Source organism: Marmota monax, unplaced genomic scaffold (assembly GCF_021218885.2).
Source record: "Marmota monax isolate L192 unplaced genomic scaffold, Marmota_monax_Labrador192_F-V1.1 WCK01_AAM20220418_F8-fsc00024, whole genome shotgun sequence".
NCBI classification, from domain to species: domain Eukaryota; kingdom Metazoa; phylum Chordata; class Mammalia; order Rodentia; family Sciuridae; genus Marmota; species Marmota monax.
In genome coordinates this window covers 32,890,532-32,959,055 of record NW_026695224.1, presented here as the reverse complement: position 1 = coordinate 32,959,055, position 68,524 = coordinate 32,890,532, and the positions used below count along the sequence as shown (strand labels likewise).

The following is a 68,524-nucleotide window of genomic DNA, read 5'->3' as shown; positions in this document are numbered from 1 at the left end:
CTCCTTCTTCTCTCAGTGTCTTTCTTCTCTTCTCCCCCCGCCTCCTCTGCATCTAAAAGGTAGGAGGTGACCCCCCACCCACACAGCTCCAGGTGTCCCCCTCCGCTCACACAGCCAGCAGACGCGGACTTCGGTGCCTGGCGTTTTCTGCATGCCAGGGCTGGGCCATGCCCTTCACTGTGGGATTTCAACTGATCCCTAGTCGTCACAGTGAACAGTGACGTTTTCTTCATCCTGATGCCTCAGAGAAGGGAAGAGAAGTATCCAAGAAGCTGCCTGAACCACTCAGGTGAGAGCCCACTCCAGGGCCGGGCCCCAGAGCCTTGCTCCGTTTCTGCTGTTAACACCACCCAGGTGGGGGCACTTGTGACAGCAGCCCTGACCCGTGCTCTGGAAGCCCCCCTGAGCCTCGGCCCCTCCTGGAGGCCCAGCGCCCACACAGTGTCTTCCTGGACCTCGCGCTGCAGCCCCAGTGCCCCCTGTGCCTCCCACTCCACAAGGTGAGTTGAACAACAGGGTCACAGTGAATCCGTCATCCGATAGGCCTCAAGGCTGCCGGTGGGGGTGACTCTGGTGGCAGCTCCTGGTGCCTGCAGGAGGGGCACTTTGAGGACTTCCTTACCTGTGGGCCAGGCACCTACCCCCAGGTATGGAGAAAGCCCTCCCTAGGGGTCATAAGGTGGGGTCTCTCCTGCACTGTAGCCCCCTAACAAGGACCCACCTGCCTTCTCCTTAGACCAACTTACTGATCTCTGTGAGAATGTTCTAGAAAGAAGACAGGGTGTGGGGGTTAATCCTGCCAGCTCTGTTGGAAAACTCCAGGAATGTGCCCGGGTCATGCTGACCTGGGCACAAAGGGATCATTCAGTTAAGTCTCTTCCTGCAGGGAAGCTGCTTTTCAGAGACCTTGGCCAGGTGAGGCCATTGGCCTGGACCGGGCAGGAGCGGGGGGGGCCCTGGCTTGCCCACTCTCTCTCCAGCTTCCTGGTGTCTCTCCTTGCTCTGTCTGCTGGGGGCCAGGAGCACCCAGGGTCCATCCTGCAGCTGTGCTCGGAGGCCCTGCCAGTAGGAGGCGTGAAGTCCTCGCAGCCCATGACCTGGCCCACTGCCCTGAACTGTGCCCAGGCCAACGGAGAAGCCACCCAGCCTCGACCGCCCTCCCTGAGCCCTGGCCCCTCCAGGAAACTCCAGCTGGGGATTCGGGGAAGAGAGGCTGGCCTCTCCTGCTCCTGGAAGCGTGGGAGGATGGGAGGCCATCTGGCCACCCCAGTAACCGGCCTGACCAGGTGCTGGCCATGCAGCCCGGGGGCCGGTTGCTGCCAGTTCAGCGTCCTGCAGCCCTGTGAGCCAGGGAGTTAATCCTCCAGCCAGGAGGAGGTGACAGAGCAGTCAGCCACTCGTCGGGTAAGATCAAGACGGCCAGCAGAGGCGTGTGAGGGTGCTCTGGGGACCGATTGTCATCCACTCCTCCTCTGACAAGACGTGGCCATCGGGAGAGGAGTGGAGGGTACACCTGTCCCTGGCGTGCCTCAGCATGTCCTGTGAATTTATCATTAGTGAAGTCTGACCCCACTGACTTCAGCGACGTGTCACTGTGGAAGTTATGACATATGAGCCCGTTGACACTGACAATAGCAGACACGAAAAAGGGCGCCCTGACGGACTCTGAGAGCCTCAGCTGGAGCCCCAGCAGCCCCACGCAGGGCCCTGACCACACCCCTGCAGCTGGTTCCAGCTGGGCTCTGTCATTGCCACGGCATCCTGTCTGGTCCCGGGTGGGGGCTCCGGTGCCCCTCTGTCCCCCTCCTCGGCCTCTTGGCCCTGGAAGTCCCCACTGTTTTCACCCCTCCTCTCATCGGGCCTGTGGGGATCACGGCAGCTGTGAGCTCCCTTTTTGAAGGGATGGAAACTGAGGGCTGAGCCCTGCGTCCAGGGCACACAGCTGGGGCCCAGTAGGGCCACATGGGACTCAGCTCCAGACCGGGCTCTCTCTGCTGACCGTGCAGATGACCAGGCCCCCTTGGCAGGTCTTGGGAGGACCAAGAGGACTGGTGCTTGTGTACCAGGTGGGTGATCATACCTGAGCCCGTCCTGAATACCTACTACGCCCACCCCTCAGGGCCCGTCCCCAGCAACTCTGGACGACAGCTGCTCTTATCACGCCCACTTCACAGCAGGGAAACGGAGGCTGAGCGAGGAAACCTGCCGAGGCCAGGACTGGACGTGGTGGAGCAAGCCCTGTCTGCTGGTCTCCACCCCATCTTGTGGGCAGCCCCCCTTCAGGAAGAGGGGACAGAGTTGGCCTCCCCTGGATGCTGGGGCCCCTGCAGGACTGCTCATCACCATGTACCCTGCCCCCCCCTCCCATCCCTGGGCTTTGGAGGCAGGGAAGGGAGGCTGGGACCTAGGCTTGGGTACTCACTGGCTTTGTGACTTGGGTGAGTCCTTTAAGATTGAGGTGACAAAGTCCTTGTCTGAGAGATGCACACCTCCCGCCACCCCACGCACTTCCTCCCACAAAACCACAATTGTCCTGGAGGATCTGCAGGCTGGGTGGCTTGAGGGAGGCCAGGGCCTCTGCCCGGCTCTGAGCATTAGCGGGCTCGTGGGGCTCAAGGATTATTATCAGGTTCTGCGTGTGGGACACGAAGGGAAGACATCTACCTACTACCAGGGCAGATGGGGACATTCGTCACCGTGCCTGGGGGTGATCCTGGCTTTCAGGTTGATGGGAAGAAACAGCTCCGTTTGGGAAGCCAGGTTTATGTCAACTCCAGCCATGAGGTGCCTTGAGGAATCGGGCACATGACCTCCGTGGGGACAGGAGTGGGCATGACCAGGGCCACCGCTAACTCACTACGTCCTCTGTCCTGGAGGGTCTGAACCCACTAGCCTGGGGTTGGCGAATGCCCCAGGAGTTCTGATGGCAGCCAGGGCCATCAGGGCCAGGGACAGAAGCCCAGGGGCCACACACACAAGGAGAAGTCCTTTCATCCAGCAGAGGCTCCTGGGGCACCCTGCCCCCCACGGATGGGTGCTGGGGCCTATAAACACTCTGGCTCCCTGGCCCAACCCTCACGGCCGACTCCACGGTGACGCAGGTCTCCCATGTCGTCTGCGAGATGAATAGGTTTCTAAATCCAGAGATGACAGCAGTGACAGCAGATCACCAAAGAGCCCCCGGGTCCTTCTGTGGGGTGGCACACCCGGGGCAGCCTGTGGGGGCAGGCGTCTTGAGGTCCTGGAGCCCGAGCTGCCCTGGGGAAGCCCTGGCCTCGCCCTCCGTGCCCACCTTCGATCCCCACAGCAGCCGGAACAGGGCAAAGGTTTACAAACCGCCCGACACCCAGCGTTGTGTCCTCCTCCCTCACCGCCCGTCACCCACCGCCCTGCTCATCACGCAGTCAGCCCCAGGACCGACACACAGGCCCTTCCGCTGCCTGCTGTCCTTGAGTCCCCTCCTGCTGGCTCCTATGAATCAGGCATCCACCGTAAGGTCCCCGAGTGAATCTGCTTGAGCGGGAAGTTCATTTCCACTCTATCAAGGCGGATTTATTTGGAGAGCACTTGGGAGGGGCACGTGCCTGCCAGAGTCACACCTGGAAGAAATCTGCAGAAAGCACCGCGAGGCTGAGCCCTGGCCCTGGGAGGGGCTTCTGGCCTCACACCCGCGGAGGCGCCTTCCCAGGCAGAGATCACGAGGCGCTGCAGGGACCTGTGTCCAGGGTGGTGAGCAGGGACCCAGAGCAGGGCAGGGGCTCCCACTGAGTCACCGCTTCAGCCAGGGCCAAGCTGGGATGGGGGCCAGGAGCTCTGGGGTCATGCTCTGCAGTGGCCTCCGGAGATCAAACCACTTTCCTGCATCGAGGCTTGGTGGGAAGCCGAGGAATGTTCTTGGGCCCGGACTGCGAAGAAAGCAGAGAGGACTGTGAGCCGCGGTGGAGGCTGGAGGGGCCTAAAGCCTGCCCTGTCCCTCCCTCCCTGGCCCAGCACTAGCCAGAAAGACCCCACCTCCAGCAAGATGTGACTCTAACAACTCCCGGGGAGCCTGGGGGGCACCTTCTGACTCAGGTACTAGCACACCCTCTACATCAGTCCCGTTTCTCAGGTGCGGTCACCAGCTTAAGGTCAAGGGTGAAGGAGCGGAACTTAAGGCCAGGCCCCTGGCTCCCCAGCCCCTCCTTCCACAAACGTCCTCGACTGATCCTCGGCCCCAGACTCCCTGGTGAAACGTCAAAGGCATGGCTGGCGCCAGACACTCCAGAAAGGGTTCTTGTCTCCAGCAGGCAGTGGACACCCTGATGGGTCCCCCCGGGCTCCAGACCTTCCTGGAAGACTCAGCCCTGAATATTCTGGAACCTAAAACCTGCTCCTTTCCTTTCAAGGACACCTGGAAGTTCCTGCCCCACGTGGACTGTCCATCCCGTGGGCTGCGGCTTTCCCAGGGCCGGGGCGGGGAGGGGGTCAAGGTTCGCGGTGAAGACCCTCTGGTGGCCGACCCCACAGCCCTTCGGGGGCCCCTGTGCCTGCTCTCGGCTGGCAGCACCTCACCTCACCTGCCGCCGCGTCTCCACACAGGTCTCCACACACACGGCAGCCTCCGCACGCCACTCCCTCCCGCCCAGCGGCCTCCTTGGGTTCCTTCGGAGCCCAGACCCCCGCCCCGAGGGATTCCCCAGCCAGCTGTCCCCACGCAGCACCTTCTCGTCCTCAGTCTTGGCTCAGTGTCACCTTTGGCTTCCCTGACCCCACGGAGGCAGCTCCCCGCCCTGCTGGCTCCTCTGCGCCATGTCACCAGCCACCCCCCGCCATCTATCTGATGGCCCCCCCTACAGCCTGTCCAGTCTCCTTCCAGGACGTGAGCCCCGGGGCAGGGGCTCTGCTGGGCTTGTTGACTGGCCGCCCCAGCACTGGGCCTGGCACACAGCAGACAGCCCGGAACTGGGGCCCAGTACTGGCGCCCGTGGGTACTGCTGGGCCGGCGTGGGCAGGCAGGACAAGCGAGGGGACATTGCAGGCATTGCCAGCCCAGGGCTGGTAGGGGAGTCACCACCCTGCCTGTCTTGGCTTAGGGTCCCTAGGGCCAGAAGAAGCTCCCACTAGGGAAGGCTGGAGCTCGCGGGATCCCTGGGAACCTGCGAGGGATCTGAAACTCCACCAGCAGGTGGAGCCCTCCGCCCGCCCGCCCCGCAGCCAGCGTGCTGATGACCGCTGCTTGGCTCCTGATGACCCCTGCTTGGCTCCTGGCCCTCAGCCCCCCTCACCTGCCGGCTGGGCGCTGCTCTACTGGAAGCTCCTCGGCTGCCCCTTTCCGGGTTCCGCCACGTTCTTCGAGTCACCCTCTGCAAAATGAAGTGTCCCACCCTGCTGAAATGCCTGCCTCGCTGCACGGGTGATGCCAAGCTAGCTCCCCGTGCCTGGTGACCTGGCCCTGAGCCCGCCCCCGGGGGGCCGCACAGCTGCCTGCAACCCTCCCCTGGCTCAGCAAGGGCCAGCCTCATCCCTCACCGCTGGCCACCCACCGTCCTGCTCATCAGGCAGTCACCCAGGACTGGCACACAGCCCTTCCGCTGCCCACTGTTGCTTGGTCTTTAGGCGTAGCTCCCTGTCCCCTCCTGAGGGAGGCTCCCTTGACCACCCGGTCCAAGGTGTCCTGCAGGTATCCAGTATGCGCGGTCAGGAGCCTGCGTCACCACTGCCCACTAATAGGACTTGGGCCCTGTTAATGGCTGGATTTCCTCCTGATAGTAGCTGCCTGCTGATAGCAATTGTGTCACGGTGACAAGTGTGGCCCCAACCTCCAGCCCAGAATGATAAGCAATGCTTGGTAACGCGCGTCCATTCCTGATGACGAGGTTGGCTGGGCGGTGGCGGGCGATGGCAGGTGGGTGGTGGCGGTGGATAACGAATGGCTGATCGCACAGATGACTAGATGGGCGGGGGAGGGATGGAGCTGGCCACCCTTTTCCAATTCCCCAAATAAGCATCCGGGGACAGTCCTGGGTTCTGGCACATCCAGCCCTGGGCTCTGACCTTCAGCACGAGGCCAGGTCGGCCAGGAGCCACTCAGCCTGCCATGGCCACCACTGGACAGCAAGGCTGCGTCCGTGTTTCCAAACCTACTTCCTGTTTGTCCCCTACGGTTCAGACCTGGGCTTTTATTTTCCCCTCTTCACCAGGTCAATGCTTGCTGACCCTTCTCATGCCCTCTGCAAGGAAGGAATGGCCTCTTCTCTCACCTGGATATTCTTTGTAAAATCTGTGTCTCAGGAATCGCCCATCTGGAGAAACAATGAGGAGATCAGACTTGTTTCCAGAGCTCATGAGGCCGAAGCCCGAGCCCCTTCTCTCCTTCTCCTTCCCCTCCAGGTGCGCTGGAGCTTTCCCGGGTCCCATGGAGAGTGACACCGCAGCAGCTGAACAGACGCACACAGGAAGATCTCCCTCTCCATTCATGAACTAAAGGGCGTGGCCCGACTGTGGCCCAGTGCCCCCTTCTCACTGTACATATTCTTGTTTTGGAAAATATGGTTATTCGTAAGAAAAATGATTCTTGGGTTTAATATGTGATGGGCGTGTTGTCATGTTTAAAGGACAAGCACAGGAACATCTTCAGCGTCTGGGCTTCAGTTTCTGTGTGACGCCTGCCCACCAGCCCCCAGCCCCGCTGTGGGGAGGAGCGCACTGTGCGACCCCCTGGTGAGGGATCCGGAGACCCAAAGCCTGGGAGCCACTGTCCAAGCAGACCAGGGACTGCGGAATTTCCACGTCCCGTTCAGCCAACGCCATTGCAAAACACGCTCACACATGAGTAAGTGGCACTGTGAGTGTGTCCGAGGGGACTCCGGGGTCACCATGGGGAAGGACAGTCCTCGATCGGATCTTCCCGCCCTGCCTCCCCCACCCCACCTGAGCCTCAGCTTCCCACCAAGGAGGTGCCACACCTGTCCTCCAGGTCACTGCGAGCCTCTGGGAATGATTCCCTGAAAACACACCAGGGGCCACGGGACGCTGCCACTCTCCGCAAAGAGCGGCTACTGCGGCAGTGTCGACCCTGTGGCCCCGTCCTCGAGCCCAGCCTCTCCCCCAGCACCGCCCGGCTGAGGCCAGAACACGTGGGCACATGGGGAGGGTGGGAGGCGGCAACCATCCTCCGTCCACGCTGTGCTCTCTGCTCTCCTGTGAGTCACGTGGACACGATAGGAGACATTTTCTCCGGTTTTGTGGGCACATAAAGATCATCAGGGACCAGCGCTGGCATTTTCAGTGCGAGGCAATGACCCCATGTGACCCCCATCCTTGTGGATCTTGGCAGCAGAGGCTTTCCCTGTCCTCGAGCTTCACAGCCAGCTACCAAGCGAGACGGGCAGCAGGGCCTGAGGGGTTAAGAGCAGGGCCCAGGACCTGCGGCTTCCACCCTGGCTGGCCTGGGGACGGCGGCAGCTGTAGTGATTACTTTGCGGGTAGTTATGAGGCTTGAATGAGGACAGCACCTGGCACACAGTAGGTCCTCGGTGCATGTGAGATTCCTGTCTTAGGAAGAGGGAGGCTTGAGGTGAGGAGCCTGCCAGGCCGTGCACACAGCTAAGGCGAGCAGGGCAGGAGTGTGGTGCCATTCTAGATGAGGAGACCAAGGCTCCGCCAGGAGAAGAAATGGACCCCAAGGCCACCCAGGGGGAGGGTTCTGTCGCCACTGTGGGGGGCTCTGGGGAGCAGGAGCCAGGCCCAGGGCACCACTCACCTGCTGGCCGCCGCTGCTTCACACACTGCCCACGGTTGGGGATGCCCTCGGCCACGTCCCCGGGGCTCAGGATGTGGCACTCGTAGCCTGAGGGACACTGCAGTGGCTCTGCGCCATCCTCGGTGGTGCTGCATGCCTCTGCTGTGGGGGACCCGCCAGTGCCTCAGAGGCAGAGCCGGGCACACACCACGCCCTGTCCAGCGAGGCGCCCCACACCTGCACCTGCGCCCCCCTCCCCGAAACTGACACCCCACCTGGAACCACAGGTGTGCACACACCCAGAGGCCGGCCCATCACAGATCCCAACACGCCTCACACCCACCCATTCACGGGCTCACCCTGAAACAGACTCACACCCAGCACACACGCACACACACATCCCGACACAACCACACACACTCATACACATGCTCACCCCACAGACCACGCACAGCAATGAACCCCTAAAGATGCAGGGTCTAGGAAGCAGCCCTAGCCTCTGCCTTGCCCTCTCCACCCAGGAAGGAGGCCCCGTTGTTGGGGAGCGTCCAGGCCCTCTTTCTGTCCTGGGCTGTGGGACAGCTGAGTGACAGCTGGCACCTCTGAGCTGGGCTGGGGGATCCGGAGGGTGAGCATTTGGCTGAGGGCCTGCAGGGACAGACAGCCTGTGCTGTGGTTCCTGCTGGCACCTCAGGAGGGGGAGCCTGGCTCTGCCCCCCGCCCCGCCCTGGGGCCCGCAGCTACCTTGTAGCACCTCCTCGGGGCCGTCCAGGAGCCAGCCATTGCCACCAAGCCACCGTGGTTTCGGCTGCACCAGCCAGTCTAAAACTGACAAAGGACAGGGTCAGGGGCCTCCCCAGGCAGCCTCTGGGGTAGGAGCCTCCCTCTCATGACCACAGAGGCCCTGGGCTGACACCTGCAGTGCCCAGGACGGGCTGCTCCCCCCTCAGCTCCAGCGTCACACCGTCACGTCACGGCTGGGCAACCTTGTTGGCGCTGTTACTCGTAGTTTTTATGACCGACCCGCGCTGAGCGGCCCTTGCTGCCGGCCGTGAATGAATGGTGAGTATCCGAGTAGCTGTCATGCACCCAGAGACCGCTCAAGGTGCTGGGGACACCCCAGGAAGAGAAGCAGACAGACTCTACCCAGTGGGGCTGACCCTCGAGTCAGGTGACAGCCAGCAAGCAGGGAGGAGGGGGTGGCTGGAGGAGGGACCGCTGTTCCCAGGGGAAAGTCCCCCGAGAGAGCAGTCTCTGGGCGAAGAGCTGAAGGTGAGGAAGAGAGGCTGAGGGCATCAGGGAGGAAGTTCTGGGTGGGACCCTGCACAGGGGCCCAGGTGTCAGAGCAGGGACCCCCACGTTCCTGCCCTCTGGGCCAGGTGCACCTCTCCTCAGCAGCTATGCTGCTGTTTAATCTTGAGCAAGTGACTCAGTTTCTCTGAGTTCTGTGTCCTCAGTTGTAAATGAAACTGACCCCGTCTCCACCCATGCAGCTAAGATGAGATGAAATGTCTGGGAGACTATTGGGGATGCCTGGCACCATTGTATCCTTTGTGCACTGCTCAAAAGCACTTGGCCTAGGTAGCAAGGCTAATCTCTATGCCTGGGCGCATTCCACAGGAAGGGACACCCCCAGTGGGGGCGGGCGGGGTGCTTCATGTGCTCTTCCACCAGAAGGGGGTGCTGTGCCACCTTTCTTATAAAGGCTGGGTGGGAGCCAACCGGTCCCTGAGCGCCTGCCCTGTCTCTGCTCAGAGGCAGACTCAGAGTAGCCGAGCGTAATCATGAGTGTTATTAAATGTGCTGAGTCCCTTGTCATCGCTGTGACCTCACCCCAAAGAACACAAGGTGTGGTCACTTCCACCTTCCGCAGTCTCCCCAGCCTTGGGAGAGGTAGGCCCCCTGTTGAAGCCTCCTTCCGTAATTACTGCCCTTGGGAACCTGGTGGTTCCAGGAAAAGAGAGTCCAAAAGCCCAACCTGTCTAAAGGCCCTACCTGGAGCAGAGCTGTCCCCCTCCCGCCCGTCCCACCCACTTAGGGCACATTTTCCCCACCCCACCGGGGCTACTGCCTGCCCACCTGGCTCGGGGCCCCTGGCAGCTCTCCTCCCTGCACACCCAAGACTTCTCCCCAAAAGGGATCTGGAACTCCTTCGTTGTCATGTTTAGGTGCACCCCAACACTGTCCCTCCCATGAGAGGGCGTCAGGTTCAACAGCATCTCCTCAGTGCCCCCGCCCTGGGCTGGTTTTCCATGGTTCAGGCTCTCCGAGAGCAGCAGGTGCATTCAGCCCTGCTCAACTGGAATCTGAAGGATTTGAACCTCCCAGGTCCCTGCCTCCCAGACACCCCACCGCACTGCTGAGCACCCACTCTCCTCCAGACACCCCGGGCACTAGATCCAGGAGCGAAGGGGCCTGGTGAGGTCCCAGGAATGTGGGACCTGGGGAAGGGGAACCTGGCGGGGTATTTTCAGGGAAAGTCTCAGTCTGGGTGTTTAGGGGACTCTAGCCCCTCCCTGTCCTCCCAGGGTGGGCCTCCTGGGCTGTGGGCTCCGCCCTCGGGAGGTGCTCAGTAAGTCCCTGGACTTGTGCCCAGGGAGCACGGGAGGACAGTGAGCGGCAGGTAAAAGAGACGCCCAGATGGTCCTGGCCTCTGCAGGTGCTCTGCGGCCCCCACGGGGGGGGGGGGGCTCCAGGCCCACCTGCCCCCTCCCGCGCCCGGCCTACCTGGCGGGGGCGGCACGGCTTCCAGGCAGGCGTAGGCGCAGCCGTTGTAGCAGCAGCGCCGATGGCGCGGGCACTCGGAGTCCGCCTGGCAGCGCGCAGCCTGGCAGGCGCCAGGGGGCAGTGTCCGTGGGGGCGGCGGGCAGCGGTCAGCGCGGGGCTGCCGGGGGCCACCGGGCGCACCCGCCTCCTCGGCCTGCGGGACAGGGGAGGGCGATCAGTGGCGCCAAGCCAGTGCCTTGGAGCTGTGCGCTGCGCGGTGTCCTGGGACCTCTCGCAGCCTGCGCTTCCTGGCCTGGAAAACTGATCCCCGCAGACCCAGCCTCTGAGGGTCCTTCTGGCGGGGGGGGGGGGGGGGGGGGGGGGCGGAGTTTGTCTGTAACTGCCCCAAACTGAGGTGACTGAAGGCCACCAACAGCTGCAGAAGTGAATCTTGGTGGCTTGCTGGAGTCTTTCACTTTAGGAACCTACCACCTGAGAGATGGATCTCCTGAGTGTGCACCCGTGTATCCATGCATGTGTGCACACACATACACACGTCTCTGTGTGTATATAGATAGATGGATTGATTGATTTCTTGTAATCAATGTTTATGTAGAGCTTTGAGAATTTACAACTCACACATGGAGTGAATGGATTCACAGCACAGCTTGGCTAAATCTCACACACAGCACATGGAAGGGGAAAGCCAGGTCACAAGGGACAGTGTGATTCCACTGCAGTTTACAGTGCAGTTTGCGGACAGGCAAAGCTGGTGCCCGGTGGGGAGTCTCTGGTGCCTGCCTGTGGGGGCTGGCTGGTTCACCTGGGGACCTACGGCCCGGCCCGCTCTGCTCTCTTGACCTCACGTGGATGACACAGGGTGTTTAATTTGTGGGAACTGGACACTTAAGGTTTCTGTACTTTTCAATATTGCTTCAGTAAAAGGTTAAAAAATAAAATGTAGTCAACACTTTATTAGTGGGAGTGCGCACGGAACAAGCCCTCCAGAGGCACGGCCGGGTCTTCTCCTACAGCCCCCCAGTGGAAACAACCCAAATGTCCACCAGCTGATCAATGTGGTCTCTCCACACAGTGGAACCTCATTTGGCCACAAATATAAATGAAGGCCTGACACACAGGACCACCTGGATGGACCCTAGAGACGATGCCCAGCAGGCAGACACAGAGGGCCATATACTGTGGGGTCCCCCTGCATTCACACAGAGCAGGCAAATCCGTAGATTCAGAAAACAGAAGGATGGCCTCCGGGGGCAGGACTGGCAGTGAATCATGGGTGCAGGTTTCATGTTAGGGAACCACCTATGGGTGCAGGTTTCTTTTGGGGACAATGACAATGATCTAATACTGATTTTAGCATTGGTTGCACAGCGGTAAATGGGCCACAGGCACAAACTGCACATTTAAGTGGGTGGATTGTGGAACATGTGACCTGTGTCTAATAAAGATGTTACTAAGGAGAGCACGCTGGATCCCCAGATGAGACCCTCCCTCCTCCAGACCCCCAGGGCTCCCCTTGGGGCCCTGAAGCCGTGCTACCTATCACAGTGGCTGTCAACGAAGGGGAGCCTCTCCTCCTGTATGCCACCTGACCCACCTCCAGGGGACCTGGTGTGGGCAATGCATGCTGAACTGAGGGGCATGGGACTTCCCGGTTGCACCAGGAGGAGCCCAGGACAACAAGGCTGAGCATCAGGAGGAAGGAGGTCTCTGAGCCCAGCCAGGACACACCGTCCAAGCCCCCGCTACATCTAGACCTGAGCACACAGCACGCACACAGCTGCAAGCTTCCTTGGCAGAGTGCCCCCAGCCCTCCGGGCCTTGCCCGCGGCTCTGGGGCCTCTCCTCCAGCTCTACAGGGAACCGCATCCAGGACTCAACTCCACTCTCCTTTGCCCCAAAGCTCCCAGCCAGGATCAGGGCCCACACCCTCCCCAAGGCCCCGCTCCCCACCCTCTGTGAAGCTGTGTGAGCACACCTGCTTCCTGTTCAGAAGGTGAGCAACCCCGCGGGGAGGTGCTGAGTCTTCTGTGACTGCCTCTTCAGGTGGTGAGCAAGCCCCCAAAGACACCCCTTGTCCCTGGGGTCTGTAAATGCAACCTCATACGATAAAGCAGGCTCTGTGTGTTTGATCCGGGATCTCATGGGATCCTGGATTATCCAATTATAAGTGTCCTATAGAGAGGCACAGAGGAAGAGCGCACACATGTGCACACACACACACACGCACTCACACGGAAGGCCACGCGAAGATGGAGGAGGAGACTGGGGTGGTGAGACTGAGCCAGGAGCAGTGGTGGCCAGCAGCACCCGAAAGCTAGAGGAGGCAAGGAGGAACCTTCCCCTGGAGCCTCCAGAGGGGGCATGACCAGGCCGAACGCGATCTCCACACAGTGAGACTGATACTGAGTTCCTGGCCTCCCACACTCAGAGGATACGATGCTGCTGGTTTAGGCCACTCTAGTTTTGGTCATTTGTCCTGGCAACACAGGAAACTGGGCGCAGTGCTTGGCATGTTCTGTCAATGTTTGTGAATGAATGCCACTGAGGCCCAAGTCCCCATGGCCTCCACAGCAGCCTCCACCTTGGCCTCCCTGACTCCACGTCTGCCCCCTTTGCATTCTCCAAACTGCAGCTCAAAGGGGCTTTATTTCTTTTTTTTTTTTTTTTAGTTGTAGATGAACACAATATCAAACTCAGGGCCTCATACGTGCGAGGCAAGCGCCCTGCCACCTAGTCACAATCCCAGCCCTCAAAGGGGCTTTCTGGAAGGCACCTCGGGACCAATGCTCTTGTGCTCTGAGGCTTGTGGTTTCCCAGCACCCTTAGGACCAAATCTCAGCTCCTCACTGGACCTTCAAGTTCAGTGCCAGTGCTGACCTCCTCATACCACCCCCGCCCTCTCCCTTCCTCACCCTCCAGCACAAGCCCACTCAAGGCCTTTGCCCCTCGGGAGCAGCCCCATTGCCCTCTGGATGGCTCCTTCCTGTCCTGCTCAATCAGGACCTCCAGACTGAAGCCTCTGACCCTGTCACTGGTCAGCACCTGTCCTGCTGTCCTCTTCCTTCAATTGACCTGTCTCCTGCAGCACAGCAGAGGGGCCACCTGCCTGGACTCTGCAGCTGGTGGGCTGGGTTCAGACCCAGCTCTGCCTAACTTTGTGCAAGTCCCGTTTCCTGCAGGGGGTGGTCACCAGCACTCCCCACTGGAGCTTTTGAGGACTGACCACCCGCACAGCAACAGAAAGGTTTCTGCCCCAGGACACGTGCCCGGCCTCAGCCTGGAAGATTCTGCTGCCTCTCTGTTCTGCTGGCCAAGTCACTCCTCAGCCCCAGCTGAAATACCCTCCTGAAGGCGTCCCTGCCCGGACTCGCTGAGATCGTGGGTGTTTCTGGTCCAGGCCTCCAGTAGAAGCCAAAAGGTCACCAAACGCCCTTTTGCGCCTGCATAGCGGAGCCAGCACACTCGGTGCGCTGCTGCCGGCGGCCTGCAGGGAGCGCGCGCCACCGGGGACCAGGCACATCCCAGTAGGTGGCGGCAGAGGCCAGCGCTTCCTGCCTCGCAGCGAGCCTCCCAGGCCCATGCAAGTGGGCGGGGACAGCCGGGGAGGGCGCCTGCGTCCTGCTTCACCCCAGGAACCCATTTGTGCAAAGCAGCAGTGAGCGCTTGGTGGGAAGGGAAAGGAAGGGGAGGGGACGGGGGCTTGCGGGGGGTCTGTGACCCGGGCAGCCTCTCCGCATCCGCCCTCTCCGCACCCCTTCCCGCGACCCGCGCATTCCTGCGCCATCGCCAAGCACCCCGGCACGCAGGGGCACAATCCCACGACACTAGCTCTCCGTGCCATTTGCTGCAGAATTAACTAAATTGGACCCGTGTTGGGGCCTCTTCAGTTTTAATCCTGATCCAAGGCGACGGCTGCCCCAGCCCCCTCGGAGGGCAGCGCGGGGCCTCATTTACAGAATTAGCGGAGCCCGGGGTGAGGAGGCTCCTCGCCTCCCCTGCCTCCCCGCCTCCCCTGCCTCCCATCCCGTGACTCCCTCCGGGTGGCCCCGGAGGAGGGGGCTGTGCAGAGATCAAGTTTAGATGTCCCCTGTTCTCCGAGGGAAATTCAAATGCCGGTTCTCAGAATTTGGACAGAACAAAAGAGATAAGCCCTCAGCTGGCTCTCCCTGTTATTTACCAGCCCGCTGAGCCAGCAGATGGCCTGGGTGATAAAGAAGCGATTTCACCCAGGGCCAGATTAAGGGCTTAATGTTGGAGAGAGCTCCAGGGGCGCCCAGGAGGGCTCTGAACAGTGGCTGAGCCCTGGGGCCTGAGAATGACCCTTCCTAAAAGAGCTCACCCCACGCCCCTCCCCAGCGTCTGAAGGAGTCAACAGCCCAGTCCTCCTGGCCCAGCAGGCGGGGTCAGTAGGGTGGGGGCCGCCAACCCTCCCTTCTCTGGGGTCTCCCACCACTGCCCTCTCACCCTGTCCAGCCGCCTACCCCTTTGAGGTCCCCAGAGCACATGAGCCCAGTCCCACCTCTGGACCTTTGCACTGGCTGTCCCCATACTCCACTGCTCACTGTCCGGGTCACCGGCCCCGCCAGGCATCACCCGCAGGCCTCTGCTCACATGGCCGTCCCTCTGTGCTCCACTTTGGCCCCACACAGTTTCCAGCCCCTGGCCACCCTCGGCCTGTGTACTGCACCCTCATCTACTGTCTTCCTTCTGCTGTGACGTGCCCTGCTGGGGACAGGGACTTGGACATATTTTCACCTGTGTCCCAGGCTCCTAGAAAAGTGCCCAACACCCATACGTGTGGCCCAGTGCATGCTGGCACCAGACAGTGACCATGGGCATGGCTCCTGGCAGCTTGCCAGACCCCTTCCAGGAGAGTGACAGGTACAAACTGACTCGAAGGCACAGTCACCATGCGGAGCTGTCAGGCTCAGAACCCAGGCCCTGGGCAGGAGGCCCACGAGGCAGCCTTTGGAGACAGTGGACTCCACACCCTATGCCTAGTGCAGCCCTCGGAGGCTGCAGGTGTCTACCCACTTTTGATGGGGAAACCTGAGCTGAGGCTGCTGGAGTGGGGGAGCAGGCTTCTGACCGTCAGAGCCTTCTGGTCCCCAGAGCCTGGGCCTGGGAGGTGCGTCCCTCCATGTGGGCATCTGTCCTGCGCCAGGCCTCTGCCCTCCGCTGCAGTAGCCCCAACTCAGGGCACGGTCAGAATGTGTATGCCCCCCTCCCCATACACATTCTGGAAAATGCTCACCTCTCCCAGCCAGCCCCCCTCCCCCACTTACACGGCCACTCAGCTGAAAAGGACATTACGCACATTAAGTCCCCCTGAGAAAAGAGGCAGGTCCTCTGACGGCCAGCTCCCTCCACAAAGGCCACAGAGTGGCCTCGGGTTTCCGTCTGTACCCCCACTTCTGCTAAGGGACTGTCGGGTGAGTCAAGGTCCAGGTGCCCAGCCACCCAGGGCTTCGGGCTCTACATTCTGACTTGGAGGAAACCCCATCCCCTGAAGGCTTCCCACCAATGGTATCTCCCCACTCCTGGGGAGACGCTGTTGGTGGCCTCTAGATTTACAAAGCTGCCTCCCACGTCCTTAGGAAGCAGGTGAAGGAAGTTCCAGGGCCGGGCTCCACCAGCTCAGCAGGGAGCCCAAGTCAGCGGGGGCCATTCTAAGTGGTAAAGTCTAAACTCAACTAAGCTGGCCTCCAGCCAAAGGAAGCCAGCTAGGGACGGCACACCCCTGCGTCAGGACATCACAGACCTGGGAGGAGAGGACACTGACCCACCCATGAGCACACTCACCATGTGTCATGGTGTGAAAACACAGAGGTGGGAGACAGTGTGAACCAGCCAGGGCCACCAGACTCCACTGATGCGAGACACCGAGACACAAATCCAGGGCTGCAGGGGGTGGAGCGACCCTTTATGGGACGGGGTCTCCCAGGGTGATAGGCATGCTTTGGAAGTAGAGAGGTAGGGGCTGCAGGAGGCACAGACGTACCAAGTGCCACTGCAAAGTCCCACTCAAAGGGTTCCTTCACCTCCTGCAGATTCACCTCTGCAAAGAGAGTCTCAATGCAACGCCAGTAAGAAATGTGCGCGACTGCTTCGTGGAAAGCTCTGGACCCTGCATTGCGTCTGGTAGGAAGAACTGAGGTCATCTGCACTTATTTATAACTTTCTGTGCCGTCTGATTTTTTTTTTTACAGTAAACATCACTATTGTAATAAACAGAAGAAAACATGCTGAGCCATTTCTATGCAGGGAAAGGGCACCAGCCTGCAGGCCACCCATGCACCAGGACCCTTAGCACCCACACCCTTCCTTCCCTGAACAACTTTACCCTCCTTTGGAATGTTCCAGGCCAATAAAAATGTACCCCAGACTGGCTTGCTTGGTGGAGGAAGAAAGCCAATTTCCCTCTAAGCAGTATTTGTTCTTCCTCTGGAATTTGGACGTCAAAGATTTAAAAATAAGTTTCTCCCTGGAACAGAGGGCCCGAGTTCAGCGCGTGCGTGAATGCACTTCCCGGCACCTGGGGCCTCGACGCTGGCTCTGGGAGCAGGACGGGTGCAGTGCCAATGGGACTCTCTCAGAGAGTCATCAAAAGACCAGCATCTCGCAGGACTGCAGACTCTAGCACGCACCCACCAGCGCCCCCCAGGGCTGCCGAGCCCCCCGTGCCCGCACAGGGCCCTGGGACACTGAGGTGGCATGCCCACACCCCTCCCGCGGCCCTGGGCACTTCACGGGGTCCCCATACAATGCTCAGCACACACGAGGAGGACGCGGCTCGGGGCTGGGCGCAGAGCTCCTGGTCCTCACCAGGCCCTGCGTGCTGTGCCCCAGGCTGCAGCTGAGAAAGCTGAGGCCCAGAGGGGACAGGGGAGTCACTGCAGCTGGAGGGCAGTGGGCCGGGAGCCTCCTGGGGGACCCCAGGGGGATGTGAGGCCAGCGTGCTGCCCACTGGCCATTCTGTGCCTGGACGGCGAGATGCAAACGGAACTCAGGCGATCAACAGCCCCCCGACCAAGAGATGGGTCCCCAGACAAAGGTCATTTTGCCAAAGGACAGGGCTCAGAGACAGGAGTCTGGGTGGTGACGGCGCCTTGTGCAGGTCGGGTCCCACTCCAGCTCTCTGGGGCGGATGGCCAAGGTGTGCCACCCCCAGCCTGGCTGACTTGGGGCCACCCCAGGAGCAGTGAGAAGAGATGGCCTCCTATCCCCGGCTCACAGGCCTGCGGGGCTCCACCAGGGAGCAGGAGGCAGAGGACGGGAGGAGCCCCCGGGGGTGAGGAGCCCCTGGGGGTGAGGAGCCCCTGGGGGTGAGGAGACTCTGGGGGTGAGGTCCCCCTGGGGGGTGAGGAGCTCCTGGTGGCTCCTCTCTGGCAGGTTTGTGACGGTGGCCATATTAGGTAAAATAAGCTCCCAGGGTGGGTAGGGAGGCTCCAGCACAGTACCGGACGACAGACCTCTCCCTGCCCAGCCCAGCCCACTGCCCTCCAGGGCCCAGGGCCAGGGCTGTGGGTGGGGCGGAGCCACACAGGAAGGCCTTGCCTTTGGGCCTTTGGGGCTGCCTCCTGTCACCTCCTAGTTCCCTGTGGGACACTTGAATAGGAATTAGTCAGAGCTGATAGGGCCCTAGAGGTCATCCAGTCCTCCACCTTCACTACTGTGAGGCCCAGAGAGGGGCAGTGAGTAGCCTGCGGTGGCACAGCTCACTTGAGGTGACTTGTGGCGACTTCTGGGCCTGCTGAGCTGCCCGGCCTCCTGTCCTCTGAGGTAGCCGCCTGTCCTTCCCCGCGGCTCTCTCTGAGGCATATGTGCTTATACAAAGCTCTCCAGTGTCCACGCTCTGGGCAGGGACCAATGTGTGCAGATCCAGGGACAGACTTGGGGCGGGCGCCTGACCAGTGGTGGCACAGTACACCTGTGAGGGTAAAACCAACCCGCCACGCCAGCGGGGGACTCAGGGGGTGGAGCCTGCGCAGGGCCTCCCTGCCTGGCCAGGACTGGCCCCAGGTCCCTTCCCAACCTCCAGGAATGTCCTTCTGCCTCCTGATTCTCAGTCTCTGCGAGCTCTGGCCAGGGCCGCTGGCTGCCTCCTCCAGGAAGGCCTTGGTGACCTCACCACTTCGAGTGAGCGCACCCTCCTCCAAACACCTCCATCATCTCCCTCCCTCCCACGGCTCCTGCCCTCGCCAGCCAGGGCCACCGCCCCGAGAGTGCAAGTCCTGGAGTCCAGACTAGGCTTCATACGATCCCTTGCAGGCACAGACCCTGCCCCTCTGGGGAACTTCTACTCACCCCTCAAAGCCCCAGGCCAAACGTCCCCACCCCTGGCACCCTCCCTGACTCTCCTGGACATGCCCACGGGTGTTCTCCTGTCCACGTGCATCTGCTCACAAGTTGGCCCCAGAGTGACCCAGTGCTGACCCAGTGGTGGCGGCTGGCGGGACACGAGGTGGGTACATTGAATGGAGCAGGCGCTGGCCTGAGGACCTGCGCTCTGCCCCAAGGGGGGCACCCGCCACCCTGGTCAGGAGCCTCCACGCGCTCGGAGCCTCCACGCGCTCGTCAGCTGGCATCCTGCTGAGGGCATGAGAGTACCAGGGCTCGGCTCTTGACCCTCTTCCTCCAGATGTCCTGCTGAGGATCTGAGCCCCTGGGTCACCTCTGTCACCCCTGCCCCCAGGCTCCCTGCTGGTCCCTTCCTGCCCTGTGGCTCTCCTGAGCCCTTGGAAGCTGGACACACAGTAGGTTTTTTGTTTTCTCTCTCTTTTATTCTCTACTGTCCCCCTTGTCCTGTGAATTCCCCAGCAGAGACTCAATGTCCACGTCCCCGCAGCCCAGGCCAGCACCTGGTAAAACGGTGCTGTTGACACCTATGAGCTGAGAGGAGTGCATCGCTTTCTTTTGCAGATCAGATTGTTGGAGCTCAGAGAGTTCAAGCAGCTTGCCTAAAGTCACACAGCTGGGGAGAAGCAGAGGCCACCCTTGAATCCAGCCACCTGGCTTCTCCAGCTGGCTATCCCCAGCCCTTCCTCGGAGCTGCCATCATCTGCCCCTCAGGGCTGTGGTCACTTCCACCTCACCTACAGGACCCCACTACCCCTTCCTCAGGGCGGTTTCTGCTCAGTGTCCACTGAGTGGACCGAGGGCCACCTGGATTCACAGCGGTGCCCCACAGAGGGTCAGTGGTGGTGGAGGCAGCCCAGGTTAAGTCCTCCACCTCTGACCAGGTGCTGCTCTGCAGGAGAAGGCAGCTCTGGAGGCCAGCCAGAGCCAGGCTGGGCTCTGCTGCCCATCTGCAGGGTCCCTGTCGCCTTCCTCCCCAGCGGGGGCCTCTGAGGGTTCCAGTCCCTCCTCCCCACTGGGACCGACACAGTGCTGCGGCCTTTGGGGAGCCCCGGGGGAGACGGCAGGCCTGGGTCGCCTGGCCCGGCTGCCCCACGGGGCTGCCCGCCCTCCCGGCACTTACGTGGGGCTTCTCGGCCAGCCTCCCGGGCAGCGCCCGCTTCCAGAGCTTCCCCGCGGAGCCCCCTGCGAGCAGCAGCAGGAAGCACAGAGCCCAGGCGACCGTCCCTCGGCAGCTGCCCATCCCGCTGGTCACAGGCGTTTCCTCTGGGGCCAGCGACCTTGCACAGGCCGAGAGGAGGCTCCCTGCTGGGTGGGGCCAGCAGTGGGAGCTCCTCTCCCTGGTCCTCTCAGCCGCACGCAGCGGGGTCCCTCGGATCCTGCGTCTGCGCCCGGCACACGCCCCCTCCTCAAGGGTGGCCGGCCTGCCAGGTTATTTTTAGCTTGCCCTATAACCTCTGACCCCAGAATGCAACCAACAGGGGCCGCTGCAGCCCGGGCAGCGCAGGAGGAGGGGGCACCGGGCTTGCCGGAGATGTGGCGGGAGTGGCCCTGCCGCTCTCTCCCCAAAAGGACTTCCTGGCAGCTGCCTGGCGGCCGCGGCGACTGACTAGGGCTCAGCCCGCCCTCCAGGTCCTGAGCTGGGCCGGGGAACTGTCCGCCCTGCTGCGGTGGGGCTGGCCAGCTCTGCCTGGCTGCTCACAGCTGCCCGGGCTCCCTCTCTGTGGGGCAGGAGGGAAGGAGGCTCCTGCCACTCCCCTGGCCTCTCCCAGCTCCGCGAGGTTCCCAGGAGCTGCACACGTGTCCCAAGGGCCCCGCAGGCGTCACACGCGCCCACCCAGGGCCCCGCAGGCGCGGCGTGCTCCCTGCACCCTGCAGGCGCTGGCTTTGGCCCCATCTGACAGGCAGAGCGGCAGGCCCCGGCTCCACGTCCTGCCTCCAGAGGAACTACCTATGGCCCCACGCCCCACGCCCACAGGGGCTGAGACCCTGCCCGGGACACAGGTCCCCGCAGCGCCTGGTCAAGGTGCCCCCCACCCCATCAGGGCCACGCGAGGCCCTGGAGCAAGCCCCGGAGGAGCGTCCCTTCAGCTCCGTGCCCCGGACACTCGCGGCCTCCCGCGGCTCTTGGCCCGGTCACCTTAGCCTGGGTTCCCTTTCATTTGTCCAGAGACGACCTCGTCCCCTGCACCCACTCCGGCTCTCTGCTCCGGGTTGAGGGGTCTCCGCCCCCTGCTGCTCCCGAGGCTGCCCCTTGGGAAGTCAGAGGGTCAGCAGAGGCAGGGGGCTGTCCGCCCCTGGGCCTCAGTCTCCCATCTGTGAGTCGGGCGTGGAGCTGGACCTGCCCCTCGGGGGCTGTGGGGGCTCTGCTCATCCTCTCCCCCACCCCCTTCCCTGTCCCTGTCCACATACACGCTTGCTGTCACAGTCTTGGCCCACTTCCTGTCTCTGCCTGTGGGTGGCCTCCTTCCTGCCCAGAGCCAACTCCCTCCCTTTGGGCGGAGGACGCCCCATGGCGCCTCTTGTTCATGACCTGGGAGTGGCAGTGTGCCCTCGGGGCCGAGTGAGCCGTGGGTACTCGCTGGAGGACGGCCTGGAGTGGACAGGAGCCTCCTTCCCTGAGCAGCCTCTGTAGGGCAGGCCGGGAGCTGGGCTCTGCACCAGCAGCGCCTGCCTCTCTCATCCTGCCCGCTCTGCTCTGGCTTCTCCTGTGGCAGCGCCCGCAGGGCCTTTGCACAGGCGGTACCCCCGGTGCTCCCCAGCGTCTGCCCAGCTTGTCCTCCAGCTCTCCTAGCCTGGGCGCCAGCGTGGCTTCCTCAGCCAGGCTCCCCCAGCTGACTCCCTCCGCACGTCCCACAGCTCCGTCACCCGGAGAGACCTGGGGACATGCACGTTAGGATTAGGACACCCATAGCACAAAAGTTAATAACTAGAATCAACAAATGGGACTTACTCAAACTAAAAAGTTTTTTCTCAGCTAAAGAAACAATAAGAGAGGTAAATAGAGAGCCTACATCCTGGGAACAAATCTTTACTCCTCACACTTCAGACAGAGCCCTAATATCCAGAGTATACAAAGAACTCAAAAAATTAGACAATAAGATAACTAACAACCCAATCAACAAATGGGCCAAGGACCTGAACAGACACTTCTCAGAGGAGGACATACAATCAATCAACAAGTACATGAAAAAATGCTCACCATCTCTAGCAGTCAGAGAAATGCAAATCAAAACCACCCTAAGATACCATCTCACTCCAGTAAGATTGGCAGCCATTATGAAGTCAAACAACAACAAGTGCTGGCGAGGATGTGGGGAAAAGGGTACACTTGTACATTGCTGGTGGGACTGCAGATTGGTGCAGCCAATTTGGAAAGCAGTATGGAGATTTCTCGGAAAGCTGGGAATGGAGCCACCATTTGACCCAGCTATTCCCCTTCTTGGTCTATTCCCTAAAGACCTAAAAAGAGCATGCTACAGGGACACTGCTACATCGATGTTCATAGCAGCTCAATTCACAATAGCAAGACTTTGGAACCAACCCAGATGCCCTTCAATAGACGAATGGATTAAAAAAATGTGGCATTTATACACAATGGAGTATTACTCTGCATTAAAAAATGACAAAATCATAGAATTTACAGGGAAATGGATGGCATTAGAGCAGATTATGCTAAGTGAAGCTAGCCAATCCCTAAAAAGCAAATGCCAAATGTCTCCTTTGATATAAGGAGAGTAACTAAGAACAGAGTAGGGACGAAGAGCATGAGAAGAAGATTAACATTAAACAGAGATGAGAGGTGGGAGGGAAAGGGAGAGAAAAGGGAAATTGCATGGAAATGGAAGGAGACCCTCAGGGTTATACAAAAGAACATACAAGAGGAAATGAGGGGAAAGGGAAAAATAATACAAGGGGGAGAAATGAAGGTCAATAGAGGGGGTAGAGAGAGAAGAGGGGTGGGGAGGGGAGGGGAGGGGGGATAGTAGAGGATAGGAAAGGTAGCAGAACATGACAGTCACTAGTATGGCAATATGTAAATCAATGGATGTGTAACTGATGTGATACTGCAATCTGTATATGGGCTAAAAATGGGAGTTCATAACCCACTTGAAGCAAAGTGTGAAAGATGATATATCAAGAACTATGTAATGTTTTGAACAGCCAACAATAAAAAAAAAAATAAATTAAAAAAAAAAAAGGATTATCATTGATCTCCTCGTCCTTACGGCAGACAGAAGAGCGGACCCTCATAGGACGCCGGCGTCCTGATGCCCCACTCCTGGCACTGCACGACCTACATGGCCAAGGGGACGTCACAGAGGGATTAAGTCAAAGACCAGGAAGGGGGAGGGCATGGGGGTCCACAGGTGGGGCTGATGCACAGGAGGGAGCAGGAGGTCAGGGTCAGAGGGCCCCGATGGTGTGACCAGAGGAGAGGGAGGCTGGGCCAGCACAAGTCCCTGAAGACGTGACACTGTGGCTTGAGGGCCAAGCAAGGGGCCAAGAGCCAAGGAACATGGAGGCCTCCGCCGCTGCCAAGGCCCGGGGCCTCTGGAGGGGGCGTGGCCCTGCCCACTCCCAGAGTGTCCCCGTGAGACCCCTGCTGGACAGCAGGCTGCTGGGCTTCCAGGGACCTCCGTGTGCTTCAAGGCACTTGGGGGGGGGGGGCATTTGCACAGAGCAGCAGGAGACGCCTGACCCTGCAGAACTCAGGCTGCAGGTCCTGGCCGCGCCCGACCCCTGCCTGGCCTGGTGTGGCCCCTTGGCACTGTGCGCTGCTGGCCTGCTGCGGAGGACTTAATCATCACGACCTGCAAGGACTATCCACGTTCCCAGGACAAAGGTGTGGACGGTCATAGGTTAGTTCCACTCTCCAAGTCCCAGGAGTCGCTGACCACAAAAGAACTTTCATCCATGACACCAAAGGGCCAGGCACACAGCAGGAGCTCAATAAAAGCTCCCAGCTTGAGATATCCGTTCCTCACCAGGTGTTTGGACCTGAGGCACAGGAGGTGCTGGCCTGACTGGTCAGTAAGTCCCCGTGCCTTTGACCTCTAAAGCCATCAAGGCTGACGGGCAGCTGCTGGGGACACGGCAGTGCTGCAGGTCAGTGGGAGGAAAGGCCCAGGAGGAGAATCAGAGCGGGCAGATCCTGCAGGAGGTCAGATGCGGTCCTCTGATCAGGGCTGAGGCCGAGTCTCCGCCCGACAGCCCGGCGGGGGCCCTGCCAGCGGGGCCTGGGCTGCCAGCCAGGGCCTGGGTCCCATCACGATTCCGGGGCCAGCACCCTCGGGGCTCCTGCCAAGCCTCAGAACTCCGCGTCTCAGGCAGCAGAGGCCCTCCCCATCTCTCCAGCTGGGCAACCTGAACTTGACCCCAGCCTGGTGGCCTGTCCCCCTAGGTGCTCGCCAGCTTCGTCCTGCAAATCCCTGTGGCTCTGGGCACCGTTCCCCGGGGAGCCTAGGGGTGGGCAGGCCTTCCCTGTCCTGTGCTGAGAGGGCCCTCAGGGAGGCCTGTCTGGGGGTCTGTCTCCGGGGCTTCTGCTCTCAGGGGAAGGAGGGAAATGGTCCTTCCAACATCAGAGCACAAGTGCTTGGGCTCACTCTAAGGAGGCAAAACACAGGTCTAGGACAAGCCCTGCCCCTCTACCCAAGAAAAAACTACCCCTCCCCACATTAAACTCCTTCCCCAGGGAGGAGAACATTTTTACATGATGATCATCATGAATTGCACTTTATACTCAAGTGTGAATGACTGCTGATTGAGAGAAAACTGCTGGCAGAGGAGGAGCAGACCATATCCATTCCTTCCTTCAAACATTTGAGCGTCTGCTATGCATCGGGCCTGGGGGCACCAGGGAGAGTGAGACTAGCCCAATCCCTGCCTTCGGGGCTTACTGCCAACCGCAGGAGCCAGACGCTGACCGATACCTTAATGAGCACTGATCTGAACCCCCAGGGCCCTAATGTATGCAGCTCCACTGGGTAGTGCTCTCCTCATCCCGTTGTACAGGTGAGGAAACCGTCTCCGATTAGCCCAAGAGGCTTAAGGACTTCCACTGGTGAGTCCTTCAGGGAGATGGCCCCACTGGCCCTGTCTCCAGCGAGGCTGAGAACTTCCTCGTGCTGGCGACCATGATGCCACCAGATCAGAGGGTCAGATGCAACACGGGTTGTCCAGCCGGAGCCGAGACACCAGCAGAGGCTTCTCCGGGGCGGGACCAGGGGCTGAGAGCCAGGTGGTCACCTGGGGCCTCCTAGCCAGGGGAACGAGGCTGGGCACGCCAGGGGGGGGCCTTCCCTGGGCGGCTGGGGTACCGCAGACGGCCGTTACTACAGCCAGGGAGCTCTGCCTTCGCGGGCCTCTTCCTCTACTAAACAAAGAATCACGACGATGTGGTCCAGGTGAGATAGACACAAGAACCAACCTGGACGGTGTTCTTTCTCCGCTTTGGATTTTAAGAGAGATTAAAACACCCTCCTGGGTGTTCAAAGTCTCCTGGGCCCTGTGCCTGTGGCCCCCTGGAGGAGGGGTCTGTGTCCAGCACTGAGCTGCGTGGTCAGCGGCCAGCCTTGGCTCTGTCTCAGTGTCCCAGTGAGATGGTGAACGCGACTCCAGAGCCGCTCAGCGCCCGGGAGGCGCCCGCCCCACGGCAGGTTCCCTCCGGGCGAGTTCGCTGCGCAGAGCAAGCTCTGCCCCGGGCTGAGCACCCCCGCTCCTGCAGGCCCCTGGTGCCCCAGCTGCAGTGGCCCTTCCTGGGACTCTCGGACCCTAAAGGTGGTGGGACGTTTAATAGGTGGGACCCAGGGAGACGTGCCCAGGTCTTGGGGGCATGTCCTTCTGTGGGGCCTGAGTGAGCTCCCATGAAAATGGGTCTACAAAGCTAGCCCACCCCGAGCCCCCCGGTCCTGGGTGTCACTCCTCCCACACGCTCTCCTGCGCCGTCCTCACATGGTAAGGAATTCGAGTCACCCCCGCCCAGCACCCAACTCCCCTGACCCACAGGACTTGACCCGCATCTGCGTGGCCCTGCCCTGATGGACCGTGTCCTAGGAGTGGGGACCCTCAAGGGAGCGATGCCCGTCCGCGTAGCCCACTGCCCTGCAGCGCTTCTCTCTTCACCATTGACACTGGGGCCTGATCGTCCTTCAGGTGGGGACTGTCCTGGGCATCACAGGATGTTCCACAGCCACCTACTGTCTGCCACCAAGATCCCGAGCATCTTCCCTGCCCAACCCCCATCATGACAACCAGGAGTCTGCAGACATTGCCAACGTCCCCCACTCAAGCCGTCCCCCCCCCCCGAGAATCCTGCCTTCAGTCTGCACAGCCGCCTGCGGGGAATGAGGTGGAGTCAGAGCACCACTGAGAGCTGCCGTCAAACATCCACGTGTTTATGCACCGTTCTGCAGCCACCTGCATGCATGTGGGCACAAGTGCATGCGCGTGCACACACACACACACACACACAGTCTAAAGAAAACAACCAAACATCAGACTGGAAGGTGCCCTGAGGGCACGAGCCCTGAGATTCGGGGCTCTGCATGTGGCGGGGCTCACCTCTGCCTTACTGGTGCCTAATGAGGTCCTCTGCCTGCCCAGGCCTCATCCATAGCCGGGGACAAGCAGATCCCGGTTCCCACGCCAGGCCCAGCTCACCAGGGGCACAGGGCATCTTCCCGCCCCCTGAGAGCATCGAACACAACTTGTCATCTGTGACAATGCCGTCCCACCCCTGGGGTTCCCTGTGTGTGATGGTAAAGGAGGCTGGTCACTCGAGGAGAGCTAGAACACAGCAGGGACACGGCACCCGTGGGGGAGCCAGGCAGAGAACAGACGGAAGTTTCTTAAACTCTTCTGGCAATTTTTCTTTAAAAATAAGGTGGTGTGAAAATAAGAAGGGCAGAATATGCAAGGAACTCGTAACTTTTAAAAAGCAGACTAATTTAAAAATGGGCAAAAGATATGAAAAGGCATTTGTCCAAAGAAGATTTGCATATGGCCAGGAAGCTCAGGAAACACACTCAGCCTTGTTATTCGTAGGAGAAACAAGGATCTTAGCCACCGGGAGCCTGCCTCACGCCCACAGCACAGTGGGAATAAAAAGCAGGAATTCATCAGCTCTGGGAAGGAGACGGAAATCGACCCCTGTGCTGGGCGCTGTGGAACCAGCTCTCTGGGTCCTGCGAAGCCGACACAGAGCCTGGTCACCTGGGGAAGTTCCTCTTTCAGGGCTGCAGAAGTGTCACACCCCAGTCCCTGGGCCACGAGGCCTCTGGACCCTTCTTGAGCATCTTCCAAGTCCTGGTCCCCAGCATAGGTGATCAATAGCCAAGCAGCTCAGGGACACAGCAAGGTGCCTGGTCGGTGCCCTTCCTGCCCCATTCTAGACCCTTTGCCCGACATCAGGGCACAGATCCTGTCCACACTGGGGACAAGAGAAGGGGCAGCTCCTGGACTCCCAGTGGCTGAGGCCGGGCAGCGTTGCCCCCCGTTTCCCAGGCCATCGCTCACGCCAGGGTCCCAGGCATACTGGGCCGCTTCTCACTCATTTCCTGGGTTTCTTCTCCCACCCCGGACACAGCTTGAGAGTTGCCATAACGCCTGTGGGTCACTCTTAGTGACATTTGGCCTCTTAGTAGCTACTTAACATGGAGCCTGCAAATCTAGTTGCCTTGGCCGCTCTCTCCTGGGCTCAGGGGGGGAGCTGGACAGGAGGTAGCCATGGCCAGTGTCGTCTCTGGTCTGGGTCTCCACTCTTGCCCCGTGGCCAGCTGCTTCCTCACTGTGGTGCTGGCACAGGACACCGGGGTCCCCTGCCTGGCCCAGCTCGCAGACGGAGAGAGGTTCCTTTCATGGTCCATCTAACCAATGGTGGGGATGGAGGAACACCGTCCCGGGAGGCACAGATAAACCATGCACTGACCAACCCAGGCACACTCCTCCACATGTGATGGCTGTGAACCCCTGCTTCTCTCTCCTCTCCAGCTGTCACCTGAGCTCTCTGGTGACCCAGCAGCCACACCTCTGATTCCTGATGAATGGACCCAGCGCAAGTCTGGGACAACTGGTCAACCAGGGCAGGCTAGAGTCCACAGAACTGAGTTAACAGAAAGGAGAGGGGCGGATAATGAATATTGGCGTTGCCAAGGAACACAAAGAAAGCAAGGGACCCGGATCTCCAGTGGGGACTGGACCTCGAGTCAGGAGGCTGGCCCAAAGTGGCATCAGGGCCAGGTGGGGCTGGTGCATGACACCCCCTGCTGGAAACAGCCAGATGCTACAAGGAAAGAAGCCAGGCTTTCTGGTGCAGGGGATTGAATCCAGGGGCATTCACCACTGAGCCCGTCCCCAGCCCTTTTTATTCATTATTTTGAGACACACCCTCGCTAAGTTGCTGAGGCTGGCCTGTAACCTGTGATCCTCCTGCCTCAGCCTCCTGAGTCACTGCGTCTAAACAAAGAGTAACATGGTCTAGTCTGGAGTAGCTGGTCTCATCAGTTAATTTCTTATCTTAGTAGAATGGAACTTGTCTTGCCTAGAGCAGGACTGACTTTTTTACCACCTCCTCCTATCTGCTAAGTGGCAAAGAAGGTGACACTCTATAGTGACACTTATAGTGTCTGTCAGACCATTATTTATAATCGTCAAACTTGGGGTGGTGACAAATGTGGAGGAGTTGGTTATATGACTGAAGCCCATGCCCCTATTGATATGAAGCTATTTATAGACTTAAAATTGTCCATAATGAGTTCCCACATGATAAAGTGAGCTGCATGGGGGAATGTGGAGCATATTCCAATTCTGGCAAAAGTCCATATTTTTATGTATATGTGTACCTAGAAAAAAAGTGGAAAACACTCACCAATAAACCAGCATGGGTTATTCAGTGGCTGGCACCATGAATCCTTATTTGGTCTCCTATGCTTTCCCATTTTTTTGTACATGATACAGTTTGCAAATATAAAGTGATAAACTCTTTGGTGTTAGTATGGGATCATAGGAGACGTATTTGATGGATGAAAAGGAATACAATGTTTTCCATGATTTTGCAAAATTCTGTGTTTGGGGAAAGTTCAGTTAATCCCATTTATTCTGCTTCAGTGTGGGCAAGGACCAGAAGCAGATCCCCGGGTCCCACCCATACTGACCAGGACCACTCTGCCAGCTGCTCCTGAGCACACGGAGAGAGAGAGGCTGCAGGTGTCTCCTCCCCAGCCTGGGAAAGCAACTCTCTCTCTCTCTCTCTCTCTCTCTCTCTTACACACACACACACACACACACACACATACCCACATGCACACACAGGAGTGGGTAAGCCAGGTGCCACCTGGATGGGAGGATGTCAGGATGGGTGGATGGGTGGATGGGGGATGGCTGGATGGATGGATAGGAGGTTGGGTGGATGGGTGGATGGGTGGGAGGACAGGAGGATGGGAGGAAGGGTGGATGGGTGGATGGTGGGAGGATGGGTGGGTGGGTGATGGATGAGAGGATGGTAGCATGGGTGGATGGATGGGAAGATGGAAGGATGGGAGGATGGGTGGATGGATGGAAAGAGGTTGGATAAGAGGATGGATGGTAGGAAGGGTGGGTGGGTGGGTGGGAGGATGGTGGTTGGGAGGTAGAGTGGATGGATGGGAACCTGGGTAGATGGATGAAGGATGAGAGGGTGGGTGGAAGGGTGGATGGATGGGAGGATGGATAGTAAGATGATGGATGGATGGATGGTAGATGTAGGAGAGTGAGGATGGGTAGATGGAAGGCAGGTGATTGTAAGTATATGGATGGGAAGAAAAACAGAATGGATAGACACAATATTGAATGGGTGAGCGGGGTGAGCAGATGGGTGGGAGGATCAACGTAAATCCCCCTGATGTGGCCACCTGACTCTGTGGGTGGATATGGCTGGTGCTCAGCCCTGCCATCTGTGCTGAGGGGTCTGGCTGCTCTGCACTTTCCTGACAAGGACCTGCTGCCAAGTGTCAGCAGTCGACGGGCCGCTTGCACCTCCAGCCCCCGAGCCAGATGCCATCATCGTCCTGACTCATCAGGGTATCTCTGTCGAGTGAGCCCCCACCTGATGGCCGGCCCTGCACAGCTGTAGAGCAGCGGTTCCCTCCCAGGGCCGGGAATCCCAGGTCAAAGCATTAGCTGACCTTCTCCCACCGCCGTCGGGCCCCTCCGGGCTTTGGCCTCCCTCCAAAGGGTGACACCACTTCCTGGTCAAACTCACAGGAATCTGTGACGTGGAGGACCACAGCAGATTCCAGGGCCCCGACGTCCTGCCCCCCGCCCCAGCCCAGCTCGCCAGCCCATCGCCCACCTCTCTGCTCCTGCTGCCCGGCTTCCTGGGCCCCTGTGTCCTGGGACGCTGCCCTTCTCTCCCTGGAGGGAACCCCTCTCCTTCTCGAGGCCCAGATGCCCTGGCACGAGGCCCCACTGGCCCCCCAAACACATCCTCACAACTTCACCCGGCACTGTCCCCTCCCACAGCTGGGCCTTCTGTGTTGCCCATGCTCTTGAAGGAGCCACCCTGTCACCCAGACCAGAAACCCAGGAGAAGTCACCAAACGTCAAGTGTCACCAACCAAGTCAGAGCTCTTGCCCCTCCAGGCTTCTCACCCACTCTGCCACCACCGAGGCCCAGCCCCCTCCCCGCTAGCTGACCCTCCCCCTCCTTGCTCCTGCCGGTCACCCCTGAAGCCAGCAAAGAGCATCGACCTGATGCCGGGGGCCTCTGCTCCAGGCCCCACTGCACGGAGAACAAACCCCAGGGCCGTCCTCACTACAAGGCCGGGTCTGCCCTGCTCCCTTCCAGCCATGGCCACCTCCCCAGGGCGGCCCTCCCTGCTCCAGCACCTCTTTTCTTTCTAAGCAACAGGCTATTCCCTCTGCCGTCCCCTCTGCCCAGGCTTTGTGACCCTCTCAGCCTGGATAATCCTCTTCATGACACCAATCATCAACAACAGAGGCTGACTCTCAGAACTAGCCGTGGCCAGGCCCCACTCTGGCTTCCCAGGTGAATCCAGGGGATCCTCACAGCCCAGGAGGCAGGGTATAGTCGTAACCCCATTTTACAGACCAGGAAGTCAAGGCAGAGAGCTCAGATGCCTGGCCCAAGCTCTTGGCAACCCAGGCAGTCTGACCCCAGAGGCCCCTTCTTGACCACTTTGCCCTGGATCCCCCCACCCGAGGCTCCACAGCCTCAGGAAAGCACTGTCTTCACCCCAAGTGAGGTCAGCTGCCTCCCGGGCTCTCACAGAGCCTGCCCTCAACGCCAGCATCTAGCATCTATATCGTAAGTCCCCTGCATGGAAGAGTGTCCCCAGATGGCCCCCCAATTCCTCCTAACTCCGCATGCACACGCCCATCCAGACACCAAGGACGTTTCTTTCCTTCCTCTTGGGTTGGCCTTGTGACTTGCTTTGACCCACAGACAGGCCTCGGGAGACTGACAGGTCTCATTCCTCCTCTCAGATCCCAGCCCCTGGGCAGCTGATCAGAGAGAGACCCCCGGGAGGGCCAGACCACCTTGGGCCTTCCAGACCCTATGGCTCACGGCCAAGCTCCCAGCCACAGGACTGGGCACAGGTGAGGGGCACAGAGTGACTGCCCCACCAAGCCCACCAGCCCAGGACTCCTGGGAATGTCAGCCACCGTGGTCTTCAGCACCGGCTGGGAGGCCCTGCATCCTGTCTCTGCATCTGACAGGTAGGGGCGGCCACCCTCCTCCCAGCTCGCATGAGGATTAAGGAAAGGATCTCACAGAAGAAGATGGTCAGCTGTGGGTGGCCAGCTCTCAACCTGGGACTGACCAAGAGCACAAGCTTCCTTTCGACTCTTCTCCCTGACCCCAGGGCCCAGGCCAGGCTCACACCCCCAGATTGAAGACACCCTCTGCTCTCGCCCCGTGTGGTCCACCTGGAGCTGGGCTCTGGTCCTCAGCCGGCACGCGGCAGTGTGTGCATGGTGGGGGTCTTCCACTCACCAGGGCAGCAGGCCGAGGAGAGTCCATGAAATCATCCCATCCAGATGGGTGCGCACCATCCAGGGTGGCCATACCCCTGGGGACAGAAGGAGCCCGACTCCTAAGACATCTGGCTACAAACTGCTTCCCTGTCCTGTTGTCTGAAGTAATGATTTGGCACAGACTTGCTCCCGGGCAGCAGAAACAAGAAACAAACCATTCTCGTTGGAGAACATGCTCAAAACCATCTGGGCAAGAAGTCACAGATTTGCAGCCTGCAGGGGCCCAGCGAGGGACCACAGAGCCCAGGCCTGCAGCACAGGCCAGCAGTGCCTGAGCTCGGTGCCTGCCTACGGCTACCCTGTGGGCATTTCAATTAGTTACTCTGCTTGAAGGTAACCTTCATGCACACGTCCAGGGTGCGTGGGGCAGAGAAGGAGGGCCCTGGAGGCCTGGGGCTGGGGCCTAGGGACTGGGGGCCACTGGAGTGACTGCTGACGGGAAGCTGCTTTCCTTTTGAGGTGATGGAATGTCCCAGAATTAGCCTGTGGTGCTGGCTCTCCAGCTCTGTGGATGCAGCTCTGTGGATGCCACTGCCGAGTCTTCCCCGGGGATTGGACAGTGCGAACTTCACCTCAGTGAAGCCCTTCCAAATGTCATGGGGAGATGGGGGGAGGTCCACAGAGCTTGATGAACTTCTGGAAGGTCAGCGTCCCCTGGGGAGCCACACACAGTGAGCTGCAGAGCCCTGCAGCCTCCCAGACCCCAGCTCACCCACCTCAGTCTCCCCGATTCAGAGGCCGGCTCTGACTCCCAGCCGTGTGCGCCAGGCCTGCCTGGGCTGGCCCGTTTGCCGAAGGAACCAGTCCGCAGTTACTCCCCCTGCCCGGCTGCCCCCACCCCGACTGTGAGATCCGTCCATTTAAGAGATGGGGAAGGCCGGTCATTTCCAGTGCTGTAGCGTCCCCATCTGTGGGAATACACAACCATCAACCATATCCATGCTGAAGGGCATTTGGGTGGTTTTGTCTGGCCTCCTCCGAGCAGAGCTCCTACTGTATACATTCACACTGAGCACGTGCTCATATTGCAGCTGATGGGGGTCACAGGCCGGAGGATGCTCGGCTTTGTAGATGCCGCCAAGCAATTTCCAAAGTGTCTTCCAACCCCACTTCACTCACGCCACCCTTTGTGCCTGTGGCCAGCCCGAGACCCAGGGGCAGGCTCTGTTCTGCTCGAGAGCTGGCAGCGTCAAAATCCCACCTCTAAGCCATGCGGGGTGTGCACACCCGTAATCCCAGGGACTCAGGAGGCTGAGGCAGGAGGGTGGCAATTGGAAGACCTGCCAATTTTCTCAAAAAGTAAGAAGGACTGGGATGTAGCTCAGTGGTAGAGCAGCCCTGGGTTCAACCCCCAGGACCAATTTTGTTTTTTTTTAATGCAGGCTATTTTATGGCTGTGTATGAAACGCCCCATGGCATCCTCCAAGGACATACTCACAGGGACGCTGCTGGCTCCCTGGACCAGTGTCCTCCTCTGTAAACTGGGGCAAGAATCACAGCTATTCCACGGGTTGTTGGGGACATTCAGTGAACTCCTCCTGGGAAGCAAGGAGCCCAGGCCTGGCCTGAGGGCACCAGGGCTGGGGACGTGGTTCACCAACTCCATTCACCCTGGTGGATGTGGCCTGCTGAACAAACGGCCAGAGGCCTCTGCCCCTCCCTATCCCACAACCCACACAGCCAAGTCCTAATACCAAGTCCACCCAAGGTCAAGGCTGCCTTCCTCTATGCCCCGAGGAACTGCAGTTAAATATCTGTGTTCCAGGATGCCACCCGGGTGCCAATATCAGTCACAGTTGTCTCTGGAATTGTTTTTGAAGCGTATATTAATTATGTGGTTTTGACTTCCAATTTCCTTAACTTCCAGTTCATGATAAAAGTAAATATTATACACACAATTTTATTTATAACTTGTATTGAAAGTAAATAAAAGTCTTCAGTTTTATTAAAGTCAAACTGATATTTAAAGTCGGAACAAAGGCACTTGTTTTGCAAGCTTCTGAAACTTGCCAGTCCCCAAGTGGGATCGGCGGTGTCCTTCTGCCCAAGGTTGACATTCTCAGTGGTGTCATTGTGGCGTGTTCTGCAATGGTCTCATGGTCCATTAGCTACTTTACAGAGGCATGAATTCTCCTAGGGCGCCATTTCTGCTAACGGACCAACGGCCCAGGAAGGGAGATGGGAGGCCAGAGGGCGAAATGCCCATAAAACCCAGGCTTCGCGGCCACCGAGAAGGCGGAGCCCCGTGTGCCTCGTGGCTCCTCTCAGGTGGTCCAGGGGAAGCCCTTGATCTGCAGGCCACCCACTCCGAGGAGATAATAAGCAACTGTGTTCCAAATGGCCTCCAAAGGAAACCCAGCTCCATTCCAATTTCTTGCCTTTTAAAAACATTCTCTCACTGAGGCCTCTGACAAGGATTCGGCATAATTAAGGTGGAGGCAGGGCCGAAAGATAAAACGGCTATTTTGAGGAAGAGCATTTCACCAGCTGAGCTGGGGATCAATTAAATCCCCAGCCGAGATATCAAATCATTAAGGCCTCTAACCCAGGGTGCTCAACCCAGCCTGCGAGGCTGGGAGCATGGAGCGGCACGATAAAGACCCCGAGGCTAGTGCCAACACGGGGCGCCGGGCAGGGAGGGAAACAGGGCAGGCCGTTCCCGGGTTCAGAGCAAGGAAGCCGTGGGCAGCAGAAATGCCATCCATCTGGGGTGACATGGGTGCAGGGCCAACTGAGCACCCTGGACAGGACAACTGCACTCTGAGACCAAGTCCCTCCTTTTCTGCTCCTGAGGACTGCCCAGCTGCAGGATTCTGGGACAGATGTGGGACCCCAGATCCCACTTACTTGCCTTCTAACACAGGGGTTGTCCAAATAAAGTCCTGAGCTCGCTTATTAGCTACAACATCCCCAATGTGGCACCCAGTCTCCCTGGGCCTCCGTTTCCTCATCTGGACAGTGGGGACAAATGAGCACTCAGCTCCCACGAGTCCAGGAATGAAGCAAATCAGACCACCCAGCTCCAAGTCTGAGGCCGCAGGTGCTCTGAGGTCATCTCCTCCTCTTCCCCTCCTCCCCCTCCTCCCCCTCCGCCTTCTGCTCTTCCTCCTCCTCCTGCTCCTCCTCCTCCTCCCCCCTCCTCCCCCTCCTCCTCCCCACAATCCTCCTGCTCCTCCTCCTCCCCCACTCCTCCTCCTGCTCCTCCTCCTCCTCCCCCACTCCTCCTGCTCCTCCTGCTCCTTCTGCTCTTCCTCCTCCTACTCCTCCTCCTCCTCCTGCTCCTCCTGCTCCTTCTGCTCTTCCTCCTCCTGCTCCTCCTGCTCCTTCTGCTCTTCCTCCTCCCACTCCTCCTCCTGCTCCTCCTCCTCCCCCCACTCCTCCTGCTCCCCCTCCTCCTCCTGCTCCTCCTTCTCCTCCTCCTCCTCCTGCTCCTCCTCCTCCTTCTGCTCTTCCTCCTCCTCCTCCCTCCTCCCCCTCCCCCTCCTCCCACTCCTGCTTCTCCTCCTCCCCCTCCCCCTCCTCCCACTCCTGCTCCTCCTCCTCCTCCCCCACTCCTCCTGCTCCTCCTGCTCCTTCTGCTCTTCCTCCTCCTGCTCCTCCTCCCCCCAATCCTCCTGCTCCTCCTCCTCCCCCACTCCTCCTCCTGCTCCTCCTCCTGCTCTTCCTCCTCCTGCTCCTCCTCCTCCCCCCACTCCTCCTGCTCCTCCTCCTCCTCCTGCTCCTCCTCCTGCTCTTCCTCCTCCTCCTCCTGCTCCTCCTCCTCCTTCTGCTCTTCCTCCTCCTCCCCCTCCTCCTCCTCCCTCCTCTCCCTCCTCCCCCTCCTGCTCCTCCTCCTCCTCCCCCTCTCCTCCTCCACCTCCTCCCCCCTCCTGCTCCTCCTCCACCTCCTCCCCCCTCCTCCTCCTGCTCCTCCTGCTCCTCCTCCTACCCCCCCCCCATGGCCCACCTTCATGTGGGTGGGTTTTAACCTCTGTAAGCCCAAGTGAGCTGGATGAGCTGGAAGTTCACGGAGGCTGCCTCTTCAGATTTGCTCTTCCAAATGACCCCTCTGTACTTGTGACATGTGACATGTGCCCTTTGTATACCAGAATGGCTTGTGGTGGTACAGGCTAAAATACTGTCCACGCCAATTAGCATCTGCCTCTCCTACTAGATCCCCAAGTGCCTCCACCCCAGCCTCCACGTCCCTCCCATCTGATTGCCCATCGTCACTAAGGGCCAGCCCTGGACCGTGAGACTCTGGGACCTGCAGCCCAGATCCCTTCTGACTGGGCAGAGCCCTGCTGGATGCGCTGCACTGGGCAATGGTACTCCCAACGGAAGCCCCCTCACGGGTCGGCATCTGGATGGCACAGTCGGTCTCCAGGAGCTCCCAGGCTCCTCAGATGAGGTCAGACATGCAGAGCGTGGGGGGCCATGTTGATGTGGCCAGGCCTGGCCTCCCGTGCACACCAGCCCTCGACCCTGGACAGAATGCCCTGAGTCCTGACAATCCCATCCTGAGCTTTGTCACCACAGGAAAGTGACGTAAGCCTTTGCCTTCAACTTCCTCCTTTGTGAAACAAAACCAAGAGGGCTTTTCAACCTCAGTGCTACTGAGGCTGGAACGTGCTTCTCTGCTGTGGGTGTGTCCAGGACACTGCAGGACACTGGGCATCAGTAGCAGCCCCACCCCACGCTCAGGATGACTCACAATGTCTCCAGACATGGCCCCTGGGGGCAAAATCCTTGGCTGAAAACCTCGGCTCCCTAGGGTTCTCTGAAGCTGTTGGAAGAGAGGGCCTGCCAGGGACAGTCACTGCCATGACCTGGCTCAGGGGTAAGCATCAGGCTTGCTGGTAAGTACCAGTGACCCAAAACAACAGCCCCTTGGGCCAGACAGGGTCCAGGTCCCCACGTAAGAGGCCCAGCGTTACCAGCTCCGAGCGTGACGGTGCCCCTGCTCCTCTCCCTGGTCTCTGTCATCTGGCCCCATCCTCAGGTCTGACGTGACAGCTTCAGACTGCAGGATGGAGAATGGAGGGGCAGCTGGCTGGTGCCCACCAGCCTGGTGGGTCCCCAGGGGCCGCCATGACCACCTCCCACTGACATCCGTTGGCCAGATTCGGTCACCAGGTCACATTTAGCTGCAAGGGATGCTGGGAAGTGCAGTCTTGGTTCTGGGGGCCGAGGACCCGGCAGACATTATGTAACTGTAGGAAAGAGAACTGGCCACGAGGTCAAGAACCTCTTGGGCCCACTGTTGTCAGGAAGTGGAGTAAAGCCAAGGTTTTCAGAGGCACCCGGACCGAGGGTGACACAATCCTCAGAGCATCTGGCCATCCCAGTCAATGAACCACCAGACAAGAAACATCTGCAGAGTCAGGGAAGGAACTCGGAGGCTGCTCATCTTGACGATGAATCCTGGGACTTCCTGTGGGGCCAGCACCTTCCAAAGTCACTCCTGTGACAGTGACGTCAGTCCACCCAAGGGCAGGGCCCCCTGACCTGGTCACCTCTTGCTTACTCTGGGGATTGGATTTCCAGCTCATGAGCTTTCGGGGACACGGTCACAGCAGCCGGCTGTTCCTCAAAACCTGAAAACAGAACGGCCCTGTGACCCCGCAGCTCCTCCGGAATGAACCCAAGAGGACAGAAAGCAAGGGCCGACTCCTCGGCCCCTCGGCCCGGCAGCTTTGCCCACCCACCAGACGATGGAAGCCACCGAGGCGCCCCTGGAAGGAGGACGGACGAATAAATGCAGCCGAGCCCCGCAACAGTGTCTGCTTTGCAGAGGAGGCAGTTCTAGAACATTCCACAACAGGAGGACCTCGAGGACCAGTGGGTGAGTGACCAGTCACCAGAGGACGCACACGGCAGGGTCCCACTCACGAGGCCCCCCAACAGGCAAGTTCCCAGAAACGCAGCGGGAGGGTGGCTGTCAGGGACTGGGGAGGGGGACGCCTGAGGGGACACTGTCTGGGGAGATGGTTGCACAATGGTGTGGATGGGCTTCGAGTCACCTGTCTGTCACTTAAACTTGGTAAATGATCCATTTTATGTGACCCATGTCTTACAATTTTTTGATCAATTAATTAATTTATTTTTGGTGCCAGGGATTGAACTCAGGGCACTCCACCACTGAGCCCCATCCCCAGCCCCATGTTGTATTTTATTTAGAGACAGAGTCTCACTGAGTTGCTTAGCGTCTCACTTTAAAAGCACCCAAAAAACCTCTGCGACTCATCTGTCCTGTTTGGCTGAAGACTGAGTCTCCTTGGGACCAAGAGGTGGCAGTCTCCAGGGCACAGGTGGTAGGTCAGACGTGAGCCAGTTTTGGAAGAAGATTTAGCGCACCAGGACCTGTCAACCCCCCTGACGCCCTGGGCCTGGGAGAAGAGCGTCGAGCCAGGAGGACGGTCAGGCTCGGTGGTGCCCAGCCGGATGGAAACCTGGCTCCTCCTGCACCCGAGGACCAGGTTAGACGAGGAGCCCTGAAACCCCCATTACAGAGCTGTCTCCATCAGTGGATCCCACAGCTGACAGCCCGTGTCCCAGCCCAAGCCATCTTGGGCCTGCTGAGCAATTTCCCATTGCTTAATGTTCCCACAGACGTCACGGGACTTATCTTTCTTTCTCAATACACTTATCAATGGTTGTTTCCTACCTCCAATCGTTACACCATGAATAGAAAAAGCCAGAATCAGAGAGTCTCACTGAATGCTTTGTCTAGGACCCGACCCGCCACTCCTTTGAACAGATCCTGGTGGAACCAGCACAGGTTTGAAAGGCACAGACTCGGGTTCAGATTTCTGTGTGCTCTTTTGAAGCTGTGTGATGCTGGTCCAGGAGCCCAACCTCTCTGTTCTGTGCCATCCTTATGCATTAGACTGGCGGTGCACCAAAGTCCAGTGAAGCTGGAACACGAGGGGCAAGTGTGCGAGCCTTGGCACGAGGGGTGTCGCCTGCTGCTGCTCACCTTGGGCAGCGGGTGGAGGTGCGGCCGAGAACCGGCAGGCTGGACGTCTGGTTTTTTATCTAGGTTCAGCTGCCCCTGCTCAAAGGCACATCCTTAAATAATTTATTTCTTTTCATACTTTAATCTCAGAGCCCCCGGTGGCCGCAGCCGTAGACAGACAGCAGGACTGAGAGTAATTAAGTTCCCACCAGAGCTCAGGTGGCTGTGGCGATGAGCTCACAGCCGGGGGAGCAGACCCGGAAGGTGTCACACCAGCTGTTCCCTCTCTGGGAATGGCAGACACAGGCTGGGCCCTGGGGTCCCTGGCTCAGGCGATGGCAGAACCGGGGTGGCCAGGGCCTTGGCTGAGGGCCAGCAGCTGCCCCTGCCGTGAGACGTCTGTCTTCCCTCATCAACTGCATTCCTGGCCACCAGAGAGGGTGCCCCCAGGACACTCTGCCACAACCTCAAAGTGCAACGGGCCAAGGAGCTGACATGTGACCCACAGGTGACAAAGAATAGTGTGGCCCACCAGGAAGAGCACGGTCCCCCGGGACAGCCAGACAGCCGCCTTGCCTTCCCAGCCCCCAGGGATCCTTTGTACTCTGTGCACAGGACACAGGGGTCTCTCGGACGCCCCAGAGAGGTTTTCCTCAGCTATCCTGAATCCTCGTCCCCGTGTGCTCTACAAGTTCCCCTGGACAGGTGCCGTCCAGGTGCTCCAGAAGGCCCCGGGTCATCCAGGCTGTTGTCTCAGCCACACGGCAAAGCCATTCAGGAATCAGAAGTCACGGGGCACCTCTGTACCTATCAGCAGGTGTTGTCCCTGAATTTATTTGTACCAAAAAAAAAATGAATTCACCATGAAAATCACCCAAAAAGGCAAGTTGCTTTTTTTGTCTTTATGAGGATGCAGCCGAACAGGGGAAGCTTAAGGGCACGGGCTCTGCATGTCTTTGTCCAAAGCTCGCCCACACTTCCCTTCCTGCTGTGCGACCTTGGACAAGTTGCTTGGTTTCTCTGAGCTCCTGGTTCCTCACCTGTAAAGGAATAGCATGAACCATGGCTCAGTGTTGAGAGGCCTGAGTTCATGATGAACAGGAGGCAGCCGCATCTCAGCCATCTGACTCTGAATGGCCTGGCGACGTGTGTGACAAGACAGAAAGGGTGTCCTTGTGAGTGTGTGTTTGTATTTTTTAATGTAGTTTTGAATGAAAGAAATTATTGCGGTGGTCCAAGGAGGGGGCCTTAGGGAGGGGATCAGGTCACAAGTGGTGCCCTCGGAGGGGGTCAGCGTCCTTACAACAGGACCCCAGAGAGCTCCAGGGTTTCTCTCCCCGTCGTGAGGACACACAGAGGCCGGGCAGCCTGCAGCCTGGGGAGCGGCCCCATCAGGGCCCACCATGCTGCCTCCCGGGTCTCGGGTCCAGCCTCCACAGCCATGAAGAGGAAGTTCCTACTGTGCGCACATCACCCAGGCAACTCGTCGTCATAGGAACATGGGAAATCTTCCAGGAAGAGCACCGCACAGAGCGAGAGCCCCAGCCTGAGACCCGCCTGCGTCCTCAGTGGCCATTTTGACAATATCTGGGGGGAGCTGTGATTGGAATTCGTGCATGCACACATTTTTCAACCCAGACAGACTGTGCTATGGACATGGTGCGCGGTTCTCACACCTTCTTTTTTCAGTAAGATTTTGTCACATCTAACGTCCAGAGCACGTCAAGATGCCTTAACTGGACCCCAAATCCTCAACCAATTCGTCCAAGCAGGTATCTAATTACTGCCCAGGAAACGGACGGCTCAGAGAAGATCCATGGCTCATGACCTTCAGACAGTGTGGGCAGCAGGAGGAGGGTCCACCCACCCACGAGAGTGTCCGTGTTCATCCATCCGTCACGGACTGCGTGCCCGATCCAGGCCAGCTCTGACGCCAGGTCCCCCAGCTCAGGGAGGTCAGGACTGACCTGACCCCTGCACGGGAGCCACCCTCCACCCAACTCCTCAGGCCCAGGCTGCTGTTCCCACAGCACGAGGCCGCCAGGGTGTCTGAGCCTGTCGGGGTCCTGGGACAGGAGGCTGTGACCCCCAGGAGGCCACCACCCCAGGAGGGCCTAACCCGCCTCCCCAGCCCTGGCTGCTGGTCCAGCCTCCCTGTCAACGCCAAGGGCAGGCCTGTCTGTCCTGTCTGGTGGCTTCGCTAGGAGGGGTCGGGAGCGAAGCCAGCATTTCTGCTGACGGCAAAACAAGTCAGACAATATTTCTTTTCAAAGTCACAAACATTTTTGTGTTCCAGCGAAGAACAGGGCTCCTGCGTTTATTAAAAAAAAAAAAAAAACAGGTCAATTATCCAATTGCTTTTAGCTTCTCAAACTCGCCTCAGTCCTGTTCTAGAACACTGAGGATGTGGAGGGCAGCAGACTTTCCTTGTGACCTTCTCGTCCCTCTGAGGAAATTCACTGTCCTAGATTCTCTCAATCTTCACCACGGCTGAGGCGCAGCAAGAGCATCGAAGGGCAGGACAGAGAGTACCAGAGTCTCAGCAAGGACACCGGGCTCTGCTTCTGGTGGAGCGCACACGCGTGTGCACATGGGATACGTGGGTGCACACACACACACACACTCTCCCGCTCACCCAGGATGCTGTGGCAGGATATCAGAAACAATTAAGAACCATTTATCTCCTTGTGAAGTTCTTAGCAAGCCCAGTGAGACTAATCCAGCCCTCCCAGCTCACGCCACGCCCTGCGGTGTCAGCGTACAGAATCCTATCAGACCCCTATCAGCTCCTGGAGGTAGAGATAATAAACTATTATCAGACCTGCCAGCGCACAGCAGCTCAGGCCTGTGATCCCGGGGGCTCGGGAGGCTGAGACTGGAGGATGGGGAGTTCAAAGCCAGCCTCAGTAACTTTGAGGTGCTAAGGAACTCAGTGAGGCCCTGTCTCTGAATAAAATACAAAGTAGGGCTGGGGTGAGGCTCGGTGTTCAAGGGCCCCTGAGTTCAATCCCTGGTACCACCATCCCCCCAAAAAAAACTAGTATCAGTCCCATTTTACAGACGAGGAAACAGTTCCAGAGACTCTGAAAAACTTACCCCCAAAGAGCCAGAAGAATGGAGGTCCACCCAGGGGGGCTGCAGACTCCATTTCCAGGCAGCACTTGAGCTTTGGATTGAAAGGAGAGAGGTGTCAACGCAAACCCAGAAGAGGGCCCGCGTCTCGCCCTTCGGTGGGGAGGAGACCACCAGGTGCGGCCTCAGGCCCCCGTTCTCCTTGGCCTCCTTGGCTTCTTCTCCGTCATGGTCGCGTGGAATCCTGAGACGGGAAGAACCAAAAGAAGATGTCAGGCCGCGAGCCCCGGAGCGCCCGGGAACAGGAGCTGCGTGACTTAGGGTCTGCCTCTCTTGCCTTTTGGCAGCGCCTGGGGCTCCAAAGGGCTGAGGCCTCGCGTCCTTGTGTGAGGCTGGAGGTCGGCGGGGCTGGGCCTGCTCGGTGCTTGCTGTGATGTGTATGGAGGCTCACACCAACGTGTCCAGTGGACACTGTTAATATTTTTTAAGGAAAGCCTTGGGGCTTGCTACGAGACACAGGTCCTTGTGAGCCATCAGCAGTGACCATGGGGCTGGGAATTGTGGAGCAGGAGCGGCTCTCGGGTGACCTCAGGTCCCACGCGGCTCCTCAAGGCCTGGGCCCCTTGCTCCGGGTGTGGGCGTGAGAGTGCTTGGCACGTGCGACTTCTCAGCTGGCTGGCAAAGGGCCGTGCAGCCCTACCAGGCTCTAGAGCACTGAGGCACCACAGGGGAGCCACAGGGAGGCCCATGGCCCACCGTCCTGCTGGACCCAGCCTGGTGGCCGTCCTGCCAGCAGGCTCAGCCCGAGAGTGCAGTACATGTGGTTGCCCCATGGTCAAGTCGCCCAGCTTTGGGTCGCCCAGCTGAGGCCCTCGCAGGCCCCGCGGAAGTCCTGGCCAACAGGACCTGGGCCACTTTTTCTTCTCAATCCATCTCAAGTGGTCACTTTCTGCCACTCGGTTCAGAATGGTCTGTTTGGGAACCATGGGATCTGACCCCTGGGTGCACTGCACCAACTCCAAGCTGAGCCCCAGGGTCACCCTTGGTGGCTGAAGTGCCACTTGCACCCTGAGGCCCTGTCTGCCCTGAGTCTCCAGCAGGCGGATCTTATTAGGAAAAAGGGTCAAGATCAGTTTTCAAAAAACTGTCCCTGTACAAAGAGAGTGGACACAGATACTCATCAGCAAGGGGCCACTGGTGGTGGACGGTTCCAGAAGCACTTGAGGACCTGAGCGTTCCCAGGCTCAGAAGAACACGGTGACAAGAGCTCTGGGGAGAGAAATCCAAGGCTGCTCTCCAGGGCAAGGGACCCCAACCTGAGGGCTGCTTTGCTGACCGATGGAAACCCTGTTCATCTCTACCAGGAAGAATCGGCCAGTCACCCAGTCAACCTCAGAATGTGGGGAGAAAGAGCCGAACAAGAGCACCTGGTCCCCCGAGAGCGGAGTATAAATATCTCCTGGCCGGCCGCCGCGGAGCCTGTGTGACAGGAAGGACGGGCCACGCGGGCCACCCAAGTCCTACTTTAGACCGTCCTCCCATCAGGGTCCTGGGAGCAGTAAGGCTCACAGCCTTGTCACACGGTCCAGGCACACAGGACGGGGCGCCCTGGGCCTGGCTGCTCCCTCCACCGTCCCGAATGCCACCCCAGGCTCCGTCCTCATCCTGCCGCCTGCCCGAGGCCCCAGCTCCTGCCCCTCCTGGCCCTCACACCCCCCAGGCCTCCCTGCCTCCATCAGGCACCTCTAGCCAGACACACCAGGCCCTGAAGCTCCCCAGTGACCCAGTGGACGCTGCTGCTTCAAAGCCAGGAAGTCTCCAGACCACGGGGGGAAACCAGCTTCACGTCTTCATGTCCACTGGCCAGTTTCACACTGGAATGTCTCATCCTGCTGACTGACCAGCTGTCCGTGTGACGGTCTCTTTGGGAAGGGGCCCGTCTAGGCAGCTGGTGTCTGCGGAGCAGCCGGTACCAACCACAGAGCCCGTGAGCTCCTCGGAGCCCAGCGTTCCCCAGGAAGGCAATGCGATGTCCCCACACTCTGCCCAGTGGAACCATTTCCCTGTGTGTGTGTGTGTCGGGGGGGCGCACAGAGCGGCTCCAGGGGACACAAGAAGAGGCCTCCAAGAGTGAGACCCTGCAAGGGGCCTGCTTCCCCGACACTGTGCCCACCCCTTAGGCTCCCAGGCCACCAGCACAGGCCTCCTGGGCCCAACACTACCTTCAACCCTGAGTAGCTTCCACTCCTGGGACCAACACTGCAGAAACGTCCTCCCCCCACACTGCAGCCACCACCACAGCCACTCCCATGTCCCGACACGGTGCCAGCTGGCTGTCCCTTCCCCAGGGACCTACTGACACCCAGCACCTCCCAGGCAGCCTGCCCGACAAGGGTGTGCAGGGAGCTGCCGGGGGGCCACAAGCCATGCCAGCCGGCCACCTGGGCCCCAGAGGTGCTCTGACGTCAACTGACGGAAAGGCCCTGCTCCCCACACCTACACCCTCTTCCATGACACCGTGTGGCTCTCCTGTCCAGAGATGGCCACCAGGCTTTGGCCACTGAGATGGGCTCTTGAGGACCAGTTTCCTGGGAGGGGAGAGTGGACAGGAGAGGGAGGGGAGACCCGGCCAACTGATAACAGCTGGATTTCTGGGGAGAAAGTTCCCTCCCGTATGTTTGCCTGGCGCCCTGGCACCCTGTTCTAAATGCCCCTACCTTGACCAGTTGCAAGCTGATGTCGCGACGGCCAAGTTGGGAGGAGACGCTAAGGAGGGGCTCTTGCAAGCCTGCTCCTTGGGTCCGCAGGGTGTTACAGGGGTGTGTGTGTGTGTGCAGGTGGAGGGGGACTCTGCCCAGCAGCTGCCCAGGGAGGGCAAGGAGGAGCTGGCAAAGGTGCAGCTGACCTTGACGGCTGGCGACCTTGATGGCTGGGGACCAAGCACCTCTGGGAAACAAAGGGGACTTGGTGCGACCAGAGATTGGGGTATGAAGTAAGTAGCAGGGGCCAGGAGGAGGAGGCGGAGAGGCAGGTGGGAAGGTGGTGCCTGGGCTCCTGGTGGAGGGGCAGGACTTACCCCTGCCCAGGCTGAGCTCCGGTGAGGTTAAAGTCGTGGCTCTCCTGCCCGGCACACCCTAGCCTCCCCTGGGGAGAGGTTCAAGAACCTCCAGATGAGCTCAGAACCCCGGGCGTGGGTCCACTCTTGGGACTGCCTCCCAGCTCCCCAGCCATTCCCACGCACAGCCAGGCCTGGGGAGGTGCTTCCGTCCCCAGGGGCGTGATCAGTGGGTCACTTCCGCTTGCTCAGGTGCCACCGGAGGGGGAGCTGGCCCAGCCCCTTGGAGGCCAGTTGCCACTGTTGATCAGGGTAAGAAGCAGTTGGCCTCTGCCCCTCCGTCGTGGGCCAGGAGTGGCCTGCGGACACTTGTGCACAGAGACATGTGTGTAGACGTGCCCTGTCGGTTGTGACAGTGGTGGACTGGAAATGAGACCCGTCCTCCTGCAGGGGCCGGCAGAGGGCTGGTCACGAAGGCGGGAGAGAACTCTGGGCTACTGAAGAGAATCAGGCGAGTCCGCGTCCCGGGGAGGAAAGACCAGCAGGGCATGGGGGACAGGGTACAAGGCAGGGCACAGGGGGCAGGGCAGAAGACAGAGCAGAAGAGAGCGACCCACCCTGCACCATGCAAGCCAGGCCAGGGGCAGGGGCGAAGAATTCCTGTGTCTTTTCCCTTTACTTTTGGACCTGGGGATTGAACCCAGGGGCACTTAACCACTGAGCCACTCCCCAGCCCTTTTTTATTTTGAGACAGGGCCTCGTCAAGTTGCTGAGGTTGGCCTTGAACTTGTGATCCTCCTGCCTCAGCCTCTGGGGCTGCTGGGATTACAGGCGTGGGCCACCACTGTGCCTGGCTAGAATCTCTATTTCTGAAACCGGCTGAGGAGTTAGAGACTGTGCTGTGTCTGGGGTGGGAGACTGAAGGGCGTGGAGGAGGGGTGAAGGGACACGCCCTTTCCTCTGTCCGTCAGGATGTGGTCTAAGTTAATTTAAAAGGCATCCTGGCACCGGTTGGGAGGAGAGGCCACCTGGCAGGAAGGCCGCTTGCCAGACAGGCTGGTGGGAGAAGACCGGAACAGAGGAGGGGCTGGAGTGGGCAGCAGGGTCACGGCAGCAGGCGCCGGGCAGGTGGCACTGGGGGGCTCTGAGCCGTCTCAGCAACTGCCACCTCAGTCACAGGACATCAGGGAGGTCTGACCACTGGCCAAGGCCACAGACCCCACTGGGAGTGGCCTGAACACAGTCTTGGACCCCCGGGGTCATGCAGAATGGACTGGGGGGACTGAGGCGCTCTGTGATTTCCATGATGGTCTTGAAGTAAAAGCACACTCAGGTCCCAGGTCCCAGATCCAGGCACCTCCCGCAGCCAAGGGGTGACCCAAGGCTGGGTGGGGGGGCAAAACAGGGGTCCAGACCCCCGCCTTGGGAAGGGGCACTGTGGGCCCGCATTCAGGAGCTTCCCCTCTGAAGCAGGGTGGTCATCCTGAGTCGTGAGCCGACCTCTCGGATCCTCCATGTGTCCAGCTCACTCAGCACTCAAGGCGCCGTGGACGGAGCACAAGCGTGTCTGCTGGCCGGGGTTCTGTCCAGGTGAAGACCCCCCGAAGCGTCGTGAAGGACAGGCCGTGGAGGCGTATTCACGTGGTGGACCCCACACGGCAAGCCGAAGGCCCCAGGCGCAGCACAGGAGCTGGCCGTGGTCAGGTGGGTGCGAGAAGCATCAGCAAGGAGGACAGGCAGGGTGGCCGGCGGGTGGAAAGTGCAGAAACAGGCCGCCCTGGCCGTGGCGCGAGAGTGGGAAGGCGACGGGTCGGGGCCCATGACAGGGTGCCGTGAGTGCACCTTGTGGTTGAATTTAAAAACTGGGTTTCCATTTGTTTTAACAACCTCCGCTGTGGAGGGCGGAGCTCCAGGGCACGGCCAGGTCACGGTGACCAGCCTCCAAGTGGCCTGACTTCGCAAGCTGCTCAAGCCCAGAGACTATTTTTTGTCCGTCACCACTGGAGTCTGCAATGTGGCCGGCTCCATGTCCTCGTCCTCCCCGTCATGACTTCCGAGGTGTCTGGGGACAGTGCAGTCCCCCTGCCTCCCCCCTCCTCCTGTTCTGGGAAGGGAGGGGACGTCTGGCCCACCGGCTGCAGCCCGGCTTCCTGTTTAGAGGCTTGCTCAAGCCACAATTATCCCAGCGCAAGACGCAGCTCCTCAGCAGGCCAGACGTCCTCCGTGGGTTTCCAGAAGGGCAGGGTTGTCAGGGCGGCCACTCCCACAGAGGGACAGACGGGCAGTCCAGACTCTGGAGGCCTCTGGGGGCCCCACAGTGCCTGCGTCCTCTCTGTTGGGACCGGTGACGCCTTGGGAGAGCAAATGGAGCATTCTCTTATTCCGCCTGGGGACAGCAGGGGGCCTGGCTCCCGCCCTTTGCTCTGGATGCTGGCGTCTTTTTATTACGACATTTTTCAAACATGCAGAAAAACCACAAGTGCACAAACCACATGGCTGTTCCACTTACCACCCAGTCACGGGGTCACCAGCGCGTTGTTGTACTGGCTTCCTGCAGGAACACACACACACACACACACACACACACGACCCCCCACACTCCAAATCACAGACATCGTGACGTCGCACCCCGGATGCTTCCTTCCCTAAGGACATCCAGGAAAATAAGGAGGACTTTCCACACAGCCACAGAACCATGCCCACGTCCAGCACAGCGGGCAATGATCCCTTCATCCTGCCTGATGTCCACCTCATATTCCAATTGCCTTGACTCCAAACATCTTGCATAGTTTTTTAACAAAACCAAGGTCCAACTGAGGGTCACTGCAGGTGACGTTTCTTTGCCTTTTCTCGGTCACATCGCAGCACATCCTCTTCTCCCTCTTAAAGAAATCAGTCGGGTCCCTGGACCCCCGGAGGCTTGACAGGAAACCACAGTGACGGAGATGCCAAGTCGTCACGGGAGGGGCACTCAGCACGCATCCCCAAGGGGGCGGCTTCCCCTTGCAGCTAGCGAGTGCCCGGGTGATGTTTGCCCCTCCTCTTTATGCTTTGTCCTGGGGTGGAGAAGTGGGGGGCGTGCAGTCTCAGGTGGAGTCTCAGGTGGCCAAAGCATAAGTTTTCTTCCAATTTGGACATGGGGACACGGGCTCAGAGCCAAGGAGCCTGCCCACCACCCCCGGGGACTTGAAAGCTGGTCCTGGGCTCCTAGCCACTCTGCCACGTCACCGGGACTTTAACTGCCACCCAGACTACTTTTCTGGGGCTGCGTCCCTGCCCCAGGGGAAGCCAGGCCAGGAGTAGGAAGCCTGAGATGGGCAAGTCCAGATTTGCACTAGCTGGGACCCGATACCTGAAGGTCACCGAGGCCTGCATCTAACCTTCACCTGTTTGCAGTCTTCGGGTGTCATTTTGAAATCTGTTCATGACAGGGACTTAATAAAACATGTTAAATAGTGTTCATGGCCAGGTGGCTGCTTTGTTGGGCCACAAGGTGAAGGTGCTTGGCCTCGCTGGCTCCTGCCGAGTCCCGTCACGGAGGGAGCAGGGTCAGGAGCCCAGGACCTGCGGGTGAGGAAGGACCAGCCCTGGCCACAGGGCTCCCACTGGGGACAGAGTGACACCTGGAGGTGCAGAACTAGGGAAGTGACAATGGAGTGTAGGCGCTGAGCTGGGGGTGGGGGTGGGGGGGATCTCAGGATGGAACATCAAAGCTGGGCACTGACCAGGAGCAGGAGTTTGAGGAGTGCCCACAACAGGGCACGCGGAGCCCAGAGAGCGCACGGTGGGGCCGAGGTGTAAGGGGCGGCTTCCGGGGTGTGGCCAGCACAGGGACAGTCAGAGCCCTGCTAGAGGGGAAACGGTGACGGTGACACAGCCAGGGTGAGCGCTCGGGTCTTATCCCAGGGATGTCACAGCATCGTGGGAAGAACTCAAGAAGCACAAGTCTGGATCTGACCTCCTCAGAGGACGCGAGGACAAGAGACCCCAGCTGGAGACCAGGAAAGGACAGAGGGACGGAAGGGACCAGAATATGCCGGAATGATCCAGGAGGAGCAGGGCAGGGTATGGGGTTGGGTGGGCGGAGGTGGGGTGCAGGGAGTGGGGCAGCTACTGGGACCCCAGGGTTTCTGTGCCTGCTCTGTGTGAGGCAGAGCGGATGCAGAGGACGGTGACCCCGGTGGACAGTGGAGGAGGGCTGGGCGCAGGGTCGTCCCCGGCCTTGCTAGGCGAAGTGTGTAGCTGGAGGCGTTTGGGAATTTGAGTGGGGAGCACAGAGCTGGGCACTGCAGGCACAAACGTGTGTCCTCAGCCACTGTCCAGGGAACAACGTCACCTCCAGAGGGGTGCAACCAAGATGGGAGGAGGGGACAGGTGCAGAAATGGGGAGCGCCAGGGATGGACGGGGAGGCCGGGCTGGCCAAGGACTCTGGGGAGGCAGGCAGAAGAGCCAGGAGCGTGAGCAGGGCGCACAGGGACCTTGCTCTGGGCACAGGGAGGTCAGTGGCCACTCTGGAGAGCAGTTTCCATGGTGACGGAGGGCAGAAGCCACAGCTGCAGAGCGAAGGGGAGCCTGGTCGGAGGACAGTCCCTGGGGGGGGGGTGAAGGAAGGGCCGTGGGTGGCAGCTCCTGTGGGGGGTGGAGCCTAGGAGGGAGGCAGGAAGCGCTCGAGGACTCAGAATCGAGGCTGCTGCTGGCCCCAGAGAATTGGGAGGCCAGAGCGCCTCCGCCGCTGAAGGCCTGAGGGACGCTGAGGGAGAGGGTCCCTGCAGGTGGCCAGGCTGGGGACTCCACGGTGTGTCCTGGACTGTGAATCGGGGTCTGGTCCTGGAGGCCACGCGGGGCGCCCCACGTGCCAAGAGACCTGCAGGGAGCGTCTCCTGGGCTGCCAGGTCCGGGGTTCTGAGGATGCTGGCCCCTCTGATAGGCAGACTGATGCCCTCCCAACGACGTCCAGCAATCTGTAAATGTCACCTTCCTGGGCCAGGGGCTTTGCAGACGTGATTTATTTAAGGATCTTAAAATCGGGAGACAATCCTGGATTATCCAGTGGCTCAGTGTGATCACAGAAGTCCTTACAGGGGAAAGGGGGGAGGCCGCGGCCCAGGAGGGGGAGGGCAGGAGGGGAGCCAGGAGTGACCGAGAGGACGCGGCCCTGGCGGAGGAAGGGGCGGCCAGCTGAGGGATGCGGGTGGCCTGAGGCAGGAAAAGGCAGGGCAGAGGCTCCCCAGAGACCCGGATGTCACCCCCTGGGGACCCTTGCACCTCCCAGCTCCCGAGCTGGGGGGGGGGACACCTGTGCTGTTTGAGTGGCACTGCCGACATTGGCGTTCCTTGTCGCAGCAGCCACAGGACAGTAGCACATGGCCACAGTGGCCTGTCTAGGAAAGTGTGTCAGGAGACTCTGTTGGGAGGAGAGTGAGTGGGGCATGTCCCAGTGTCCCCTCCTGGACTTCCCACCTGTGGGGAAGGGACGGGCTGGGTACCTTCCTGGAGAGCCAAGGTCGTGTCCACCTGAGGGAGGGTCCTGGGAAGGAAGGCAGCACTGAGCCGAAAGCTGCCCACGACTTAGGGAGCCCTGGGGAGGGACTGGGCAGGGGTGGCCTGGACCCCAGGCTCAGGTGAAGGGCCCTACTGCCCCAGCTGACAGCAGTGCTGGCCAGGGTTGGAGCCGGGACGGAGCCCTGGGCTGGGAGTCCTCAGCGGCTGCGGCGGGGGCAGTGGTCCCCTCCTGGGGGGGGCGGGGGCACGGGGTCGGAGGCCGCTCTCCTTTCCAAGGGTTTTCTGAGGGCAGACTCCTCCTGGCTTCTCTCTGACCTTCCTGGGGGCTTGGGAGAGAGCCGGTGAGATGACAGTCCCAGCCACACGGGGCCTGGGCCCTTCAGCTAAGGTCACGTCAACAGAGAGCCGCACAGGTGGGAAGAGTGAGGTCCAGAGAGGCAAAGACACTGGCTCAGGGCCACCCAGCATGGAGTGGCAAATTCTTGATTTGAACTCATGCCCTGCAGATTCAGAGAACGAGGGACAGAGGAGGGGTTCTCAGGCCCAAGAGGCTAAGTCAGGATGAACAATCAAGGGGCCTCCTTTGGGCAGAAATCAGGAGGCAGAGAATTTTGGAGTCTGGTCTATGAGAGCCATTGGAGCAGTCACGGGGTGGAGAGGGGACAAGGCAGGGCCTGACTGCTACTGCTCATGCCTACAATCTCTGTGGCAGGAGCTCTGAACCCAGGGCCTCAGGCTGGGACATGTGTTTGGTGACACTAAGCCTCACGCAGAGCAGAGGGGAGTGAGCCGTGGGGCCTAGGCCGAGAAGCCGGCTCAGAGACGTCTCTGTTCCTCCTGCTGTGCCGCCCGGGGCCAGGCCCCAACCCCTCCTGCAGAACCCGAGGCTCATGGACACCACCGAAGACCACCGGTGCCCCCGGCTCCTCACTGTGCCTGGACTCCCTCACCCCCGGCCCAGGCCAGGGAGTCCAAGGAGGCCAGCATTTCCACAGCCCTTCCAAGGGGCTGGGCCTGGGTTCTCCTTGCGACAGAACCCAGTCTCTTTTAAGGAGGAACCTGACCTGGCTCAGATTCTCACCAGCAAGGGGGCTTTGGGCAAGCCGCCGGCCTCAGCGCTAAACTGGAGGGGCAAAGATCACCTATGTTCAGAGGCCAAGAGTCTGGGCTTCCAAACCTCTTAAGCAAATTAAAAGAACAGATGTATAACCTCCATTAGGCGGGGTTTTGTGATTTCAGCCTTTACTGGCGCAACTGTCCTCATTTGACCAGTGAGAAAACAGAGTCCAGAGAGGTAAAGTGACTCACCAAGGACACACAGCAAGGCCGTGCAGGGGTAGAGCCTGCGGGCCCTGGATGTGTGCATCTTCCTCTTCCCCCACACAGGGCTAACCCACAGGGGAGCTTACTCTAGTGACTCAGGTCTGATCTGCCCCGAACTCCTCTCATTCCTCTATTTCTTACAAACGAGAAAACTGAGGCTCAGGGGACCTAACTCTCTGGCCCGCGGTCACCCAGCCTTCTGCACGGGAGCTGGGGAGCTCACAGTCTTCCTGTTCCTATTCTGGAATTCAGCCTCCCAAATCCCCAGCCAGGGCTCCGAGGCTAGGCTTGTCTGTCCCACCCGGTCCCAGGCCTGGGCTGATTAACAGCAGCTAAACTCCGGGCAGCCCGGGCATCACCCACACGCCCCAGGCACCCCCAGGGCGCCCGGGTGCAGGAAGCTGCAGATGCCCTGGCCCCGCGGTGCCCAGCCTCTCCTGCTCCATGCTCTAGCAAGGAGGGAGGACAGCTCTGGCGGTTGGCAGAGCAGCAGCGCTCCGGCTGATGGACAGATTACTCCTAAGCCCTCCCCCCCCCGCCCCCGCAGGACCATGCTGGCCGTCCCCGTGGACCTGGAGAGTCGGCGGCTGAGGCAGGACAACAAGCCCAGCTCCTCAGCGCGACCTCAGACCCTCACCTCTCAGGAGGGGGGACTTCGGGGTCCTTCTAACGTCCCCCCCCCCCCCCCCGGGGCTCTTCTGCAGCTGCAGGAGAGAGAGCACAATGAATGAACTTCCGGCTCCTGGGGGGGGAGAGGGGAGAGACTAACTCTGCCGGGAACCGCTGGGGTTGGAATTTTCTTCTCCCTTCGTCCCCACCACAAACCGTCCCTCTCCTGGCCACTGGGCTGTGGGCTCTCCTTGCCTGGCAGAGAAGCCGCTGCAAATGAGCTCCGTGAGGCAAGAGGGTGAGCTGAACTTCAGGGGAAGAAGTTGGTGCCGGGCGGGGGTGGGGCGCAGGACGGAGATCCTGTTTTGAGACGTTGCCTCTAGAAGCAGCTTTGCTTGCCAGCTGTTTGGGGGCAGTCGACTGCCCAGTTGGGTGTGTTGTGAGTGCAGAGGAGGCAGAGCCCCAGGCTGGGAAACCGAATCTGGGTTGGATTTGGATATGCTGTGTGACCTTGGACAAGTCACCGCAGCTCTCTGGGCCTTGGCTTCTGCACCTGGGAAATGAGCAAGATGGGTAAGCGCTCCCCGATTTCAAGCACTGTCCCCTCTGCAGGCTGTGCTCCTTCCCCTGGTCCTACGCTGTGAGCAAAGTGACACATGCAGCACAGCAGGCTGCCGTGGGGCCAGCCAGTGTGGACTACACCGGCGTGAGTCACTCTGCACCATCCACCAGAGTCCAGCCTGCTCTGAACTGAGAGGAACTTTTATTTCCATCAGCTGCTGACTGCTCCTCCTGACTGCGGCGTGTCTGCAAATGTAAGGCTGTAGATGCTTTGGAGACAGCTCCGGCTGGAAGGAACACCATAAGAAATGGTTGCAGAATACTGAGGATGAGAAATGTTGTGGAGGCGATTTTTTAGATGTGTGAACGGGCTAGATCTAAATGCTTGTCTAAGTCAAGCTGTCCAAATAGGTGTGAAATGGAGAGAGCATTAGGGGTCCCCTCATTTTGCAGATTAAAAAAAAAAATGCCCAGAGAAGGGGAGTAACTAGCTCAAGGTCACACAGCAAGGGTGGCTGAGGCAAGAGCACAATGGCACAATGACAGCATGGAGGAGAGCCCTCACTGAAGAGCATGAAGTGCCCTCCACCCTCCCAGGCAGGTCCTCCAAATGAGGAAGCCAAGGAGAGGGACAGAGCAGTCATACAGAACTTCTCCTGAGAGCAGGACTCTGGAAGCAGAGGCCCATGTCCTTGACCCCTCAGTAGCCAGCCTCCCTGAGCAGCCTCTCAGCAGCGGGTGCTTCTCCTTGCTGAGCCTCTTCCCGCCTATAGGGAGGGGGAATCCCGTCTGCCTGGTGGGGCCGCCGGGGCCACTTAACTGGGGAGCATCTGGAGTGTTCCCAGTGCACCCCACCCGTAGCCTCCCTGTGCCCCGTGATGTGGGCCCTCACGCCGCCCCAGCCTCACAGAGCAAGCAGAGGCCCTGGAGAGGCTGTGGCCAGTCCCTAAGGGATGGGAGCCTCGCGGGGACCCCGACCAGCTCTCTTTACCGACAGCGCCCTGCGGGTTTGTGAGAGTCCCTGCATTTGAATGCAGGATGCTGAGAGCAGAGAGGCGAAGCCACATGCCCCGGGCCACACAGCCCAGATGGCCACCTTGTCTAGTTCAGGACCAGTCCCCATGACCCCAGTGGCTGTTCTGGGAGACGAGGGTCGAGGATCGGGAAGGAGGGTGCAGGAGGAGCCACAGGAAAGCCAGGGAGCGGGTGGCCTGGGGGTCTGGGCCTCCCCCCAGCCTTACCTCCCTGCCTCCTGCCCTTTCTCTGGTGTCAGACAGGTGCTCCCACTGCTCCCGGGCAGGGACATCTCCGGCCATGCCAGTGCCTTCGGGAGATGGGGTCCTGGGCCTCGGACACCCTCACGGTGGCTCCTACAGCCCCCTGAGCCAGCTCCTGCCGGGCCCCCTGGAGACTCGGTCCGCCAAGGGCCTGTACTACCGCAGGGCCCGGAGGCTGGGCGCGCTGGAGGCCCCCCCGGAGGCGGACCTCAAGAAGGAAGTCCTGGTCAACGTCGGGGGCCACCGGTTCCTGCTGCCCTGGAGCACGCTGGACGCGTTCCCGCTGAGCCGCCTGAGCCAGCTCCGGCTCTGCCGCAGCCGCGAGGAGATCGGGCAGCTGTGCGACGACTTCGACGAGGACACCCAGGAGTTCTTCTTCGACAGGAGCCCCAGCGCCTTCGCGGTGATCGCGAGCTTCCTGGCGGCCGGGAAGCTGGTGCTCCTGCAGGACACGTGCGCGCTGTCCTTCCGGGAGGAGCTGGCCTACTGGGGCGTCGCGGAGGGCAGCCTGGAGCGCTGCTGCCTGCGCAGGCTGCTCGGGAGGCTGGAGGAGGCGGCCGAGCTGCGCCGCGAGGAGGCCCTGCAGCGGCAGCGCGAGGCCGGCCACCCCGCGGGGCGCAGCTCGCGCTGGGGGCTGTGCATGAGGCAGCTGGGCGACATGGTGGAGAACCCGCGCTCCGGGCTGCCGGGAAAGGTCTTCGCCTGCCTCTCCGTCCTCTTCGTGGCCACCACGGCCGTCAGCCTGTGCGTGAGCACCATGCCCGACCTCAGGGCCGAGGAGGACAAGGTGAGTGGCCCCCACGGGCCCAGGTGGCCGCGCCCAGGCGCCCAGGGCCGTGACCGCGTCGTCATTTCTTTAAAGGTAGAGGAAATGCGAGTGCTGCCCAGTGTGGCTGGTGTCATTTTTAGGCCAGGGCAGTGGGAAGGGGTCATTTTTAGCCATTTCTGGAGGAACAGGCCCACAGAGGGCTCTTGAGGGTTGTCACCTGGCCCCACTCGGGTGCTGACAGTCACTCCAGGCCTCAGTGGGCCAGCGAGGCCAGCCTCACCTACCAGCTCTGTGAGGCAGGCAAGTCCCTTCACCTCTCTGAGTAGGACAGGCAGCACCGCCGTGAAGGCCCACACAGGCCACGGGCTGAGCGCGGGTTCCTTGGGCAGCCGCTTTGTGCTGAGCCCTGGGCCAGGTCCAGGCCCCAGAGTCTTGAGGCACCTCCTCCCGGGCATCCCAGCTCCATTTTCAGATGCAGAATCGGAGGTGCAGACCATCTGGTTCCTTCCAGTTCTGTAGTAGAGACACCGCGACCGCGGGGATCCCCAGCCCCCGTGCTCCCCTTGCCACCTGACCCGAGTCCCCTCCCCGATGGCCTCGCAGGATGGGAACTCAGAGACGAGGTGGCTTGTAAGTGATGGTGCCCCAGGAGGCCGAGCAAACTTGCTGCCTGCCCGCCCCTATGTCGGGGAGACCCAGGCCCCCAGGGCACCAAGTGGCCCCAGAAGGGAATAACTAGCGTTTTTCTGGGAGAGCTTCCAGTTAGAACTGCATCGATGCTGAACTTAGAGCACCACTCCTCCCTGTTCTGAGCTCCTGGGCTCCTCGTCCTGGTGTAGGGGCTTGCGTTATAATAGGCAGTTGATAAAACACACACGTCCCTAAGGAGCCTGTGCCACAGAGGGCTCCTAACAGCTGTCAGTCCCCCTAAGTGTCCCTCCCTTACAGACACACCCCAGGGCAAGACATAGGATCAGAGACCCTTCCAGATCCAAGAGGCCCATGGAGGACCAGCCGTGTCTCCCACAAAGTAGGCTCTCAATAAATATTTGTGGAACCAAGTGTGTCTTGTCCAACCTGTAAACATCTTGTCCTCATAAAGACAACTGAACCACTCAGAAGCAGCTTGTCCCCCTGCCCGCCCCCAGAGGACGAGCATTTGTCATCCGTTAGCACCGAAGCCCGTAGTGTAGAAGCCCGTGCTCCAGGGACATGTCCGTGTGCACTGCAGTAAGAAGACCAGGCAGAGTGGGCACCCGCTGACCCCGGTCCTCCAGGGTGCCCCACCCCAGCCTCCACAGAAGGAGCCCGGGTTTCCACAGGAGAGAGGCTGGAGGACGAGAGGGCCAGGGCCTCCCTAGCCCAAAGCTTAGAAAAGGCAAAGGGGGCAAACTCGGGCCCAGCGTATTGTGACCCAGATTTGAGGCGGGACAGGGGCTTAGAGAGCAGGGCAGCCCCGAGCCGGCGCCTGGGGTTCAGCCTGGTCTCCTGGGTCAAAGGGATGGAGCATGTCCCCGGCTGCATCCTTAGGTTCTCCCTCTGAGAGGCGCAGCAGAGGATCTGTTTTCCTTTGGGGACGATAACCCAGAGAGCTGGAGAGGCTGAGGACGGTCTTTGTTCTTCCAAGTCTGTGTCCTCACATTTACATAAACGGCTGGACGCTCGTGTGTGTGTACTTCATATCCGCCCCCAGGGGACAGGAGGCCGAGAGCCCCTATTCAGACAGCTGGCTGCTCACGCTGGCCGCTGCCCCTGCGGCCTGGCCCTGCTGGTGCCCACTCAGAGGAACCATGCGGCTGCAGGACTCACCCGCGACGTGACCTGCAGAGCTCCACGGTGGGGGGGGAGTCCCCCAAGGACGCAGCTTTCCGTGTTCTTTTCCCTGGGAGTGAACTCTGCCACCACGGCCGGGTCTGGGCCTGAGACTGCAAGTTACAATGGGGGTGTCGGCGGGGAGGGGGGCAGCGCAGACAGCAAGCACCAAGCCTGGGCGGGGGGCCGCGCAGCTGCAGCTGGGCACGGCCGGGTCTGGGCTTGCCCCACGTACTCTGATGCTTGTCAAGAGCCCAGAAGGCTCGTGGGGTGGGGCAGGGGTGGGCCCCTGGCCTTGCCTGACCGGTGGAAGTGTGGGCACCTGGCTAAGGTGGGGCCGGGGAGGAGGGCACCGAGATCGGGGGCCACTGTGGGGTCAGGCAGACGCAGCTCACCCGGGTGCAATCTGGACCTGCCCCTGCAGCCAGCTCCCTCCCCTCCACCTCATGAGTCAGGCTTCCCATCCGGCCACCCTGCTCTGCACCTCTCCTCCTCCGCGACACTTGGTCACTGCTCCTCTGTTTCATCCTTCACGCCCCCCTTGCACCTTCCTGGATCACAGCCAGAAAGCTCTACTCCTGACCCCTGGGCCGGGCCCCCCTTCCCTAGTGCTATCCGTCCGTCCTCTGCCGTGGCATCCGGCACACCCACCTCCTCTGCATGGTCTCATTCCAAGCCCCCCAAAGCCCAGCACAAACCTCATCCACCCAGCCTCGTCCACAGTCCTCCCCAGAGGCCCTGCCTCTGCCTGGACTTGGTGTCCCGAAGATCTCTCCTTTAGTGATCGCCAAGGGCACCATCTTGGAGGCCATGGGAGGTGGCCTCCCACCCTCTGCTCAGGGAGAACCTCCAAGAGATGGGGAGCCGAGTTACAGTCAGCCCTTGGGATCCCTGGGGACGGGGTTCAGGGCGCCCCACCAACCTCAGACCCCGAGATCCAGGGATGCCCCAGTCTCTCGTGTGACATGGCACAGTGTTCGCATGTGACCTGCACACACCCTTCGGTGGATTCACACCCCACCTCCAGGTTGCTCACGCCATAAACCCTGTCGACTCTTGCTGCGCCATCTCCTCTGGGGGATAATGACAAGGGAAACTCTGGACATGTTCAGTGCAGACGACACTTTTTTAAAAATATTTTCAATCTGAATTTAGTTAGATCCACAGACACAGAGCCGCGGGTAAGGAGGGCCGGCTGCACTTATTAGACCCCTGCTGTGTCCCGAGCACTGTGCAGGCCTTCCCTGACTCCTGTTTGATCCTTATGGTAATCCCGTTCTTGGCCATGAGGTTCAGTGGCCGGAGCTCTCCAATGACGCTCACTCCGCGGAAGAGAAGTCCGCAGCTAGCTGGCCCCCGGAGGGTGGGAGGCCGGGTAGGATGGCCTCAGGGACAGGCCAGGGCAGCAGGCGGGGAAGCAGGAGGAGGAAGGCAGGCTGGACTGAGGCGCCCTGCAGGGCCAGTCCTGAGCAGGGCCTCCTCAGGGAGGAGCATCGTGACCTCGGAGCCTTGGCTCCCCCAGGGCCAAGAGCCCAGGCCCAGATCACATCCAGCCGTGTCCACTGGGTCGCCACGCCTCAGAGCCCTGCGTCCCAGGGTGGGGAGGTGGGCAGACCGAGGAGGGAGCAGAGGAAGAGGAGACCTGGGGACAGGGCCACATGAAGAGGCCCAGAGGAGGGAGAGGTGGCCCAGGTGGCGTCTGGTCCGAGAGAGAACAGGGAGGGAGAAGCTGGGGAGGAGTGAGCCAGCACGTCCAGCCCAGGAGACTCCGGCCGAGCCAGAGCCGCCATGTCGGACTCTGCCTGTGGGAAGGAGCCCAGGGAGGGCAGCCCAAGGGCACCAGGAGAGCGAGACCCGCAGGGAACTCAGCTCAGGGTACAAGAGAGTGGCAACTCCGGCCACCTGCAGCACAGGCAGCTGCAGGAGCTGCATAGAGACCAAGGGAGAGAGGAAGGCTCCCAGGTCCAGACTGTCGGCCCTGAGCCCCCCACAGGGGACCTTCCAGAACTGACCGCCGCCCTGCAGCGTCTGCCCAGCTGCCCATCCACAGACCCCGGCAGAGACCTGGCCCTCAGGAAGCCCCGTGCCCACCTAGGCCTGGGCAGCAGCTGGCACAGCAGCTCTGCTCTGGTGCAGCTGCCAGGGCCCGGCGAGGCTGCAGGCCCACTCACTGCCTACCAGGCCCGACTCGGCCAGCTCAGAGAGGACGTGGGATCCCTTCTTACTAAACATGACACTACCAGAACCTTCTGCCCTCAAGGTGCACAGTTCAACAGCGTTAGGGCACTCAGAGCTGGCAACCATCGCCCTGTCTTATTCCAGAACATTTCCATCACCCCGGAGGATACCCCACAGCACCTCCTCCCACCCCTACCCCCACCCCCCCTTTGTCCCTGGCCAGCACTGGGCCCTTTCCGCCTCTGCGGATCCGCGCTTCCTCGACCTTTCACACGCATGGAGCCGAGCACGTGTGTCTGGCTTCTTTCTCTGGCGCCATTTCTCAGGGTGCATCTCACCTTGGTGCGGATCGTACCTCGTTCCCCTCTATGGCTGATGAGTGCGGCATGCGTGAGTGCCACACTGGAGCTACCCGTTGGTGGCTGATGGGCATCACGGTTGTTTCCAATTTGCACCGAGATGAGTAACATTGCTGGGGACCTTTGTGTACAAGTGTCTGTGGGTGGACGTGTGTGTCCTTGTCTCTGCTGGGTCCCTTGGAAGCTCTAGACTGTTCTCCGCAGCAGAGGCACCATTGAGCATCCCACCAGCAGCCACGGAGGGTCCCACTTCTCCACGATCTCACCCACTCTTCCCGGGGGCTGTCTTCTTGATTCCAGCCAGCCTCGCGGGTGGGAAGTGGTATCTCCTTGTGGCTTTGGATTTTCTTTTTAATTTCTTGCATTTGAACTTTCATCATGGAAAATTTCAGACATCTACAAAGTCATGGAATAGTACAGTGGACCCCAGTACCCAAGACTCAGCTCAATCACCAGGTCCTGCCATTCTCCTTCCCCCTCTCCCCTGCAATCGCTCCTCCTTGTCATTCATCATTTTTACCTTACCATTTTGCAGGTACCATTGACGTGCACTGAAACGCACCAGCCATAGCTGCATTTAACACACGGATACGCAGTGCAGCCTTCACCCCTGTTAATATAACATTGAACATCCCCCCACCCCCCGAAACTCCCCCCATGGCCCTTCCCGGTCAGCCCAGGGCACCTGCCATCAAAATGCTTAGCTCCACCCCTTCCTGAACATGCCGTAGGTGGAAATGCTGCATCGGGCTTGTTCGGTTCCACTTGGGGCCTGTGGTCCCTGGTCCCACTCTGGCCTCCTGGGGTGCCTCTGTGCCTCTCCTTGAATGAAGGAATCAGGGCCCCCTCACTGCCACAGGGAGCCAGCCCAGGAACAGGGTGACACAGGGCTCTGCCTGCCTAGGATGGAGGGGCTTTCACAGAGTTTTCTGTGCTCAGACCCAGAAAGATGTGGGCAGACTAGGGACAGACTAGGGACTAGTTGGCGCTGTGCCCTTCCCCGCAAAATGCCACCAGCAGCTTCCCCAGAGACAGGAACCGGAACCCTCTTTTCTTTCCTTCCTTCCCTTTCCTCGTTTCCTTCCAATGAGGCCTGGGCGGGGTCACCCTCCCTGGAGCCGTGGATCCCACCGCCTGCTGCCAGCTGCTCACCCCCAGGCGGCTGCGGAGGGTCAGGTGGAGTCAGGTGGAGCCCTGCTGCAGTGCAGGGAGGGACCGGGCCAGGCTGTGGGAGGACAGGGTGCTTCCACATTTGGGGGCCTTGCCAACCTGCACATTCCTGGGCCCCACCCAGGTGGCAGTTTTGTGGGGGCCCAAGAACCTGCACTTGCAAAACCCCCCTGGGATCTTCTTATGCAAGAGGTTCTGTCTCAGCTTTGAAAAATTCCGATTGTGTCCCAAACTCTCCATTGGAGACTGAAGAACAGAGAGAGTAAGGACTATTTCAAGGTCACACAGCAGGACTGGAGATTCAGGATCCCAAACTCTTGCGCTTTCCAGGATCCGGAGCAGACCTCGGATCCTGAAGCCATCTCAGAGGGTAGAGAAAGTCTTCAGCAGCAGGAGGAGGACACGGATGCCCTCCGTTTGAGCCAGGAGGCTATTGTCTTGAGTGACATGTCGGTCACATGCCCAGTAGTCACAGCGTGCTGTCAACACTTCATATGCATGGGTTGCATGTGCCCACCAACCTTCAGGGCACAGACTGGAAGTCTAGAGGGGACAAATGACTCCCCTGAGTAAGTGGGACAGCTGGGATTTGAACCTAGGCCACAAATGCTCTGGGCTCCATCTCTCAACAGCCCTCCCTCTGCCTCCCACCCTACACAGACCAGACAGAGGTCAAGGAGAACAGAGCCCGGCCCTGGACAGGCCAGTGAGACCTGGGATGGACCCGCCCCTTTCTTTTTCTCCCGCAGTCAGACATAGAGAACATTGCGTTTTAGAACTCCTCTGGGCCCAAGCCCTAGAAATAATTTCTTTTTCCACTTCAGAGCGTTTTAATCTAAAAAACTGCCATTGTCAACATCCTGCTTTTCACAAGGGCAGTGGGCTTTGGCCATCCATCCACTCATCCATCAGGTGTGTGCTTCTGTGTGTGTTATTGATCGTCAGGTTCTTAACCCTGGCTGCACATTAGAATCATCTATGGGGCTTCTGGAAAATTCTACCACTCAAGTGAAAACCCAGATCAACTAAATTCGAATCTCTGGGCATCTGGCCTGGACAACAGGGTGTTTCCAAGCCTCCCAGGTGATTCTAAGGCACAGCCAAGGTTGAGGCACATTTGAGCAGGGCTTCTCAAACCTCAGAGTGCACCAAACTACCTGTGGAGTCTGTTAAAATGCAGATGCGGGGAGGGGGGTCGATGCCTTGGTTGGAGGACCACACTCTGAATAGTAACAGGCTAGTGGGACCATGTTAGATGTTAGGAGCCAGGGGCAGGGAGCTCAGCAACACAGGGGGGCCCCAGGGGGGCCCCACCTGGCTGGAACCAGCAAGGAAGACAATGGCCGGGTGAAGGTTACCACCACATGTGGCAGGGGCTGGACTGCAGCCCTGGGTCCCTCCAGCCCCCAGAGCTAGGTCTGCTGCCCTCGCTACCTTACCCCAAGAGCTAACACACGCCTGACACACGGGGGACCCTCAATCCATTTTTGTGGACTCAAAGAATGAGGGACAGTAGATGAAGTTACAGAAACAGCTTATGGTGGCTGAGACCTGGGTTGGGGTCAGGTCTCAGCCACCATAACCACCATCTACTAGGTCTGTGAGCTCAGGCAAGTCATCGCACTACTAGGAGCCATTTCCTGAGCCGTGAACTGAGGTCACACCACTCACTCACAGCATTGCCAAGGGCCAGCACCAGAGTAGTGTGGCACCCAGAATGCGGCTACATCAGCCAAGGTGAAGGTTGGCCTCGGTAACATGGAAGCCCTCGGAGCCAGGCTGGAAACGAAATAGCAGTTGGTATCTCTCTTGCAGACAGTCCCCATTGAGACCTGGGTGAGTGGGCGGCTCCTATTCTGAGACCCAGATTTTTCCACCTGGAGTCTATCCTCCCCAGAGCGCTGGTCCAACCTGCCATTCTGAGCTGCATTGCAGGCCCACCTGTGCATCCTGGTGCAGGGAACCGGGAGTGTGCAGCCCAACCCCTGGGCCCAGAGGTGGTTCTCCATAGGTGAGTCGGTCAGCTGGCTGCAAGCGAGGCTGGAGAGGGTGGCGTCAGGTCCAGCCGAGCAGCCTTGCAACCAGCCACAACCTGAAACTGCAAAAGAGGAGGCTGGGTGGACAGCTTGGCCGGCTGACCCATCCAGGAAGGCTTCTTAGGAGAAGCCGTCTCCCCACTTCCCGTGCCTTGGGGTTCTCCCCACCTGCCTTTGGTTGCTCTCCCCCCCAGGGCGAATGTTCTCACAAATGCTACTACATCTTCGTGGTGGAGACCATCTGCGTGGCCTGGTTCTCCCTGGAGTTCTGCCTGCGGTTCGTCCAGGCCCGGAACAAGTGCCAGTTCTTCCAGGGGCCGCTGAACATCATCGACATCCTAGCCATCTCCCCGTACTACGTGTCGCTGGCGGTGTCCGAGGAACCCCCGGAGGACGGCGAGAGGCCGCCGAGCAGCAGCTCCTACCTGGAGAAGGTGGGGCTGGTGCTGCGCGTGCTGCGGGCGCTGCGCATCCTCTACGTGATGCGCCTGGCGCGCCACTCGCTGGGGCTGCAGACACTGGGCCTCACAGTGCGGCGCTGTGCGCGGGAGTTCGGGCTGCTGCTCCTCTTCCTGGCCGTGGCGGTCACCCTCTTCTCCCCTCTGGTCTACTTGGCGGAGAATGAGTCCGGCCGGGTCCTGGAGTTCACCAGCATTCCTGCTTCCTATTGGTGGGCCATCATCTCCATGACAACGGTGGGCTACGGGGACATGGTGCCCCGCAGCGTGCCAGGCCAGATGGTGGCCCTCAGCAGCATCCTGAGCGGGATCCTCATCATGGCCTTCCCGGCCACGTCCATCTTCCACACCTTCTCCCACTCCTACCTGGAGCTCAAGAAGGAGCAGGAGTGGCTGCAGGCCCGCCTCCGCCGCCTCCAACACACCAACTCTGACAGCGAACATGAGCTCCTCGCCGACGTGGACGACCTGATGCTGGAGGGCCCCGCCTTGCCGGTCCCCCAAGTGTAGCTCAGAATCCCTCCTGAATGCACCCTGTAGCTCCAGCCCATCCCTCTCGCTGAACCAAGCTCCAGAACCCTGGGGTAGACCAACTGGCCGCAGGTCTCCAGAGCTCCAGAGAGCCTCCCAAAGCAAGGAGGCTGCCCGGCCAAAGATGTCTGTCGCTGTGATCTTTGGCGCTCATGGCCTCCAGATCCAGGCCAGCCTTCCCCAGCCACCTGCCTCCTCCCTTCCTGCCCATCTGCTGAGCACAGCCCATCCTCCTGAGCCGGGCCCATCTCCCTGCCTTCTCTCTTCTCCCCAGCAGCCTGCAGCATCCCACTCTGGGACCTGATGCCCACAGAACTGGTTAAATGACGAGCCTGCAGAATCCCACTCTTCCCTAGGACCTGCTTTCTTGGGCCACATCACCACGGGGAAACCCTTCTGCTAGACCCCCGCCCAGCTCCACGTGCTCCGTGGGGCACCACATGCTCTCAACCTAACCTCCACCAGTGGATTTCCCAAAGGGGCAGCTGCCAGCCCCCTGTTCTGGAAGCTCTGTGCTAAGAAGGCAGAACTGGCTGGTGTGGGGTGCATGGCCTCAGGCCTGCCATCCTCTGGCCAACCTGGGACCTGGGCGCCGCAGCACTTGCCATCAGGGCACAGAAAGCTCTCCTTGGCTGGCCAGGCTCTTGGTGGGACATTCTGCAGCCAGCCAGCCCTTGGCCTTGACAGAGGCCGACTCTCCCGGGGCTCTGTGATGTCTGCTGCTGGTCCCTCCAGCCCTGCAGGGACCTGAGCTCTCCAAGCTCAGCCAAGACACACGGACACAGAGCCGCTGCCAGGGTCTACCCCAGCTGGCTCCTGGACCAGGCCACGGGACGGACATTCTGTTTATATCTAGATGTGCGTCTTCCTCTGTTGGTTTATGGGTAGATCAGCACTTGGCACCCGGGAGAGAAGCCAGGCTGAGGGCCACAGTGCTGGGGATGAGGCAAGGGGTCCTGAGATCCGGAGAGCAGACAAGGACCTCTTGAGCAGTGGACGCCCAGAGGCCCAGAGGCCCAGATGGGCTGAATGCTTAGGGGCATTTGGGGGAAAAGTGGGTTGAGATGAGAGGATGCAGACCCGCGGAGCTTTGTAGAGGTGGTGTGGACAGACGGTGGGTGAGGACGATGACAGTGGTCGAGAGGATGTGAGACCAGACTGAATGGGGGTGATTGAGCAGAGAAGCAGGACCTGCAGGGGACCTCCTCCGTGGAACTCACCATACAAGGTCGAGTCACATCTGGAGTCTCTCTGTCTTTTGTCTCTCAGCAGAGCACACCTAGAAGATGTCCCAATGGCACTCCCCAGGAGTGACAGGGCCCTGCACGGTTGGTCTCTGTTGGCTGAATGTCCACTGGGAAAGTACATGGGACACAGATGAGTCTGGGCCGGGGAGCGGGACCTGCGGCTACAGCATGGCCTCACAGGAGGTGGTCCGCCCGTCATCGCTGATGATAGGTCCCTTGCTGTTCGCTCCTTCCACTGGTGTTTAGGCCTCTCTGTGCCAGGCCCAGGTTGCCCTACTACGACACACAGCCGACGGCTCTGGCGTGGAGCATCAGCACCGAGCCTGAAGTGCAAGGAACCCTCGACTCCTTCGACTCCTCAGATGTCCTCCCGGCGGTGCAGGCACATGTCCCCATCCCTTTACCCCTCAGCAGTCAGCAGGTCATCAAGCTGACATTTCTCCAAGTAAGCTCGTTGCAAGGTGACACAGTGGCCACCGCACAAGGAATGTCTCTACCATCCCTACTTCTCACGGGCCACTCTGCTCTGGGAAATGGCTGGCGAAGTCTCACAGGCATTGGGTCAGGTTCTGGGGACCCTTGAACGATAGCCATGAGTCTTTTGCCCCAGGCTAAACTTTTTTGTGACTACTCTTGGGCAAAATTTTAAAAAGACGAAGGCTCCGACTTACTCTCTTCCGGGGGCTGGACCACTCGGTGCCTCCAGAGGCCTGGACTTCTCACTCCCTCCGTGACTTTGGGCAGCCCTCTTTCTCTTGCGATCAACGGCAGGTCAGGGTAGATCCTGACCTGGGGTGTTCTGACTAGAGTTCCACAGACTCCCTTCAGGGCCTTGTGGCAGAGAAGATCAGCCAAGCGGGCAGAGCTCTGCCAGCCAGGGCACCACCCTGGCAACCGGTGATGTTTAGAATCATGCAAGAATCTCTAGACACCTTCTCTCCCCAGGCAGTGCCTGCCCACAGCCCCTTGAGCTGAGGGGAGGCTCAGCCCTGGGACCAGAGCAGAATCCTCAATAGACACTAGAAGACCTGGGGTCCTTGAAAGCCCCCACATCTGCCCCCTCTCCTGACTGAGGACATGTCTGTGCCGGGTGTCTGCTGTGGTGACTCCTAACTGCAGCTCTGCTCACCACTGTGACTGGCTCCCACCTAGAGGTCTCCACGGTCCTTTGTCCCACCTACCAGGCCTCTCCACAGAATGTGCCAAGGCTAAAGGAAAAGTTGAAGACCAAGATTAGATGAGCCACCATCAACGCGTGAGGTTCTAAAGTGACTGCACACAGGCCTGGGGGAAATTCTCTACTAAATTTGAGATGGTAAATTGCAATCAGTGGCTTGCATGTGGGGCTTAATTAAAGCTCTATTTTTTCTGCTGGTAGTGTCCCAGGAGACGGTCTGAATCGCCTTGGCCTGTCCTTGCTGAGCAGCCTCTCCTGCCGATCGGGAGTGTCAAGCTCCTATAGGCAGCGTCTCCATCCCCATTGGCTGAGAGAGCCTGCGGGCTCCAGAGGACTCCTTCTCTCTGGGGCCAAGGGGTGTGACTGTAGCCACAGGTGGACGTTGTCCTGCTGATGACAAGGAGAAACGACCTTCACTTGGAGCCATTTTTCAGGTGGTATCTGTCCAGGGTCATGTTCCTGGCGATGGCTGCCATTTGGTTCAGCGTCCCTCTAGCTGAGTGGAGATGAGCCCGAGCAGCACATTGGGAGGATGAGTGAAATCTTGAATGGTTTGGAGGGATTCTAGTGGGGCTGGACCAGGGAGTGTCCCAGGAACCCACTGACTCTATGTTGATGGCTCCTAGGACTTAAGACTATGGGAGTTCCATCAGACTAAGTTAGTCTAAACAGGGAGTGTCCACAGGGGCCCAGAGGGGTGGACCTCTTGGGATGATGTGCAGGTTGAAGTGCAGAGTGGCCACAGAGTTCACCAGTTACTCAAAGGAATCACAGTCCCTCAAAAAGAATGAAGAGCTCTAGAGTAAATCAACTCCCTCATTTTAAGATGGAGAGAGGAAGGTTCAGAGAGGGAAGACCACCTGCCAGGACCACACAGCCAACTCATCTAGTCAGCTCCACCATCCTGATTCCCAGCAGAGCACCCTTTGGAGGGCATCCTGCTGCAGCTCTCAGGCTACCAGGCCACTCTGTCCTGAGCAGAGTAAGCAACATTGTCCAGCACATTGTGCAACACTAGACCTGGGGGGCCACTTGTCTGGCCCTCCCTTTGCTCACTTATTCCACAGGGACCATGCAAGAGAGGCCGTGGATCCTCATCAGCTGGGGGCGACTGTGATTCTGGGAAGAGGGGCAGCTGCGAACAGGAGAGCGCTGAGGAGGAACCAGCTGTGGACACGTCCCAGGCCGCGAAGTGGCTCCTTGGCAAAGCGGCGAGTGGCTCAAGCCGAATGTGTCCACTGATGTCCCTCCCTGCATCTGCCCACCAGCCCCTGCCTGCCCACCTGCTGCCACACCCCCAATCGCCTGGCCGCTGGCAGTGGCTTCCCACCACACAGGCCCCTGGAGCCGCCTCCTGAACCCTCGCCCTCTTCTTCCTGGATCTGGGGATGACAGGCGTCACTGCTGGACGACTGCTAGGCCCCCACAGTGGGCTTTTCAACATTTTCTTTGGAAAACACATCAAACACACACCAGAAAAACTGCAAGAACAAACGTAGTGATAGAAGACCCCGATCCACCTTTTCACCTGTCCATCGATGTTATCATTTGTCCCGTCTTTATTGTCCTTATCTGCGAGTAGCATGTTTTCCGGAGCCACTGAAGAGCAGGCTGACCGCCGGGGGCCTCTGCTCGCAGATCTTCAGACGCCTCAGCTGCCCTGGCCCAAGCGCTCCTCGTCAGGAGTCCCCGGGCGGTTCCAGAGGTCTGGGAATATTTCCAAGTATGGGGTGTCCAACTGCCTAAGTGAGCTGTGTCCCTCTCGGGTGTCATGTCTGGGGGTACCATGTCCCTTGTCAGTGATATGCAAGCCCTTTGGTTGGAAATGACCCCAGGAAACGTTAGCAGGGGACTGGAGACTGAGAAAGGAGTCCAGGGGCCTGGGAGTGCTGTGGCTTGGCCCAGGGATACTCAAACCCAAATCCCAAATGGACCCTGCTCCTCTCCCTAGCCAGCAGGACAGGCAGCACGTGCTGACTTGGCTGGGCACGTTCTGGCCACTCCAGCCACCTGTGTGCGGACGAGGGCATGTCTTTCTTGCAGGTGAACCCGTTCCCAAGGCTCAGCACATCATCTCTGTCCTCCTGTGACAAGAAGGGGACCCTCCACTGTCCTTCCCACAACCTGACCAGCTTCACAGATTTTTAGAACTAAAAAGACTTTAGTGATCACTGGGTCCAACTTGCCCACTTTACAGGTGTAGACAGGCCCAGAGAGGGGAGGTAATTGGGCAAGCCACACAGCCAGTGCTGGCAAAGCCCGGACTCAGTCAGGCTCTGGATTCGCCGTCCCGGGCTCCCAGTCTGGGCCACCTGATCCGGCCCAGCGCCTGTCTCTGTGCAGCATCTGACATCCATCCAAGGGGCACCTCCAGGAATGTGACGTTGTTAAAAATAAAACACGAGGAGCCCAGCCCTTGTCTGCCTCCCAAGGACTCCAGAGAAAGGTGGCGGCGCCCGTCAGCTGCCGACTTCCGTCACTCACCTTTGCCACAAGGAGAACAAAGCCGCGGGGACGCTGGGCTCCATGTGATGTGGCTCTAGAGAATCTGGGTGTCCTGAGCTAAAATTAGCCAATCTTGCTCTTCTGAAGACTTTCCTGGTACCCAGC

General features: G+C 59.7%; 2 protein-coding genes and 1 long non-coding RNA gene across 4 annotated transcripts; 1 reads left to right on the top strand and 2 right to left on the bottom strand.

Annotated features, from left to right (window-relative positions):
* Positions 1-3,526: 3,526 nt before the first annotated feature.
* Wfdc1 (WAP four-disulfide core domain 1) lies at positions 3,527-20,414 on the bottom strand. Of its 2 annotated transcripts, XM_046435090.2 has the most exons (7): positions 19,929-20,400; positions 10,448-10,640; positions 8,465-8,548; positions 7,742-7,882; positions 6,240-6,281; positions 5,265-5,342; positions 3,527-3,905 (listed from the first exon to the last, which is right to left on the bottom strand). In XM_046435090.2, exons 1-6 carry the CDS (start codon positions 20,046-20,048, stop codon positions 5,284-5,286), a joined length of 639 nt encoding a protein of 212 aa, XP_046291046.1. In that variant the 5' UTR covers positions 20,049-20,400; the 3' UTR covers positions 3,527-3,905; positions 5,265-5,283. The 2 variants fall into 2 exon arrangements, with proteins under 2 accessions (XP_046291046.1, XP_046291047.1); XM_046435091.2 differs by lacking the exon at positions 6,240-6,281 and having other exon boundaries at positions 19,929-20,414.
* A 19,249-nt stretch (positions 20,415-39,663) lies between these two features.
* On the bottom strand, positions 39,664-45,114 carry LOC124086532 (uncharacterized). Its single transcript, XR_006849823.2, has 3 exons — positions 44,926-45,114; positions 41,874-42,093; positions 39,664-41,420 (listed from the first exon to the last, which is right to left on the bottom strand). It is a non-coding gene; the product is annotated as an uncharacterized LOC124086532 (long non-coding RNA).
* On the top strand, positions 45,109-63,928 carry Kcng4 (potassium voltage-gated channel modifier subfamily G member 4). Its single transcript, XM_046435276.2, has 6 exons — positions 45,109-46,608; positions 48,811-48,969; positions 52,278-52,637; positions 52,952-53,154; positions 54,174-54,964; positions 62,696-63,928. The coding sequence occupies exons 5-6, from the start codon at positions 54,215-54,217 to the stop codon at positions 63,467-63,469; spliced, it is 1,524 nt and encodes a 507-aa protein (XP_046291232.1). The 5' UTR covers positions 45,109-46,608; positions 48,811-48,969; positions 52,278-52,637; positions 52,952-53,154; positions 54,174-54,214; the 3' UTR covers positions 63,470-63,928.
* The last annotated feature ends 4,596 nt before the right edge of the window (positions 63,929-68,524 follow it).

Bases quoted from the DNA above. Each gene is read 5' to 3' on its own strand.
- Wfdc1 (XM_046435090.2), bottom strand. From the start codon at position 20,048: ATGGGCAGCTGCCGAGGGACGGTCGCCTGGGCTCTGTGCTTCCTGCTG. The intron at 10,641-19,928 runs GTAAGTGCCGGG...CCTGTCCCGCAG, and splicing joins GGCTGGCCGAGAAGCCCCAC to GCCGAGGAGGCGGGTGCGCC. The intron at 8,549-10,447 runs GTAGGCCGGGCG...GTCCTTTGTCAG, and splicing joins AGCCGTGCCGCCCCCGCCAG to TTTTAGACTGGCTGGTGCAG.
- Kcng4 (XM_046435276.2), top strand. From the start codon at position 54,215: ATGCCAGTGCCTTCGGGAGATGGGGTCCTGGGCCTCGGACACCCTCAC. The intron at 54,965-62,695 runs GTGAGTGGCCCC...TCTCCCCCCCAG, and splicing joins TCAGGGCCGAGGAGGACAAG to GGCGAATGTTCTCACAAATG.